This window comes from Pavona decussata, unplaced genomic scaffold (assembly GCF_977016875.1).
Source record: "Pavona decussata unplaced genomic scaffold, jaPavDecu1.1 SCAFFOLD_155, whole genome shotgun sequence".
In the NCBI taxonomy this organism is placed as follows: Eukaryota; Metazoa; Cnidaria; class Anthozoa; order Scleractinia; family Agariciidae; genus Pavona; species Pavona decussata.
Genome location: NW_028145567.1, coordinates 2,484,205 through 2,554,593, shown reverse-complemented (window position 1 = coordinate 2,554,593; position 70,389 = coordinate 2,484,205). Strand labels below are relative to the sequence as shown.

At 39.2% G+C, this 70,389-nt stretch overlaps 6 protein-coding genes across 9 annotated transcripts in view; 2 read left to right on the top strand and 4 right to left on the bottom strand.

The window, feature by feature from the left end:
• The first annotated feature begins 367 nt into the window (after positions 1 to 367).
• LOC146465852 (neurogenin-2-like) lies at positions 368 to 8,376 on the top strand. The gene is made up of 3 exons (XM_085127959.1): positions 368 to 524; positions 5,629 to 6,191; positions 7,198 to 8,376. The coding sequence occupies exons 2-3, from the start codon at positions 5,631 to 5,633 to the stop codon at positions 7,231 to 7,233; spliced, it is 597 nt and encodes a 198-aa protein (XP_084984085.1). The 5' UTR covers positions 368 to 524; positions 5,629 to 5,630; the 3' UTR covers positions 7,234 to 8,376.
• A 6,614-nt stretch (positions 8,377 to 14,990) lies between these two features.
• LOC146465851 (uncharacterized) lies at positions 14,991 to 17,777 on the bottom strand. Of its 3 annotated transcripts, XM_085128063.1 has the most exons (4): positions 17,641 to 17,777; positions 16,802 to 17,168; positions 15,798 to 16,595; positions 14,991 to 15,691 (listed from the first exon to the last, which is right to left on the bottom strand). In XM_085128063.1, exons 2-4 carry the CDS (start codon positions 16,881 to 16,883, stop codon positions 15,654 to 15,656), a joined length of 918 nt encoding a protein of 305 aa, XP_084984189.1. In that variant the 5' UTR covers positions 16,884 to 17,168; positions 17,641 to 17,777; the 3' UTR covers positions 14,991 to 15,653. The 3 variants fall into 3 exon arrangements, with proteins under 3 accessions (XP_084984189.1, XP_084984187.1, XP_084984188.1); XM_085128061.1 differs by having other exon boundaries at positions 14,991 to 16,595; positions 17,641 to 17,775; XM_085128062.1 differs by lacking the exon at positions 17,641 to 17,777 and adding an exon at positions 17,273 to 17,410 and having other exon boundaries at positions 14,991 to 16,595.
• Positions 17,778 to 21,354: 3,577 nt separating this feature from the next.
• On the bottom strand, positions 21,355 to 26,878 carry LOC146465850 (uncharacterized). The gene is made up of 3 exons (XM_085128014.1): positions 24,529 to 26,878; positions 23,882 to 23,983; positions 21,355 to 23,023 (listed from the first exon to the last, which is right to left on the bottom strand). Exons 1-3 carry the CDS (start codon positions 26,818 to 26,820, stop codon positions 22,565 to 22,567), a joined length of 2,853 nt encoding a protein of 950 aa, XP_084984140.1. The 5' UTR covers positions 26,821 to 26,878; the 3' UTR covers positions 21,355 to 22,564.
• Positions 26,879 to 28,260: 1,382 nt separating this feature from the next.
• On the top strand, positions 28,261 to 56,378 carry LOC146465849 (erythroid differentiation-related factor 1-like). The gene is made up of 27 exons (XM_085127928.1): positions 28,261 to 28,449; positions 30,008 to 30,091; positions 30,198 to 30,292; positions 31,025 to 31,088; positions 31,780 to 31,811; positions 32,691 to 32,787; positions 33,147 to 33,215; positions 34,238 to 34,323; positions 34,926 to 35,148; positions 35,831 to 35,955; positions 36,882 to 36,993; positions 38,034 to 38,096; positions 38,959 to 39,043; positions 39,260 to 39,312; positions 42,711 to 42,769; positions 42,912 to 42,953; positions 43,209 to 43,278; positions 45,387 to 45,593; positions 46,372 to 46,428; positions 46,941 to 47,006; positions 47,769 to 48,174; positions 48,624 to 48,843; positions 49,355 to 49,594; positions 50,295 to 50,430; positions 51,039 to 51,197; positions 52,241 to 52,411; positions 53,576 to 56,378. Exons 1-27 carry the CDS (start codon positions 28,366 to 28,368, stop codon positions 54,170 to 54,172), a joined length of 3,702 nt encoding a protein of 1,233 aa, XP_084984054.1. The 5' UTR covers positions 28,261 to 28,365; the 3' UTR covers positions 54,173 to 56,378.
• A 3,285-nt stretch (positions 56,379 to 59,663) lies between these two features.
• On the bottom strand, positions 59,664 to 65,247 carry LOC146465848 (ubiquitin domain-containing protein 2-like). Of its 2 annotated transcripts, none has more exons than XM_085128011.1 (3): positions 65,026 to 65,247; positions 64,671 to 64,898; positions 59,664 to 62,156 (listed from the first exon to the last, which is right to left on the bottom strand). In XM_085128011.1, the coding sequence occupies exons 1-3, from the start codon at positions 65,087 to 65,089 to the stop codon at positions 61,759 to 61,761; spliced, it is 690 nt and encodes a 229-aa protein (XP_084984137.1). In that variant the 5' UTR covers positions 65,090 to 65,247; the 3' UTR covers positions 59,664 to 61,758. The 2 variants fall into 2 exon arrangements, with proteins under 2 accessions (XP_084984137.1, XP_084984136.1); XM_085128010.1 differs by having other exon boundaries at positions 65,011 to 65,243.
• Positions 65,248 to 66,978: 1,731 nt separating this feature from the next.
• LOC146465847 (proline-rich protein 5-like) overlaps positions 66,979 to 70,389 on the bottom strand; it is a 4,429-nt gene continuing 1,018 nt past the window's right edge. Inside the window, exons 1-2 of the mRNA XM_085128151.1 lie at positions 70,369 to 70,389; positions 66,979 to 68,651 (exon numbers count right to left, since the gene is read on the bottom strand). The exon at positions 70,369 to 70,389 is cut by the window's right edge and continues 1,018 nt beyond it. Coding sequence (XP_084984277.1) covers positions 68,256 to 68,651; positions 70,369 to 70,389 — 417 coding nt within the window. The 3' untranslated portion in view covers positions 66,979 to 68,255. The remainder of the gene's footprint in view (positions 68,652 to 70,368) is intronic.

Genomic DNA, 70,389 nt, shown 5'->3' with positions numbered 1-70,389 from the left:
ATTAATTAGGATATATTAGAAGAATATGTTGAATATCAAACGAGTTACTCTGTCATGGATAGAAAGACTGTGCAAAGTTAGAGTATTGTGTCAATCTTGGAAGAAGACGGTTGAGAACTTACTTCAAATGATTCAAAAGTTGTTAGGGGTTAAGAGTTGCATCACAGCACACCAAACATCTGTGGATCTGACAACTTTTAAAGCAAGTTCTCAAACGCCTTTTTCCAAGATTGACACATACATCAACTTTGCACAATATCTCTGTTCTTACCAGGTGCAAGATGTAAGCAATGACGTCATCAAAGATTGCCCTGTATTTGGAGGAAGGAGCGAGCGGGGAACTGGGTTCGAGTTAATCTGACTTGTTGAGGGAGAAAATTTCGAAAGAATGGTAACTTGATAACGAACGTTTAGAAGCGAGGCTTAGAGCAATTTGTGGTCGTGGACGCCGTCTGTAGAACCTTCACCGATACGCTCGATCAATTTCCTCGCTGTTTATCCTCAAGAAGGAGACTACATTTGAGGTAAGTTCTCGTTACACGGATTGCAGTAGACAGCTGCAATTGATTAACTTAATTGACTTCTTAATGGCTGGAAAAGCCGATACAAGCTCTTATAGCTAGGAAAATTTAAAGAAGATTAGATTATCTCCTGGCCGAGTAGTTTTACATAGCATCACAGGAAAGCTCCTTGGTTTGTCTCTTGTTTTTCGGAATGCATGTGTCCAGAAAAGAAAGCCTTATATACATCTCTATCTTGAACAGCAAACGATAACGCTCTTAGTGTATTGGACCTTCGGGGAAACTATTCTCAAGAACTTTGATTCACAGCTTCGCCTAGAAACTTCATTTGAGACGTATATAAGATATGTTTACGCGATGCAACCCGGCAGGATAAGTGCAAAAAATGGGTCCTTGGTCATTCGAAGGGCTGTATGCTACTGTTTGCCCGACGACTCCCTGTTCCCATTCATGTCTGGCATAAGAGTAGGGACGTTTCAAAGCAAAATGTGCAAGCAGGATCTGCCAAAACCTGAAAACGTGCAACTCTCTGGGAGACATTTTTGAACCCGCGCCAGTAAAACAAAACTTCCTCTTCAAAGATAGGAAGCACCGCGCACAGCTGAATTAATGGTGTTTATGCTCTACTTCGTAAATTAATAGACTTTCTTGGATTTTTACTGGTTAAAACTTATCTCCTTACTTAAACGCTTTGACAGGTTTTAAAGAAAATAATCATCGGCTTGCAAATGCTTTGACTCTCTCCAGAAATAGCTGCAGCAACGCAACCAAAAATTGTGACCCCACCCATATCTCCCCACACCCCCAGGGGCAACGATACTTCTACGCTCTATTAGAAACAACAAAAAAACACTATCATTCAACAAAAAAGACTTATAGCTTTCATTTTTAAGCTAAAGGAGTCCGGAAAAAGATTAAAGATTTTTAACTAACGAAGAAAATCAGGAAGAGACAATGGCAATTTTTCCTGCCTTGTTGATACTTTCCGCCGCCATTTTCTGAACAAGCTATTGCATTGTCACTTCAAACATACTTTACTGATGCTTGCCACTTTATCCTTTCAAAAGAGTTAGTCATTTGAGCGCTTGAGCGTCTCAAAATCGATTATGCAAATTTGAATAATTGTAGGAGAGATGAATGGGAAAATTCTAGGCAAAACGACGGTTTTCGAACTAGAGGGTAGAAGAGTTTCAACGAAATTGAGTTAAGCTTGTGACTTTATCGACTGTCGTGGGGCAGCGCTGTTGGCAATTGTAAATTTCTAGTTCAGTGCAGAAGTACATTCAGAAGGAATAGTTCATTTTCGTTTGGTGCAATCGTAGAGGAAAGTTTGAGTATGCTTGGATTCATAATGTAATGCAAACAATTGTTTCGCTTTGTTTTGCTTTATTTTTTGCATTAGTGGGTGGTCGCATAAGCTATGCTCGAAATATTTTCTAGCAAATTAATGACATTTCTTTTAAAGCAGTATTTTCAATTTTTTTATCAAACCCTTTAGTTCACAAACAGTACTAAAACGTTTTGGTGATGAGTTGGTGTCTTGCAAAAGAACTATCTCACACATATATTCGCTGACCTATCGGCGAGGTCAATAAGTTCGTTTCTTATTGTTTTTAATAAAATACATTAGCTCGATTATTTTTACGACCCCTGCGCAACTTAACGTCCATCGCAAATAACACTTTGGTTTTAAATTTAAAATACATAACTACTCCAGAAGTTTTGTAATGTGGTTGTAAGTTACCCTGAATGTTAATTCAATTTTTCTTCAAAACATTCATCTTTTCGCTTGGATAGTTCATAACATGGCTTGTTGTTTACATTCCGGAGAGGCACACTTTTTCCGTTATCAAAACAGAGTGTGTCACGTTGCAAACGATGAAAGAGTAGCTAAAAACCGGGATGCTTACCATTTACATGGAAAACCCGAAAATTCCAGTTGGAAAATCAAATGGTAGGCATCATTCCATTTGGATTACTTCTGAAATTATTGGCTTCTGGTCGAAGTGATGCATTTTTATCACTCCTTTTGGGATTTACAGCTGATGTTCATACATTTTGCATGTTATCCATCTTCTGTTAAGACAAGCTAAATCATTTCGTATTTATGCCGAAAATTTCCATCCGGATGTTCTGCGTAAATGGTAAGCACCCCTATACTCTATTTAACTTATTAAGCTCAGACGAACTTATAAGGACGTTGCCTACTATTGTTACTGCACAAACGTTCTGCGCATCGCGAGATACTCGGGTTTCCTATGGGTGGTGCCCACTAATAAAGGAATATTTTTACGCGGTTTAAAACTATACGGAGAAGGCAGAACTTAGCAAACGTCGTTGGTATCGCAAAAAAAAATTGGGGGTAACCATGCATTTTTCAAAGAAAATTAAGCTTCAATTTATGAAAAAAATCCCATACATTGTTTTATATTTTGGCACGTTTTAGAGATATTGTTGCTTAATTATCTCTGAAAAATGCGTGGTTACCCCCAATTTTCTTTTTGGATTCCAATAGGCCTTGCTAAGATCTGCTTTTCCTGCATAGTCATAAACCGCACAAAAATACTTCGGTATTGGTAGGCTTGCAAGAACAACAAGAAGACAATTTAATGGTCGCTGTTTCTCGGGCTTGGTATAATCGCTCATATACCATGGCCGCTAAGCCAATCAAATCCGTGGAATTGCATTATACAATGATCCAGTTTTTATTAAACTTTATTAATTCTGCAAACGCGCGTATGAAATGGAACTGGTTTCATGCCATCGCTTTATTATAAGATTTTTAAAGCCTGGTTTTCACTAGCGACACAAGCACAAGCATAAGAGCTTTATGTTAAAGGAAAACGAAATCGACGCAAGCACTGACAAGAAAAGGAAAATTATGAAATTTGTCCTTTTGATAGTGCATGTAATTGTGCTTGTATCGAGGCTATTTTCACGGCAAAATAAGCTCTCTTTTGCTTGTGCTAATGCTAGGCTTTAGCAGCGCGGACTTCCAATCCACGAATACTACATTACGTTACTTATCACAACATCTCATACTGCACATAAGCACTTGAACCATGCACTTATTATGTGATTTATTTCGCTCGATCAACCATTTAAGGTACTACATTGGTCGTTTTATACTGGAGTTTTTGTCTGGTTCATATATAGTCTTTTCTCCTCTGGTTATTGATGTCGCAGTTCCTCAGTATAACGACAGATCTTAAATGTTTTCGTAAGCGGTTCTTGTGACGCCACCGGGAGTCAAGGAGGATTCGAAAAGCTTTGAAAACATACTGAGCAAGTTGACGCAGAGTATTTCCACAGCTGTTTTGCCGAGCTCTTTCAAACCTTTACGATCGTTACTTTAACAAACGGAAATTACCCAGGGCTTTTTTTACAGAGGCACCCAAAGGGAACATAAGAGAAAATCACTTAAAATGTTACCCTCTATTTTCCGAGATCTCACGGTGGCTTTTTAATTAAGGGATATTTATGTAAGTTAATGCAGTGTGATCTGATTGGATGCTTTAGCTGTTTTAGGCAACGGATACTCATTTCCCGAATTAACGAGCTGTTGTTGGTTTTATGAAAATGTTAGTGGGCCTTACTTCGCAATTTTCATCGAGACATTTGCCCTTCAGAAAACGAGAGGAATTAGTTTTCCAGTGTATCGAAATTTCGAGCTGACATTTCGCCGGAGAAATCTTCAGATTTCCTTTAAGCTCGGAGATCCTTGAAGTTTGAAGTTCTACAAGAACAGTTTCAGGCAACAATAAAAAAAAACCATTAAAGTGACCGCAACCGAAAGAGCAGAAGTTTCGTTCCACTTGGCACTCAACGCCAAAAACAAAAACTATAAACACAAAAAAATATAAATAATTATTGAAAAAATCCCTTGTCATTTCTTAGTCTAAACAGTTACTTGATCCTCTGGTGTGAACGATATTAAAGCTATCAAAATAAATTATATAATGTTTACAACTGATTAGGAAATCCTTATCAGAAGGCTGTCTACGGCACTGAAAAACGTCTTTTCTCGACAAAACAAGGCAAGTACTCTTTTAACTGTTTGTAATAAAACTCTTTTGGCAGTAACATCAAGGGCATCCCATGGTTCCTTTCGTGGGATATCTGTTCGGAAGCGACATAACCGTCTCAGAAATTTCGATGAAATTGTGAGGAAAAACTGGCGTTTACTTTAGCGAAAGGTCACCCGAAACTTTCGCAACGCAGAAAAGCTAATCCCTTTTATTCTCCGAGAGACAAATACTTCGTTAAAAGTGCCAAAAAATGCCAAGTAGCATTATCGAAAAGCCAATAACGGCTCGTAAATTGGGGGAATAAGTTTCCGTTTCCAAAAACTCTTTGCAATTTAACTTTTCAGCTAAAGAATCCGAACAGATTCATCAAACTGAATTTGCCTTGACTCAATTTAACTTTTCAGCTAAAGAATCCGAACAGATTGATCAAACTGAATTTGCCTTGACTCATAAAATGAAAAAACAAATTTGATCTCATATCAGATATGTGATACATCCGACATATTTGATAGCGGAATTTTCAGCGGAATTTATGGCAAGCAAAAGTGTTTAGAAAGTTAAGACAGCTATTGCTGCCATTATTATTTTCCTCCGCAGCTGCTCTGTTATTTTGTTTGATTTTGAAGTTTTATAAGCTTTTGTTCGTGTTTATTTTGTGGTACCATGTTTAGCGGTTAAGACGTGCCAGTTTGCACTGTTGCTTCAGGAAATAACCAACTTATCTCACGCCTTAATTTGTCTTGTAAAAAATATTTTTGTATAAATATCTAATGAGCATGCAAAAATAACTAAATGAGAAAAACCGTACATTTTTCAGAACATATTTCAGAGATTAATTCCAAATAAACTCGCCTGATAGGCCATTTTCGAGTTTCTTTGAACCTCATTATGAAAGCGAAGCTAAGTGTAAAGTTTTCATTGTGAAAATTTGTTTTCATTTATATGCAAACAAAACTAATTTTCAAATGAAAAGCTTTACACTTAGCCTCGCTTTCATAATGAGGTTCACAGCTACTCGGAAATGGTCTATTGGCTTTTGAATTTTAAATTCTCGGCTCAATCTTTAATTCCCTTTTCAGCCATGGAATGTTTTACGGTAGACCGAATGAAGAAACCAAGAAAAAGGCAGATGTCGCGAGCCAAGCGAATATTGGCCAATCGACGTGAGAGAGAACGGGTCCGCAAGATGAACGACGCCTTTGAAGAGCTACGAAACACGATTCCAAACTACGAAGAAACCCGAGTGAAAACGAAACTGGAATTGCTGCGGATTGCTACGAATTACATCCAAAGTCTCAAAGATTCCATCCAGAATAGCACAAGCATTCACGATGGCTATAATTCTCCAATGAATGCGCTAATGTACCAATCGGCGTTTGAGATGGAGACTAACGGATCATCTAAATCGGGTTCCCGGATCTCAGATTACCCGTATCCGCCTCAGTTCCCAGCTCCCCCACCGCCGGCGTTCACTGAGCTAACTAGTTTCCAGTTCACTTCCCACCAGGCCGTTTCCCATGGGTCGCAGTTACCCTCGTTACTGTCCAGCAGCGCTGAGAGTTCCCCGCAAGATTTTTGCGGTCTTTTGTCTACCAGCCTTGTTGATTCTCACTCCGGTGAGAGTCTGTTATACAATCTGCAGGTAAATAAAATGGTGTGATGCTTTGCCAACTTATAATTCAATTTCGAGTTTGCGTGAACAGTTGTCAAAATCAGTGGGGGTAAATCTCTCCTAATTGAACACTGCAACACAGTCCTGCATCTAACCGTGTTTACTTTTTCGATATTTCTTTTCTGTACCGGAAAAAAACTTCATGAAATCCAGTGTTCCTGTTGTGAGCCTTGCCGATCCAGTAAACCTGTACCTGCATCCTTCAAAAGCTCTATTTTCACTAGACCCTGTCAACCTGGGGCTGCATTGTTTTTGTTTGTTTATTTAGGGTTAGGAGCATTGTTCTGTCGTTCGTTCTTTTGTCCTCTCCACCATCCACATAAGATGTTCCAAATGGTACAGGTCGCCCCTACCGATCTTCAGGGGGGGGGGGGGGGGTGCATGTCCAAGAGGAGTGTTGAGAGGGTTGCAGCCCCTACTATAAGGGATTAAAAAGACACTTCTTTTTTTTTTCAAAACTTTTAAAATGAAAATATACTAGCTATTCCAAACCCCCGCACTGATTATCTAACGAGACGTTTTTCATTCAGTGGAGCTCAGTTGTGGAACAGAATTACGACGAGCGACTTCCTTGAACGATTTTAAGCCTAAATTGAGGCGCCAGAGTCTTAAATAAATTATAAGTAAGATTTTAAACGCGGCCTCCAAGAAAAGCAGCCTTTATTGTTTGAAATCTATTTATTTTGCAATAGTGGTTTGGTAGATAGATTGTTAGTTGATAATAATTAATAAGCTGATGGAAATACCGTGTTTAAAAAAATTTATCCTATCCTATCCTATTAAAACTTCCTGGTATAGCGAGACCCCTTGACCACCTCCTCTCCCTCCCCATCCCCCCTCCTACCACCCCATACACACACATAACAGCTCACACCGACTGACCCAACCCCCTCTTCTGGCAAAAAAAGAAACCCCGGATTCGCTCTTGCTCTTTAGATGTACAATTAATGTTGGCGTATCTATTTTTTCTAAACAGAATGCAGGCAGCAGCTTCTACATCGAGGGCCACTAAAGAAGACAATAAGCCATAGTCCCACGCTTCGAATGAATATCATGCAGACGCTATTTCTTTAGACCGAAATGTTTTCATTACGGAAACCGGTGAATTTTTAGCAGGCGTCTTTTATGCTACATAAGCACGATTACATGTCGTAAGCCTACTTTAAAACTTGCCTTAACATATCTTAACGATAGTCGTAGTTACATGAGGCCAATTTTACCCAGGGAAATGGCACATTTATCTGGGAAATGCTCTTTTGTACGTGTGACCAATTTTACCCAGGAAAATTTACCTAGATAAACAAACCATGGTTACGTCAAAGAGAACAATTTATTAATTGAGGGCAGATTATTAATGTTGAATCCTACTTTACCTGGGAAAAAGCCGGCTTAGTGTGACCACGGCTGATTTTGCGACATCTTAAATTTGCTGTTTTGTAAGAGCCATCCTGATACCTTTATAGATTGCTAGGATCCACCTTTCTAAATAGTTGTGCGACTGAATTATCGTGCGGATAGTTGAAAGGAAAACCGAATTAGAGCGAACGAGCCGAGAGAAAGCTGGGGGGACCTCTTATCCCTCTCTTCTCTCTTTCTTTTCTGTTTTTCTTCTTTTTCGCTCGTTTACGTCTCGTCAAGCTTACTGGCTCTTTTGCTATCCCCACTTGACTGTCCATAAATAGGTCTGCCAGCAGTTTGAAAGCTTTATTTCGTGTTGATTTTATTGTAGTTATTTTTGTGATTAGGTTTGCAAAAAATAAATTTAGTGAACTATTTGCTTTGTACATTTCCCAGCTTTTTGTATGCAGCAAATCGAACAAATTAACCTGGCAACTTTTTGCACGTTTTCTTTTTAATAAATAAAAAACTATCACAGTTGTGTACGCAACTTATGCTCCGCGATACCGGTGCGGTACTAACTGAGCTATCATCCATTCTAATTGGCTTGCCGTGATGGCTCAATTGGTAAAGCACCGCTGCACGGGTGGGTTCGAATTCCTTGCAGTCCACGACTAATTTTTTCAGGCTTTCTTTTCGCAACCACACACTCAATTTTTCATCCGCAGTTCACATTTGTGATGATATTGATACACTGTCTCAAACTATTAGCTTGCGATGGATGATCAAGGTGAAAATGAAGTGTAACTTGGAAATGTTGGCTCACTTTCTCAACTTCTGCTATTGTGTCTTGAAAAAAAATATTTCATGAATTTTCTATTTAGCAAGAACTCCATGATTGAACCCGTCGCAATTCTTTGAAGACAAGATTTTCGGTTAAACTAAAGATCTTGTGCCACGTTCGTGACCCACAAGAAAGACATAACAGGAGCTAGGGACGACTGAAACCCTCCCAAGCACCCAAGGGAACTTAAGCAACGCCGACGGCGACGACAGCAACAACGCCGCATAACAACAGGTTTAATGAGGAAAAACAATCGCTCTGCACGTGCGTTTTAAATTTTGATACATTTCTGTGCCGCCCTCTGCAAAACAACAACGTGAAATGACCAAATTCAAGGTTCTGTGCAGAACGTGAACGCACGGCAGTGAATTTTTCATTCACTTTCTTAACTCGAATTTGGTTCGTGGATAGTCCGCCGTTTATGTACACGATGGATGAGTTGAAATAATCGCGAAGTAGCACAAATAAAATGAAGTAATATTTTCAAGTGACGTTTTCGTTGCCGTTGCCTTTGCTTAAGTTCCCTTTGCCAGCTGTATAGCCTTCTTTGAACCAGGCCTTGCGAAGTGCTTGAGAATGGCAATTAAGTGTGCTTTGAAAGGGACCCCCAATGCTTTTAGTTTTTGCTGGATTAAAATGCACGACTGAAAAGCGTGCAAAATAATAGATTCTGACAAGACCGGACTACAATTTAGTGCATGCCACTTTCAGAGGTACAGTAACCGTTCTTCTGCTCCACCCAAACATGGGTGGAGAAGGAAAACTGAGAGAAACTTTTCTGTTTCTCGATAAAATGCTCAGGTATGATCACTCAAATGAAAACTCGACAGCCTTTAGGCCGATTTAGACGGTACAACTTTTGCTTACGACTGTCGCATGCGATTTCAAGAGCGCGCGCTGCTCGCGTCATGCAAAAAATTGCACGCAACTCTCGTCATTCAACTTTGCCTATACCTACGATTGTCGTGGGATTTTAAAACATCTACGACATTTGTTTTGCGTACACGACAGTCGCAAGTGATTTGTAGGTTTGATTTACACGGAACAATTCGGGTCGTAGGCTTGTCGTAAGCTTGTCGCATGCGACAAAGTCGTAGGGTGTAAATCGCCCTTTACACTGCACTGTCGTATGGCACTTTGTCTATCTCAGAATAGACACTCTTGGCAATGACGAGACAAAAGGTTTTTTTTTTTTGTTTCAAACGAAATTCTTTCCGCAGTATCGCTCCAAGTTAATTTTTGACAGCAAACGGCCCGTATATTTTTCTGCTAAACAAGGAAATGAAGAGATTGGCGTGCCAAGCTCACATGCGAGAAACCACGCTTTTGGCTCCTCGCGCCTAGCGAGTTCACGTGTGCGGCTATTTGCGTCGCCTAAATGGCGATTATTTTGCAGTCGAGTTGATGATTTCCTTAGTGTTTGGAGTTGTGTTTAACAGACGCTTTTCCTTCCCAGCTGGGAAGGGCAGCATAAACACCTAATATAAACTATTACAGTTATGAAAAGAACTGTAATGTTTTGTCTTCAGCTTGCTACACTAAATGCTTTTCATACTTTGATGCTAATCTTAGCAGTATACCCCTTTAGTTTTTCAGACGAGACTCGGCAAAGCTGTTGCAAACGACTTGAAATAAATGAGTTTTTACAATTTAAATCAAAATGACCTCTGACACTTTTTTTATCCTCAATCGATTGTTAAAAATTAATAACCATTTCATGTGAGGCCTGGCTCATAAGAGCCTTAAATTCGCCATATCAAGGGACCTACAGTTTGCGGAAATGTTAGCCCCATTCGCCAAAAATTCCGGAAATTTTCAGGTGAGAAATTGAATGGAATGGAATTTTTTCCAGAAAAAAATTTGGAAACTTAACACGCAGAGCTAAGTACCCATTCGTTCAGAAAAAGCGAATCAGCCGGTGGATTGCGTTCCATTCTTCCCCTTCCACGCTGGGGCAGTTTTTTCGATGTAGTTCGGATCGGGAAGAAAGCTCGTAAATGGAACTCGTTTGTTCTTATGTCGATCAACCGGAAAAAGCTGTTCCTATCAGCACCTATATTTCTGGAAACTTCACGCAGGAAAGTTTGGTTGAATGAAAAGTGCACAAACGTTTCCTTATCTGCGCGCACATTCAATTGTTTTTTCACTATTACAACTGTCTCGGCACTAAACAGCTGTAATGCGAACCTTATTCGGATGCAGCGCGCCAGAAATCGCCACCACCTCAACAAAGTTAACGAAGATATACAGCTGTTTCGACAAAGGTTGTCCAAAAAAAGCGTAAAAGCGTACGCGACAATGCCGAAAGGTAGTCTGGGAAATGCCCAGTAAATTTCGATAAAAGCTCAGAATCCATAATGTTTCGAGCGTACAGCGAGGACTTGAGATGGCGGGCAATGGATTGTGACCTTTTATTGAAATTTATTGTGTATTTCTCACAGCTCTTCGGCTTGTTGTTGTCCATAGTTAGACTACCTTTCGGCATTGTAGCAAACGCTTTTACGCTTTTTTTCGACAACCTTTGTCGAAAGAGCTGTATATGTATACGAACGCCGTCGAACGCAAAGAATCCAAACTAGAATGTAAGTATTATTTAGATCCTACCAGTAGGTGCTTAAACCTTTAAGGTGACTCCATACAGTTATTTGGTGCGCGGCGACTGGGTCATAAGATGGCGCGAGCGCGCGCAATTTTCTAACTGATACGTGAATTTTCATTATGCTGTCGCGCGAAAAAAGGCCAGTCTTAGCCTGAAAAGTAAGGCTATTTTAACGAGTTTTCCACGGTGAATTTTTCTAAAAATTGGCTCAATGTTAGGATTTTGCTGGTATTTGTACTCAAAAAAATCTCAGGAGAATTATACATAAACAACTGCAATAAATGGCAAAAAAGAAAATTGCAGAAATTGACCAAACGTATGTACAGAATTTGTTTTGACTTAACGAGGAGATGCTTTGGAGTTTCTCTCTTCTTTACACAAAAATAGTGAAATTTTACCGCGCGAAATTCGGACAAACTGGGAGTAAAGGAATCAACAGATGTATCATGCGCTGGTTTCCATGGAAACGGGGCTTACCAGTTGTAACGTTGTTTTTAGCAAAGTATAAGGACTGAGCTACTCAAAACTATGTTTGAACCCAGATATTTTCTCCGAGTTGAAAGAATCAGAACATCAAGAAAAAAATATATATCACTACCAAGCCACAATACCTTAAGCCACAATAATGACGAACACCCAATGTTCCTTCCTTGGGACTCGTATGTCCCCTAAAAACGACTGCGTGGGAGGCTACATCAAACATACAGCCCGTGCGAATAGATAAAATGAATAGATAAAATGTCAATTTTTTTACACTCTTAATTAAATAGTACAAAAATAAATATATGGCGAAAAGGGAGAGAATTTGCATTTTGATATCGGGTTTATATGCGTTAAGGTGGCAGGCATAGATTTCCATTACTTTCCAGCACTTATTATTTGGCGGGTCAATACTATCACTCTTTATCAGTTGATACAAACAATAGCGATACCACGCAAGTACGTTAATACTGGTGAACAAGTAATGGTCGTTTTTTCAACATAATAGGTTACCATAGCAACAGTATAACCTGTTAAAACACCTCTAATTTGGTTATAACTCAAAAACGAGCTCAGTGATCCCCATTCATTATTACGGAACTGTAATCAACATCTTAAGGTACAATTTTTGGCAAAGCTAAAAAACGTTCTTTCAGAGGGGTTCAGGACCACCTAAATTTTCGAAAATTCAAGGTGGCTTTGAAACCCTCTGAGCTGACAGAGCTCGTTTTTTAGTTGTAACCACTTTGAGGTAAAATTAGAGGTTTTTTTAACAGGTTAAACTGTTGCTATGGTAACCTATTATATCGAGAAAATGACCATAACTTGCTCACAAATGTTTTGATACCATTACTGTTGTAAGCTTACAGCTTATACAGGGTAGTACACCCCCCCCCCCCCCCTTCTTCGATTTCACGCCACTATGGACACAGATCCAATCCACTTTTCTCTCTATTGGCTCAATACAATAAGCTAACAACTTCTAACCATTTCTACTTCAATAGCCAAATATTAGTGCATTTAACGCTTGTATTCTCTCTCACATAAACCTATTAACGTGGAAGTTATTGAGCAGTGTATTCCTGTAGTGCTGTTTATTTTGTCTCACAGGGTTATTCCCAATTTTGAGTTTGCGGAAGAAATCTTGAGGGTCTGGAGAGTGTTTTCTGTGACGAAGGTTTAGTATTTTGCTCTACATGGCAAGATGCTGCCATCTTTTAAGCTGTGAGAGGAAATCCTAAAGAGTGACCATTCAAATGGGAGCTGTTGATCAGTAGTTAATGGTGTTGTATTACGTTGCGCAAAGTTATCTTCAGTTTATGTTTGACATAAAAAGTGAGGCCTTTCAAATTATTAAAAACCTGATTTGGCAGTCCCAATTCTGTCCTGCGGAAATGTTAAACTTTCGATATATTTTTTAAAAATGCAAGTTACTAATTTTTCCAATTTCGAATAACGTTCCTAGAAATTAAAAGCAAAGCCTCACCTGGCAACTTCAAGGTGAAAAGCTATTGTTATTCAGCACGTGCGCGTGCTAGCGGGACACTTTGCCTTTCCCATAATTGACTTAGCAGCGGGAGTCAATGAACAGTCAGAATGCGCACAATTATCACAAGAACAACTCATAAATTAACAAAAACAAAAAGCGTATGTACCACATACTCGCTTGTTGTTCTTTTATAATCAAAATATTGGCCTTATTTCATTTCCTATTCAATTGGTCATCTTGTTACCGAAAACCACCAACTGCTTTTTACGTGTTTTAGTTGATAGCTTTTTTAAAAAAATAAATGAAGGATTTCCTCGACTTACGCAGAATTACTAAGAGAAAAAGGTAAACTTTTAACTCCTTGCTTCTTTCCAAAGTATGAAATAAATCGTTAGCAGTCTTTATGGTCTCAAAATGCGACTGGTTTGGAATAATAGGAGGGTTCATAACATCGATACTAGAGTAACATATTTGCCATGTTTGTTAATTTTTCTGTATTCAATTCTACCACCTTTCGACTCAGTTCTGTCACCTTTCAAATTGTTTTAAAAAATTTCTTAAGAACTACAACGCTCATGTTTTCTAGGCGACTTTTTCTTGTAAGTCGCCTAGGATTCTTTCTGTTTACACTTTTATGCATTTGTTCTTAAAATTTTAATGAGTTGAAAGAAAATTAAAGAGTCAGTTGGGCGCCCATTTTTTCGTGTGATTGCTCAATCTTAAATTCGTGGGCAGGTCAATTCCTCGCTTTTTCTAGCACATATTAGCAAAGTTAATAAAACTTCGCCAATGATTTTCTCGAAAAATGAATTCTGTATCATAAAAGGTTATTGGCTCCTGACGTTCTCAGTTGTAATTAGAGAGGAATCGTGTAAATGCATTTCATCGCATACAATGAAGTCGAGTTCTGATGCTTACAGAAAAGCTTTGTTAGCAAGAAAAGACAACTTATAATTAGCTTAGTTCTTGAACTTTGTTAATATGATAAATCTTTTGTACAATTGGTGATATTTTTTACAGTTTTTTAAATTAATTTTCTCGGGGAATGGACCATTTGTACTTACTTTAATTTTGTTGTAAAGTGATAAGGGGATTAAAAATCGAAAAATTTGCATTGAACATTCTTGTAAATAAGACATAGTAAAATCACTCAATTTTTCTAACAAAACCTCAAATTTGAAATCCATATTTTCTCTACTTTTTTCTTAAATATAATTGGTTCAAATCAATTAATTGTACAGTAGAGTTCACAGCGCCAAACATCGGATAGTGTTTCTTCCATCGTCACGGTTGCATGTTCAACGATCAAGCCCTAAAGCGTTTATCCTCAATACCAAATGTACATTGGCGGTTTCTTTGCTTTCGATGACATTGCTAACTGGTATATTGCTCTGACCCTTTCGCGTCGAACAAAAATAAGAAACAAAAGTCAGCGTGAATTTAAAAGCTCCCCCGTAGCGAATTTAATTGCCTTGACGCGCGCGTAATCCAACCTGCCCCTCCCATAATAAGCTTAAGGGAAGTCCCAATTAATTTAATGTATTCTAATTCATCTCAAGTGAATCAGGGAGTCCAAACAATCAAATGAGCCAACGGGTGGTCTTTTGGCAGTAATTGGTAAGCTTATTACGCAATGCACGCACAAGTTTCGTTATTACTTCATCCACCCCTTGCAGCGAGTTATTTATCTGAGCGCGCAAGCTCTAATAAACTCTGAACAGTTAATCTTCTTTGGCGCACTTAAACAATTGAAAAAGACAGTGTGTTTTCAAAGCAAGTTTCCGGTCTTTCTCTAGCTTCATTGCTAGGTGACAAAAAATTCACCTGTTTTAGTTTATTCAACGGAATCGAACAAAGGAGAAACTCAAGCGATGTGTATCACTTCATAAGGAGTCAAATAAGTTTAACAGTGGAAGTCAATTAATGAAGAAACATGCAGCTTGTGCTGAGAATTCAAGTTATGAAAGCTAACGTGAGAATGAGCTGTGTGATTAAAAAACTTCAGACGACAGACAGCCATAACTTTGACATCTTTTTATTTAATATTCGACTTTAGTGCTAGGCACACGTCATTTCAGATTTGCGTGCTTATTTAATGAAAGTGTTAATAAAAGGAGATGTGAAACTTATCATATAGAAATCAGTTTGAATTAAGTTAAAACTGGTTACACGAAAATTGTCTTTCAGGTTGCTGCGAAATGTTCGCTATTGTCAGCAATGAAATAACAAAAGTTAAATGGATTTAAAAAGGACAATCCTTATTTTCCTTAACTATACAACCAGGTTATGCAAGTTAGGCATATCTTAATTTTAATAAGCCTAAATATTACAATTCAGAAAACTCAATTTTCGTCTGTCGATCTCATAGCTCTGTGATAATTTCTAGATATAGTTTTAAAATAAAGTGCAAATATTGAAATTTTCGAGGAAGAGTATGTTTGAAAGTGTTTAGCGCATTCCTCTGCGTGCGAATGAGTGACTTGTAAAAACGGATACAGGAATTAGTTAAATTAAAGGACTTCAGTTAATTTTGCTCGATATTCGCTTCCAAGGAAAGTCAGCCAGTTTTAAAACAAAGTCAAAGCTGGTTAAACCAGACGAAATTTTTCCATTTCTGCCTTAACTAGTCCAACAACTTACACAGTTCAATCTCTATTTAATGCGCTTCTTCAACGTGGTCTTTCAAGTCGCCCTTTTTCGAGAAACGTTTCCGGCAGGTCCTACAGTGATAAGGCAAATTATCCGAGTGAGTATGCATATGAAATTTTAGATTCGACATCTTGTTAAATGCACGATTGCACTGGTTACATCTGAACGGCTTCTCACCGGTGTGAATCATTATATGGTTTCGTAGGTTGCCCTTCTGGTGAAAACCCTTCCCGCAGATGTCGCAAATGAAGGCCTTCTTGTCGCTATGCGTTCGAAGGTGCGTCTTGAGCGTGGAGGAGCGATTGAAACTCTTGCCGCACTCGTCACACTTGTGCGGTTTTTTCTCGGTGTGAATGATCTTGTGGCGGCAGAGGGTGCTGGACAGACGAAACCCCTTTCCGCAGACGTTGCAGACAAACGGTCGACTCTGAGTGTGGTCGGGCATTTTCAAGTGAATCGACAGCGTGTATTTGGTTTTGAACACCTTCCCACACTGGTTGCATCGGTGCACAGTCTTCTCTGAGCGAGTTTTGGCGCCTGTAACACTTAGCTCATTTACTTTATTCAGCTGAGGGCATTTCCTATTCGCTGAAGGTGCCAACCGTTTCAATTCAGACGAGGAAAAGTCGGCGTTTTTGCCCGATGCGTTTCCAACTTTTCCTGGACTTTGCAACGCGTTGTTTCCTTGAAGAATTCCTTGTTCGGCAGCAAAGGAAAATTCACGAAGACTGGTTTTTTGAGCATTTTGGCCCGACATTTTCTTTTCATTATTAATGAAATCATCTGCAAACCTCAAAATCTTTCCGATATCATTTACGCGCCCGTCAATTCGGACGTCAGCCGGGTAAGATAATTTCTTTTTCTTTTGAAACGCAATGAAAAACTCGTCTTCGGCTTCTTCTTTCTTCGCTTTTGCTGGCCTCTTGCTTCGTCTGACGTCTGGCAAATCCTCGCCCGTCGCCGACTTGTCTTCATCTGCAAATTAAAAACACAACGTGATTCTGAATGATACTTCTACTAAAATTCGATAAAATGTTAAAATGAACACACGGCTCTAAGTCGAAAGTGGCCTCTGACATGTTTACATAGAGACGCTCTTTATTTTGAGACAATTCGAATTAACGCGCTCTAGCAAATACTTAAAAGGATTTCGATTCTGAAAGACGAAAAGAAATACTAACCTTGCTGGAAGAAAGGAAGCTTTCCGTCACTGAAATAATTGCCATCATCAAAGTCCCTTTTTAGTAGAAAAGCCCTCGGCATCGCTTCAAATTTGCGGTGTGTAAAAAGATGTGTCAAAGTTACAACGATACCCAAGTGTGGTTTCTTAAGCGAGGAAATTTACCGCAACTTGAGAGCAGATCTTCAGGCAAGCTGCAGTGTATAAGACTGAGCGGTGTTCTTCTGTATTGTTTCATCTTATAGCAACGCAGTGAGCGCGTAATCTTTTAACAACTTTATGTCATGGAGACTACAGATAGATCTCGCATTGTGTTGAGTTCGGATGATGCTGTCCGCAGCCAATCAAACTTCCTCAACTCTGGAAACCTGCAAACATATTGAATAATTTATAAACTGCACATATGAAAATAACTCCGAAACACCTGCTATCACGAGCTTTAATTTTCAGGCTTATCGGAAAATCTACTAACAAATCCTCCTTGAGTATAATCGAAAATGAATTCGTTCGCCAAAACAATCCGTTTCTCGTCGGATTTTTGCAAAGGCCTGCGGTTTTTTGGTCCTTACAAGTTTCGGAAAAAATTCGTTCACTGCACCCGTTGCGCTGCAATAAAAATGCAAATACTGAAGCATTTGCTCTTGAAAATATTTATTTCCCCCCTCGCTAGGGTGTAATAAGTGCTGTTTAAAGCAATGAGCCCGCCTATTGGATACAGGCTCATAATAACTAAACCTAACTTTATTACAGACCGCTGTTAGAAGGCTTTGTATTGAAATCTTTTCTTGTCAATTCAATGGTATTCATAAGGCCGCCTTCATGTCCGTAAATAAGTCCCACCTTTAACCAGTCTAGAGTTTAATCCTTTCTCCTTCGAATGTCACTGCGACTGTAGCGTCGGTTTTCTCGTAAGCCTTCAGCGTTAAATATCTCTTCGATATTTAACGGCCGTGCCACGCGATTTCATCCATCTAATAGGTACTGTCTGTCACTGCACACTATCGCTCTAACGTTTGTTTATTTAATTCATAATGGTCGGTCGCCAGTTCGTCTCGAAACACTCAATAACCCTTCCATCATTGTTTACGTTTCTGCATGTTTTCTCAACAAAGGGATTTTATGTGGTGGGAGTTTGTCTTTGTTAACGCTTAAAAATCACCCACTGTGTTTTTATCCCATCTAACTAACTCGAAACAGCGTATAGCCGTTATGCTACTCAAAATAACATGTATTCAAGTTCGTAGAATCATGTTTTCTCGTTTTGCTGACAAAATTTACCATGTTATTAAATTTTAAGGCCTCAAACGACCGTATTCTTGCCAGTATTACGTAGCTTAGAAACGTATCTTTAGACAATACTGAATCACGAATCACAACAGCACTGTTTATCAAGAAATGAAGACTGCGTTGTGATTATTTGAATACAAATTTAAGTAGTGCCGATGCTGTTGAAGGATCTTTAAAAATTTTACTGCCACGTTCTAGTAGAATTTGCTTATCATTCGTTGCAGTTCAACCAAACACAAAATTTGAAAATTTCTCAGTATTTCAAACAAATGTATCTTCATTGTGTACTTGCTGGAATAAATTGTTCTGACAAGAATATGCAGTTTTTTCAACACAAAAGAAAAATATTTTAGACCTTTCTTCGTTAAGAAATGCCCTTAAAAAGCGAATAAAAACCACAAATTGCATTTTGTATTTGTCCGTGTAAAAACTGAGTTATATACGTGTTACGTTTCCGCGATGGAAGACTAACGCCTTTCTGAATACAAACGCTTTTATAAGGATTAATTAAATTTTTTCGTTTGCATATATTGAACTTTCAGCCCTAGTGGTAATATTTTCGAGCGATGGAAACGACGAATTACATTAAATATCCCTAACACGCCATTTAAATGCAAAAAATAGCCTTCGAAATGTTGGAGACAGAATAGTTCGTGGGCGTGTTTCGCAAAGTTGGGTTAATTTACACAATTTTCTGTGTTCCGTTTAGTCTTCCGTTATGGACGACACCGATGTCTCCCCCGGCAATAAAAAATATTTTGCGAATGGCGCTGTAATTGGCGAAGACACTTGCAATCATAATTAAAGTTATAAGTGAACGAACTTTTGATCGATTTTCGCGCTGGAATATGAATAGTCTATGGTGTAAAATATTTGAATAAAAAATCATTTGAAAGGCTCGTTAATCAGGACGTGTAAACTGTGCAGACATATGTCACCATACATCTTTTATCCTAATATCGGTTGATATTTACAGTTATCGACTGGGAGTCTTATATTGGCTGCATGGTGCACGCTCGCCGGAATGAACTAAAACTTGAGTAATATATATATATTTTTTAGCGTTTTGTTTATAAAATTTATTTTGGCAAAGTCTTACAGCTGTCAAGTTTGGAATTTAAACTGAAAGATATCGTTTCCCACGAGTCAATATCAGTCAATATCGTAATTTACACGAACAGGTGCGCGCGATAATCATATGTAAGCATATATTATCACTGACACACAGCAAAAATGAACAAATTTTAAAGTGCGTTAATGGAACTTTCAATCACCCGATTTGCCTCTTTTGAGAGGATTTTTTTTCTCTATGATATTCAAATTGCATCGTGGACAATTAGGAAAATTAATCTACTGTAGTTTTCCTTATACGCTCGCTTAACGTCGAGTCCCTTCAATAATCGCGACTTTGTGCTGTTGGCGACCGACTGATTGCGAAACTTTAATGGTTCATTTCGATGAAGTTTAAGTTTACTAGAAGAAATATATGTAAAAATATCAGAGGCTTGACGGATTGTTTTTTCTTGTGAACAAAATGTGTTGAGCGCAAGATGGCCTTTGGAAGTCAGATCACAAAGTAATTACGTTTTTTTCCCAGAGGAAAGCACTAGCTGAATGCTAGATTTCCACAGGGATAATGTTTTAATCGACCAACCTCAGTGCGTTCATAATTATCGTTAAGCGCTCGATAAAGCGTGAAGTGTGTGCTACGTGGGATTCGCTTCGTGAAATCGAACTCACGTGCGTAGTATCAATTTGTCTTGTAATCAGTGGGAAGAATTAAATCGTGGGATAACTTGCAAGGGATATACTACATTAAATATGCGGTTTGTGTCCACCCTATCAAAGCAGAATTCTGCTAAGCTTAATCTAGCGTCACTTAAGTTTTAAACCACGCAGAATACAATAGCACTCTGCTAGCCACGGCAGGGACGCTGAAAATTAACCTTGGTCATGCGAAATTTTCCATCTCTGCAAACGGGTTGATTGTTTTGTAACATCATTCCCACATGAGCTAGGGATAAATTTTTAAAACTTCGATCCAATCTGACGAAAGCACGGTTCACTAGCTTTCAATTGAATGATCACTGACAAATTATAATGTTACCACAGATTCAAGGGTTAGGCCGGAAACACCTTCTAGAGGAGAATAAACAGTATATGACACAAAAAAATTACTCAATAGTTTTCATTTACGATGTTCATGCGGTAGGATTTTCTCTGTAGTTCTCTGTAGAACCACATTAATTGATGATTTAAAAATAACGTTTGCGGATAGAAACTACCACCACGCTCCGATTAAAATCTGAACTACTACGATAATTTTTGTGTGTAAATAATACGAACCCTAGTTTTACCATCTGTTACAGAAACTATATGAAACACGCGCAAAGTCACATCTGTCTTGGGAGAAGAAGGTGTCTCCTCGGGGACCCGTATGACGTATCACAGGGAAAGCCGAAAGGAAGCCGTGATGTCGACCCCCCTACTTACTCCCAAGGCAACCACACTGTTCGGCACATGGAACGTCAGGACCATGTACGAAGCAGGCAAGTGTAACAGCTGGAGGAGAGCGGTAGACGTTATTTATTGATTGACATATTTGTTTATTTATTTGTTTGTTTATTTATTTATTTATTGTATTTTTTTACTGTTCTATGGGCGAGGGTGAGCGACGACGCCGCGACAGCGAAGCGCAAGGATCTCCAAAGTGGGACAGATCTGAAAACGTTCAAAAAATGGTTCCATATCGTTCTTTATTTCTTCTTTCTTTTCCAAGTGTGCATTTGGCTCTGCTTGGGTATTGGGCTACAGGGACTGAATAAACAGCCTTTTTTTCACAAAGATCAGTGCTACTTAATCAACTTTGTTAAACAATGTTGACACCTAACAGTCTGTTACGACTAACAAACCTGTCGCCCTCAGGTTCCAGATCGAATTGGAATTTGAAAATGTTGGTTTTTGGACGAGAAGGGAAGACCGGAGTACCCGGAGAAAAAACCTCTCGGAGCAAGGACGAGAACCAACAACAAACTCAACCCACATATGACGCCGAGTTCGGGAATCAAATCCGGGCCACAATGGTGGGAGGCGAGTGCTCTCACCACTGAGCCATCCGTTCTACATTTATTGTATTATCCTGGCTGCTCCAGGAAGTGTCTTGCATAAACATCTGCACATTTGAGAAGCAAATTCTCGGCGAGCCTGGGACATTTAGTCGTGCCGGGACAAAACAAAAATCGGGGGAAAATTGGCGCGACCGTTTTTGAACTCGGCTCTGGCGTGCGTTTCTCAAAACTCCCGAAAACTGGTGTAAAATTAGAGTAATAGATATTCCAATTTATTTCAAACCAAACTACACCATGTTCCGCGCCAGCTTTTTAGCCCAGGCCTTTAAAATTTATACCAGTTTTCAGACCTGAAGTTTGCCGTGTTTGCGTCAGTCTAAAAAGCTGGTAAAACGAACTTTATGATAAAGAATGATATAGTTTGATTTTCTTTTTCCCTTTCTTTATTGAAACGTTCATTTTTTTTCTTTAGCAAACACATCTTTTATTAAGTTAAAGCGCAAAAAATGTACGTCTGACGACTACACATCAACCTGAAACTAAGACCCTACTCGTATCTCTTCCAAAAGCAAACAAAATCATACATTCCAACACGACCACCTCTCGAGCAATGTCAAAGACAATACCTGTATATCTGAATTATTGAATAGAGGGTGGTAAAAGATGTGTTAGTACTCTATGGTGTAGAGCGCAGACAAATCATTTACCTCCCTCTACCCAGCGTTCTTCATGCTTTCTTGCCAGGTAGAAAGCAGTTTTTGCGAAAGGAAACCCTCGTTTGCGATAGTTAAAGGTGTAAAACCCTCTTTCATGAGATCTCATTGGCGTGTTCTTTAGGTTCTTGGAGAGCTACTTTAGAATTTCAATCAGTCAACTCTTGTTATCCTTTCTTGAGCCCTTTAAAAAGACGGGCTTAAAGTAGTAATATAGCCCAACATTGGTCCCGTGTAAGTCTAAAGAGAACCCTGGCTAGCCCGGCGCGTTTGTTGCATTCGATGTTTAAAATTGCTTACGACGATGTAAGCACAATAGGAACTTAAACTCATCTTCTCTTGGCACAGACGGTAGTGAGTAGTTGACAGCGGAAGTTGAATGTCTCCCTTTTGGTTGGTGCATTCTGCCGGACGCTATAACGTTTCTACTGGTAAGCAACCAGACACCAAAAAAGGAGTTTTATTCCTGTTCTGGGCGAGGAGCAAAATTAACCGAACAAACAGAACATTTAACTTCCGGTTACCGTACGTGGCTCACCGATATCCATGCTTACAATTTCCCGAACACCAGAGTAATAATGCCACTGAGCCGTCAACTTAAGTTGCAATGTTCTAGTTGCCCTTGAAAAGTCCTCGTGAAGACAATGGTGTATGCGCAAGGAGGACGTAAATCCTGTGAAGTTAAATTTAGTTGAATCAGACATCGTGTTGCCAATTATTGTTGCCTTTTGCAGGCGGCCGCATCAGACGCCGCGCGCGCAATCGGACTCGCTCCAGTTCCCTTTGTCGGTTTTCCTGGGCGCGGAGCAGTTTCGCGTTAAAGACATCAGCAGTCAGCGGCGGGGGTTCATCCAGCTGGCGAAGACAAAAAGGCAGCCTGGCAGAAGGGACAACAGTTTCCTTTCGCTTAGTTGCATCTAGAACTTCAAAAGCGATGCTACTTTTGGTCTTTCCCAAAATAATGGAACGTACTGCGTTTTGGGGGGATAAGCCTCTCCGAAACGCGGCCATCTTTTCTCTGAAATTTTTGGTGAAGTCTTCTCTGGCCGTTGCGAGAGCTTCCTCCTGATTCTTAGAGCGCGTTGATTTTTGTTTTGCATGGTCAAACTTTCGTTTCCTTGAGCTAACATCTGTTCCGCCATGGGCGACAGTCATCTATAATGCAATAATCTTTATTTTAACACAGTGATGCTATGTAATGAAAGCTTTTTACACTGTCTTTATAATTTATAGTGGGTACAAAATTACCGGCCTTTTCGTGATCTTTAAACATCTGTTGTTTTCATTTCACTCAAATTTGAAGGTTGTTTTTTTTACAGCTTCGATTTTATCTTTTAAACATTATTTTTTTTTTCATTTTTCTATTGTGAGCTTTCAGTTGTCCGAAAATGCGCTCAGGTAACAGTTTCTTTCTCTTGTGAGAAAAGCATATCTTTAACCAAGTGGATCTCTAAACGATCAGAGGTCAACCTATGGAACGACAAGACTGGAGTAGTTTTAATTAAAAATTTCCCGCCGAATTCAAATCTGAGTGACTGGGAACCCCCACCTCAATTTTTTAAGATATTATTGTAGAAACTCGTTGTCGATCGATAACCTGCTTCCTGAGACCTCCGTCTTAGCAGGTTCGAGCACGGTCTGATGCCACAATTTTCGAATACCAGCAAACGATCGAAATCCGTTTGAATCTATATGGTAATTTTATTGTTTCCGGTGTATGAGGAATCCAAGGGCCAAGGAATTTACGAACTGTTTAAGCATCGCTACAACGGACATCACGACGGACATTCAGCGGCTGAAACACAACCATCGCTAGCTGAGGAAGTATAAATTTTCCGAAATGACCCTTGTTTTGTTAAAGATACTGAAACCCAATCTGATGAAAGGGCTCAACGGGTTACACGCCTTCTTCAAAGCAAAATTTTACAATGCGGATTCTTGGTGGTGGCTTTTGACGTAAAACAGAACATGATCCAAAGTTAAAAGAATGCAGAATATAAAGACAAAACTTACTTGTAAAATCTTCTTTTCCAGTTCCTTCCTGGCCAATGCTAACAACAATTCTCGGTTGGCAGCAAAAACCTCATGATTAGCGACATTCGGATTTGCGGAAATCTAAGAAGCAACATATACAAACAGTTTTAATTGTAGAATAAAAATGCATGGTGTGGCATACTTACTTACTTGATTAATTACATACCTACCTACTTATTTTTTATTATAAGGCGCGTAATCTTAGCATAAACTATTGACATGTATATGAAAAAAAAATTGTTTAGAACAGCAATTGTCTTTGCTCATTGCTACGAAACTTTAAATTACTGAACAAGAGAACATGAAAACAGTAAACCCCTGTCTCCCTTCCAAAGTGAGGCCAAGTGAAACAATTTCAGATCAAAATACTGTTACAGACCATTTCCGAGTTGCTGTGAACCTCATCATGAAAGCGAGGCTAAGTGCAAAGCTTCTCATATGAAAATTAGATTGTATGTATATGAATGAAAACTAATGTGCATAATAAAAGCTTTCCACCTAGCCTCGCCTTCACAATGAGGTTCAAAGCAACTCGGTAACGGCTCATTTTATTTTCATGTAAATATGAAAGGTACGACCTTAGTCTCCACTTGAAAAAGAGGCTTAATGACAACTGCAGTCCTTACATTCATAATCTTTTCCTCCAGTTCCTTGCTTGCCAAGGCCAACAACATCTCTTGATTCCCAGATACAACCATTGGATGATCAACAGAGCATTGTGATGTTGAGCGAGAAAGTGGGACCTCTGGATCTGTTGTCGTCTTGACTTGATGTTCCGTTTTGGTCTTGACCAACAATGTTTGCCGACTGGCTGTAGAGATCCAATCCGGGCTACCCTGATCGGCACTTATCTTCTTTTCATATTCCTCAGTATTTATTGATGTCTGTTGACTCATGGTTTGAAGCTTACTTTCTGTAAGTTGCTGTACAAAGAAACCACAGCAAGTCCCACTTTGAACTTCGACCACGGCCGCTTGATTTGCGGTTGGAATCTTATAAGTTTCGACAGGTCTTTTTGCTGCGTGAACACAACCACCACTAATTCCGCTGCTAGAATGCGTGTCGTCTTGAGCCGTGGACACCGTTTCCTCGCGTTTTCCTAATAGGTCCTTCTCTACCCTAACACGTTCATCCGCTGGCGGAAAGTCGAAATTATTGGGCTGTTGCACTGTAATCACTTCAAACGCACTCTCTATAACTTTAACATCAGCCTCAGACTCGCATATAGCTGCAGATCTGAGGAATGGTTTAGTTTTCTCTACGATTTCAGATTCATATTTGGACTCTGATTCAGTTTTTTCCTGCTCGAAGCCAGAAACTGATTCAAATTCAGCTTTCTTCTGTGTGAGTCCAACAGCTGATTGGCACTTAGCTCCACATTTGTAGTCTGGTTCAGTTTTCGTCTCTTCGATGCCTGCGGCTGATTTCCATTGAGCTGCATATTTATTAAGTGATCCAGCCTTTTTCTCTACAAAGCAAGTGGCTGATTTGCTTTCAGCTGTAAGCCCACAATCCACTTCAATTTTCGTTTCTTCAAGGACAGCAGCTGATTCGCATGCAGCAGCTACGGATCTGCAAACTAATTCAGTAGCGCCAGTACATTCGCACACAGTTACAGACTCACAAACAGGTCCAGTTTTCTTCTCTTCGAGGCCACCAGCTAAATGGCATTCAACTGCAGATCTAGAATCTGGTTCAGTTTTCTGCTGTGCGATTCCAGCAGCTGATTGACATTTACGTCCAGATTTGGAGTATGATTTACTATTCGTCTCGTCCAGGCATGCATCTGTTTCGCATTCAGATGCTGGTCTGAAATCTGATGCAGTTTCCTTCCTTTCCAGGCTAATGACTGAATCGCAGTCAATAACAGATGAAGAATCTGGTTCAGTTTTCTTCTCTTCGAAGCCAGCAACTGAAACAGATTCAACTGCAGATCCTAAATCTGATTCACTTTGCTGCGCGTCGAGGCAGGCATTTGATTTGCATTCGGGTACAGATCTGCAATCTGATTCAGCTTTCTTCTTTGTGAGGCCAACAGCAGCATTGCTTTCAATTAAAGATGCACAATCTAGTTCAAGTTTCTTCTCTTCGAGGCCAAATGCTGACACAGATAGAACTGCAGACTCGGAATATGATTCAGTTTTCTTCTCTTTGTTGCCAGCACGTGAATCGCATTCAATTGGGGGGACGGAATCTGGCTCGATTTTCTTCTCTTCGTGGCCAGCCTCTGAAACAGATTTAACTGCAGACGCGGAATCTTCTCCAATTTGTCCCTCTTCGATGTCAGCAGTTAAATTGCATTCGATTGCAGATCTGGAATCCGGTTCAATTTTCTTCTCACCTAGACTTACCGATGAAACAAATTTAACTGCAGTTCCCGAACCTGCTTCCATTTTCTTCTCTACGATGACAGTAGTTGAACCACCTTCATCTTGAGATCCGGAATTTGAGTCAGGTTTCTTTACAGAGCTAACAAGTAATTCACATTCATCTGTAAGTCCACAATCTACGATACCAACAGTTGAATCGCATTCAGCTGTAGATCCGATTTCTGCTTCATTTTTCTTCTGTTCAAGTCCAGCAGCAGATTGACATGCTGTTTGTTTCCCTTGGAAGCCAACAGCTAACAAACACAAGGAAAGTGACCGAGACTGGTTCTCGTCTGCGGTCTCCATTGTCGTTTCACAGGGCTTAACCTCAAAATATCTATCTTCAGAAGAATTGGAAACTCGGACTCTTGTAAATTCTTCACCCGATAGCGTAATCTCTCCTCTGAACATACTTTCTTCCACTGACAAAGTGTGATCCACAAGATTTGTTCTTCGCTTCACTCGTTTAGGGTCCAGAGAGTCTGTGCTTATCACAGGATTCACTTTGTTACTTGTCTTCTTAAACTTGGAAAGTAACGATCCGCACATATTTTTAGTCAGTTAAAATACGCGTTGACTAGGCTAACCAAGTGTACGTGTTTGGAATTCTAATTATCAAAGCGCGTGTTAATTTGGGGCGTTAATTGGGGGGTTAATTACGTGAGTCGACTGTGACGTTTATGTAACGTAAATTAATTGATTTAATCTATTTTTTAATCAGTAGCTATTATAAGCTCGTTACCAGGGTTGAGCAGAGTATTGAACAGTAAATTAGTAGCCTACTACCCAGACGCTCTTTGGCTCGTCACGCATTCCTCGTCACGTTCTGCTCACCACGCTATATACTATCCTCGTGGGAGGAATGCGTGACGTGACAAGCCTAAGAACTACTGCGTAGGAAGCAAAGTACATAGAGACTGCGAAAAACAGTAGATTGTGACTGAAAGATTGGGCATAATTTGCTTTAAAAAGCGGAAGGAATAAACAAAAAAAAAAGGGGAATTATTTTATAGAAACCAAATAAAGGAAGTCTGGTGGAAAAAATTCTGTGACAGGAGGTTTTCTTTTAGTCAATTGTCTACAACTCCCGCCAATCAGTTCAAGCGCGTCGCTAGTCCCAGTCCTTTCGCCTGAGTCAATTCCAATCATTAGAAATTTTTGTTGACACAATGTTATTCAAGTTCTGGCGAGAAGAGAATTTTAAAAATAAGAAAATTGACACTCCTTATAAGGAACTTGAATCGTTTTGTCTAGACTGCGTCCAACCTGACGGAAAGCCTAAGAAACATTCAGGAGTTGAATTTAAAAAAAAAAAAAAAAGTAACTGCGTTTGTAAGGACCACCTAACAAAAAAAAAACAGACAAACAACAACAACAAAAGCCAAAATAAGAGCATCAAAACCTGTTGTGTCTAAGCAATATTAACTGATGAACCAATATGATATAAAAGGAAGGCTATGTTGCACTTTTTGTAATATTCTTTCCTTTTCTGATGTATGATTGTAACATCTGATTTGTAACTTTGCTTGATGTATGAAGACTTATACAATTTTTATTTAATTTCTGCAGGGTATCAGCCTTGCTCTTTTTTTAGATTATTTGCTTTACATTTTTTTTGCTGATTAGATCCTTCACTACAGGATCCGGTACTTTTATTTTGTCGCGGTGGTCCTTGCGAACACAGTTTATCATTGGTTATTACGGTTATACCCTAAAGAAGAAGCAAGGCTGTGCCTGTTGTAACATTGGATTCTATAGTATATTCCCAGCGACCAGTGTAACTAAACACATTACCAGGTTGCGTCACTTGTAAGTCATTCATTCACACATTTTGCAGAGCGATTCATTCAGCTAAACAAACAATTTAAAATTTGTTTTCTATTTTGGGAACAGCCAATGCGCATCCTTGAATTTCCTAACGGACCCAGGCTTCCACGCCGGTGGTTTGCCTTTAGCTCCCAGTTTCTCTCAGCGTAATCAAATCCAATATGGCGGGATATGGCGGGAGATTATGACGAAAATACAACATTTCTGCCACATTTTTCATTTTCCAACCAAGAATAAAACTAGAAAACGTAAGAAGAGGAAGTAAACATGGAGAAGGAAAGTCAAGATTGTGATGGGACTCCTGAAAAAGGTGATTCTACAAAACTTCAAGGATCATCACAAAGCAATTCGGTGAGTTAGAATTGAGGAAGATGGTGCATTTTTCCAATTCAGATTGTTCTCTTTCAGTTTTAAGTTGCGAGCTTTATACTGACATGATTGTCCATTGTAGTAGTGTTGGGTAGCCATTTCATACTTTCTGCAAGTGACAAACCTATTTCGTTGTGTCTATATAATTTCTTCAAAGTAGCTATTGGTCGGTATACAGAATTCAATTGGTCAAGCTTACGCTTAAATATCGTATTGAATAATTGGCTTTCATATTTTTTAGCATTCGAGTTTTATGAAGTTTATATTTGTCGTGTGTTTCACTTTAACTTTTCGTTGGCGTTGTTTATAAAAGGGAACACTCATCTTTTTTCCTTCGGATTTTTATTGGTAAGAAATAAAGCTTAAGCTTTAAATAGCCTTATTAATTACTCATTTAGAGCGAAAAGGCCGAATCTTAAGTTATTATTTTAGAAATTAAAGTTGTTATTGGAACCAGTTTAAAGGTGTTAAGGTTAGTGACGTTATTCTTGTCTTTCAACATACAAGCTTAAATCTAATTTGCAAGTACAGTGGAACCTCTCCTTACAGACACGTCTATAATACGGACACCTCTCTATTACAGACAGTTCACTTGGTCCCTGAGAGACCGAAATCCATATAAAGCCTACCTCTCTAAAACGGACACCTCTATAATACGGACACTTATTTCTGTCCCCTTGGTGTCCATAATAAAGAGGTTTGGCTGTACATACCATGCATGCATGCATGCATACTCTCAAATTAAACTGTTCAGTGGATTCCAAGTAAGATTGTTATTACTTTCATGCACTTATGGTTTGAAAACTTAGTGGTGTTCAAATATTGTTCCCAGCGTTATTGATACTGCAATACTATGTTATGCTTGCAAGCATGTAAGCAGTATCAATTTTATGGATATTGCACAACACTGGTCGGCCAACGTATTTAAGTAAAAAGTTGTGATGTTTTTTTTTTTACACTTTTAAGAGTTAACTCTGATCTCACACTCATGTGTTGTGTTGGTTACTAGTGGGTTCAGTTGATTCAATGCATTTTACAATAATTATTTAACACATACTGTAACATTTTAAGCTCAATGAAGGTTGTGATACACTGAAGTAGCTAATATAATGTGCTCAGCTGAACTCACTCTTAGAACAAGAAATAATCACATGTTGTTCTTATGTTGTCATATGACTGTGCAGGGAATAGGTTTATCACGTCAAACCACCATGACTAACACCTTTCATGACGTTAACTTTGATTGTTCCTGGTTTTATTACTTGAGTGTTGCTTGAGTGTTTAGCCATAGGGTTGTCACTAAGCTCTGGGAAAGCTGATCCATAGCAAGAAAAGTAAAGTAGCTAATGCTTGTTATTCAATGGAAAATCAACGTAGAAGTTTTTCTAGATGGTCATGCAGATAAGCCACACCTCAGAGTTTGAGCAAAATGTTTGTGTAAAAAGGTGTGGCTTATCTGCCAGTTTTTGCAGTATACTTAGGTTTTGACATCTATGAGTCACCTGTTCTGTTCCATTGTGTTTTGTCTTTTTTGTGTTAGAAATCAGAGAAAGCAGAGGTCAGTTCAACTGCAGTTGTTAAGTACTCATTCCAGGAAACTTTGCCGTACTGTAAATTACAACAGGTGATGTCACCGTCAGTTTGTCATACATTGTTTTTTAAAAAGAGAAAATATGCAAGAACTTGGCACTTTATCTATTTAATATAATTTTTTTTCCTTTCATTTATAGGATACTAACTTGAATGTTGCTCCATCTAACTGGCTCAGAGATGGAAGGTTTTCTGAAGTTAACCATCTTAGACGAGATCCAGTTGAATTTTCAAGGTTTGTGAAGATTTCATTTGAAGGGCTTGGTGTTAACTGAATGTGGCATTCAAGTCCTTCAGCAAACAGTCATTGCCCCCAATGTTTTATCCATTGCTTCGCGCTTTTGTGTCTTGTGATAAAAACAGAAATCGTGCCCATAATATTTAATATGGGTTTTTAATTGTAGTATTAATACTAACTGCAGTTTAACTTTAACTAGTCATGAATACCCACTTGTGAACCTAAGTGTAGCTCTGCCCTCTTGCGACACCCTACATTTTCCTATATGAAAATGACAGGGGTGGTAATCATAACTCCTAGGTAAGGATTAAACTATGTGGTTTTGCACTGTTTCGGGCATTTAAATCTAAACATATGATCAATGTTACAGGTGTAGGTGGAAACAAAATTTGGTAGCTAGGATAGATGCACTAGGTAAGAACTTGTTAGAGCTGGTCTCTTATAGTGGTTACCTTCAAAATGTCTGATGATGACATCCCTGTCACTTTTATAAGGGTGACCCTCTAGGTGTCTGGGGGATTCCAGGCTACTAACCTAGATCTACCATTGCCTGGTAAATACCTGTTTAAAAGTGGCCCATGATTCCTTCAGTTTGAAAAAGAGAAACTTGCTAACAGAAACCCTTTCCATGATATAATGGATAAATCATTCTGGATCCACCACTTATAACTGTCTGTTTGATGGATATTTTTCCAATGATTGATACCTTCTTTCTTTTCTTCTTCTCAGTTTTGGCATGGCTCACAGTTTTGTAGATTCAATTGGTGATGTTGATGTGATTTCAGATGCTGAGGTAAATATATTTTGTGTTTTAATTTTTCAATTTTTTGGGGAATAATTTTTAGTTTCCTTTGTGCAGTTTTCATTACCATAATCTGAGGCAAAGGGAATATAAAAATCAAACTGGTTTGAAAATTTTGAACCACAACATAAACTGACATGAACTCATCTCAACTGGTAATTTGCACTTAAGGATGGTGCCTACTTTTGTTACTGTTACTGAGCATACATTCTGTGCATCTCAAGATACTTGGGTTTCCTATGAGTGGTGCCTTCTAAAACAGGGTTATTTTAATTGGTGGTTTAAAACAATGAGGAGAAAGCAGAACTTAGTGCTCTTGGTATCCAAAAAGAAAATTGGGGGTAACCATGCATTTTTCAGAGATAATTTATTAATAAAGCTTCAATTTCGGGGAAAAAAAATGCCATACATTGTTTTGTATTTTACTGCTTTTCTGAATTATTGTTGCTTAATTATCTCTGAAAAATCCATGGTTACCCCCCAATTTTCTTTTTGGATTTCCATAGCCCTTGCTAAAATCTGCTATTCCTGCATACGTAGTCATAAACAGTGCAAAAATACTTCTGTGTTAGTACTTAGGCACCGTCCTTAAATGATTTCTTAGTTAGTAATTTGAAGGAAATTAGACTTGTATGTGTTCTAAAGAATGATGTAATTTTAAATTATTTTATTTTTCTATTAGAACATCAAGAAATTGCTTAAAATACCATACAGGTATGTATCACTCAAAAAAATAAAATTACCGTTAATAAAAATAATAATTATTATGAAGAGTGTGACCAGATTTATGAAGCCTTAATTTGTAAGTTAAGGTGTATTGTTAGTCTAACAATAGGCAATTGTTAAGAGAGAAAACATATGATACATGTTAACGCAGGAAGGCTTCATGAATCTGGCTTTTGGTTGCTACCAAATGAAATAAAATTCTTTATTTCATTATGTTATGGGGGCAGCGGGGGACATGCGCTAGGGGAAGGTAGAGTTTTTGATTGCTTCCATAACCTTCATTCAGTTATTACTTTACTCTGTCCGTGCCATTGATAGTTGGGCTGTACATGTACACCATGGAGACATCTATGACATTTTCTAAACTGCTAAGAACTTCATAATGACCAATGGTTATTGCTAGTTATAGGCGAATCTTTGCTGACATCATTGTTTACAGTTTTCCTCATTAGTATACGACTAACTCATAGAAGCCGTGCCCGTATATATGAACTAAATGCAAAAGTTGAAAGAGCTGATTACGTTGAACAATTTGTGCAATTTTCAGCTCTTTGCAAGGAATATTAAGGAAATATCAGCCATCAAAAAACTGCGCAATTGCTGGGTGGCAAAAAAGTTAATGAGCCATACATTCTCCGTAAAATTTCGAGTTTTTAGAAGAGAATTTCTCCGAAACCATTTGATGTATTGGGCTCAAATTTTCAGAGAAAACTGAAACTGTTATGCCCTTTCAATATTCAGAGTTTTTATTTTATTAGCGTCATTAGATAGTGACAAGCGTATATTAATGAGGCAAAAAGTGTAAACAAAGATTCGTGTATACAATGTTAATCAAGTGGTAATTATATTGAATCATTTGATTGACAGTGCCAAGACAGAGGTGAGCTTAGCTGTCCATAGAGTGGGACAAACATTGTTGTTGGATTATCTTGATGTTCCTGCATTGATATCGTATGCCTCTCAGGTGAGTCAACATTGTTATCAATTTCAGTGCAACCAACAAATAGACTGATAGTGTCAGAATTAATAGGCGCCTGTATATAAGCTGAAGTGAGGTCCTATTTCCCAGGAAAATAATGTAAAATGGACATGTTTGTTGCCTATTTGTACAGACCATCATCATCATCACCATCATCATCATCGCAGTGGCAATAGGTTGGAAACAAAGCTATCTTTTCTTAAACCTCTCTCCCACCCCTCATTCATCCCTCTCTAGAATGTGCCAATGCCAGCTTTTTTGTTAACATTTTCTTGTACATGGGAGTGGGAAATAATTATTTGAGATTTTTTTTTATAATTGCCAATCTTATGCCTATTTTGCAGGAAAAAGATGACAGCACTTATCCCCAGTGGCTTTATGATTTTTACTGTGAACAGACTGGAATTCCAAAGGTACATGTAAGACTGCATTAATCTAGAATTCAAAACAACTTATAATCTGTCCATAACACCCATGTTCTAATAAATATTTTGCAGGACTTGGTTTTACTGTGTTAAGTGAAAGTTTGTCCAGGTTGTACAGTAATTCAGATTTTTCCAGATTAGTTTTAGTTGGACATTCAATTTAACCGGTTATCAAGCCAAAAAAACTAACAAAAACAAAACAAATGTGATAGTTCCATATTTATTATTAATTTTTATTTCTTTAGTTACAATACTAGGAACCTTTATTTATCTTTAATGAACTTTTCATATATATATTTTTTTTATTCAACTGGTTGCTGTTAATATGTGACCTCCTATAAGCCAGTCTGACTACCTCTGCTAGCCAATCACTGCGCATCTTTTCTGGTGTTAATGTTTTGGTGGCCGCTTTCGAGTGGTGTGACCATATGAGAACTCTGTGGGGCTTGATCATCCTAAGGACGGTGCCTACTTTTGTTACAGCACATACTTTCTGCGCATCTAGAGATACGCAGGTTTGACATTTGACATTGACATTTTATTTGCCTTTTTTCCCAATATATTGACAATTAATCCATTGTTTAATGTATGGCGAGGTGACCTCTAGAAGCCACCAGGCTTATAGTTTCTATAGGTGGTGCCTACTAATACAGGCCAGGGATATTTTACTAAGCGTGGCTTAAAACTATACGGAGAAAGCAGAACTTAGCAAGTGCCCTTGGTATCAAAAAAGAAATCTTGGGGTAGCCATGCATTTTCAGAGATAACAAAGCTTCAATTTGGAAGAAAAATGCCATACCTTGCTTTGCATTTTACTGCTTTTTAAAATACATGTAAATGTTGCTTTAGTTATATATCTCTAAAAAAAATGTGTGGTTACCTCCAATTTTCTTTCTTGATTTCAATAGCCCTTGCTAACATCTGCTTTCCCCACATAGTCATAAACCACACAAAATACTTCATTTAGTAGGCACTGTCCTTAAGTGAATATTGAAGTGTCTTTTAAATAGGATGCAAGAGCACTCTTCAGAAAGAAAAAGAAGAAAAAGGATCAGGCAAAATTAAGACATATTTTGTCAAAGTTCCTACATTACAGGTATCTACATAGACTGTTCTTTCAGCCTTGCATGAGTGGATGAACCTTTATTTTGTCTTTCATCCTGGTGTTTTATCCTTTAATCACAACTTCCGCATGACAATCGTATAACAATGTGCCCATCTGCTTTCATCAATGGCCGTAATAATTAAGCTGTTAATTATTGAGTGTGGTTCAAAATTTGTTTTGGTTTAAAAATTTTCAAACCAGTTTGATTTTTGAGAATGATGTATTATTCTAGAAAGTGACACAGGCATACCCAGAAAAAAGAAATCCGAGTGCTCCTATCAGGAGTCAAACCTAAGGCCTTCCGATTACTAGTTCGGATGCTCTACCACTGAGCTATAGGAGACTCGTGGGAGCTAAGGCCATTAAACTAGGTTCATGGGACAAATATCCTGCATACTGCAGGATTGAGTTTGAGTTTGATTTTTATTTCCCTTTGTCTCAGAAATATGGTAATGAAACATTACTGCACAAAGGAAAATAAAAATAAATTAAAACTTCTGTTTTGAAAAATTTTACCCCCCCCCCCCCCCAAAAAAAAATAATAATAATAAATAAATAAAACCATATAATTATTTGCTTTGAACATTAATTAGCATTCAGAACATGAATAAAGAGACTCCAACAGACCCAAGCTTTAAAGGCTACAGTGAAGAAGAGTGCACTCCCCTTGGACACACAACTGATAGCCATGCCTTTGGTGAGGATGCGACTCTCAGTGATCCAATGCCAGGTCCTTCTGGAGTCTCAGCTGAGAATTTGTTTTCACCGGTTATTGATGAAGTTGATTCACAGGAGGAACCTTTTGTTCTACCACAGGTGATGATCTAGTTCAAATGTGTTATTCCAGCAGCCAACTGCATATTTGTGATATGCTTTACTGTTAGTATAAACATGCAAGGAAACAAAATATGCTGCTGGTACTACTCCACATTAAAAATAACCCTGACACCACCACATAGGAAAAGGGATGGACTTCACTTTTTTTAATAAAGTCCTTTTCCATATGGTTTTTATGAAATCATTATTATTAATGATTAATAATGGTAATTGAACTGAGTGGAGTGCAATTTGGTTAGAAATCATATGCGTAATTTCAAAATTGAACGAGCGCAGAGTGCTAGTTTGATTTGAAATCACAAGTATGATTTCAGACCAAAATTGCACGGCACAAAGTTCAATTACCACTTTATTACACCTATTTTGAAATCACAGAGTTTTATTGTCAATTTTAATATTCAATTTTTGTTACTTCATTTCCATTTTGATGGGCTAAAGAAAGGATGCGACTTAGAGCAAAAAAATTGTGCAATTTGGGAATAAATCGCACTGTTGAGAGCCAATCAGATTGCAAGGATCACCAGTGATTTCAAAATGGTTGTAATAAAGATATTAATTATTTTGATATGGCAAATATACCTAAGTTCTGTCATGTGCAGATTGATACCTACAGATTGTTAAAGCTATAAGTAACACTAAAACTGTTAATGTTTTTGTTCAGCTTGAACAGGGATCATCATTCCAGCATAATGTTCTATGGCAGTTTGAAGATATCCAGATGCTTGTTGGATCAAACCTTCCAATCTTTGGTGGTGGCAAATACCCTGCAGTCAGCCTTAGGCTGAGGTGAGTAAGGCCTTCAATAATATAGTACAAGTAATCAGAAGAGTTTGTCTGAGTAGATCGAAGTAAGATTTTTCAAATATACATGTAGTGTGCAAAAAATATTGCTTTGGTTTATTGTGTGTCATAGCACTCTCATTTCTAGAGTTTCTTGTGAGAATGAGACTTGGGTTGGAAAAAGAAAAGCTGAAGCATGTACTTATTCATAGGGCCCTTGCTGATCAATAGAGTTCTGGATAGATAATTTAGAGCTTGCATATACCAAATTTATTTGAAAAAATGTGTACTCTGCTTGTAAGGGTCGTTAAGCAACTGTTTTAAATTTTGAATCATTTTTTTACTGCTCTTTGCAAATCAACAATTAAGTAAATATTTCAATTTTGAAAGTTTTATGGAGAACACGAGCACACAACTTACAGTGACCTTTTTATTCTTAACTTGAACACTTTTCCTACTAAGGCAGTTGTGGTGTTCATCACTGATTGTGGTGTTTTAGGATATGGTTGGATTCAGATTTAACTTTGATTCCTTGTGAAAAAATAGATAAATAAATAAATAAATAAATAAATAAATAAACAGCTTTTATTCCGAGCGCACCATCTTTTCAAAGAATCCCAGGAAGTAACTGAACATGAGGTTATATTAAGCATCATGACGTGTCCCTAAGAATTGGTGCCTTAAACGGGCAGTTGAACACTACCAGGGGTAATCCTTAATAATTTGATCATATCATACAAGTTGAATGAGTTTGTAGGAATAAAATTAATGCGGAGTGCTGCACCCCATGGTTTAGGTGTAGGTCCCTAACCTGAGTACATGTAGTTGTGTGTTTTCTGGTCTAAATGCCCCTAAATGCCCCAACTCTTGGATTAACACACACAAGTCTTGAGCATTATTCATCATATTGTATTTTGTTTGTTTATTCCCAGGGAGTGTGGTAATCCTATCAATGTACTAACAGGCTTGGATTACTGGCTAGACAACCTCATGTGTAATGTGCCAGACGTGGCCATGTGTTATCATTTGGATGGAATTGTGCAGGTATGAGATAAAACTCTAATGGCCACTGAGAAGTGTACGTTGTTTTACATTGAACAAAACTCTGTCATGAATCAAGTGCATGATAATTTGATTCATGCAATCTATTTCTTGCAAATCTTTCATGTGATAAAATATTATCAAAATTTAATATGTAAAGTGAATTCTGTGCCTGTTTATTTATTTATTTGTTTGATTTCAATGGAAAACTGAGAAGACTACTTAATATACGTCTAAATACTCTCAGTAGAAGTGCACAAAAGTTGACAGTGTTTGCAGCAATTTGTGGTAACAATGAGTTGCTGTATGGTGTTGCTTCCTTATACAAGACGTTGTAGTAACTCACGTTATTACCAAGGCTACTTGTATACGCTGCAAATGGCCCCACTGAACTGTTGGTGAGACTGACCAAAAAACTGAGAGTTCTATAAATGATCGCAAATCCTTAGCTATCACACTAGGAACAACGATAATCTCCCTCTACTTTGATGTCGCAATCACCTAGAGGACAAAATTTCTTTTTTGTACTGGGGAACAAGAATATGGAACTCACTGTCTCTCAAAATCCGCTGCTCCAAAAGTATTCCGATATTTAAACCTAATTTAAAGGGTAACCTGCTTGAAGCAGTTGTCTGGACAGTTACTGTTGTCTATTCAATAATAGCATACTTTTGTAGATTCTTTAAGAGAAAGAGAGCCTGTAATCAAGGTCATCGAACGCACTCCCTAATCTTTGATTATTAATTACTAGTTTTAATAGTTATCTTATTTTGTTTCAGTTAATGATTGTAAATTAGGATGAAGATCCCACTTAATAAACCATACTGTATTGTAACTGGGAGTAACTTTGTGATAGAAAGCACAACTTCCATAGTCACTTTAAACTATGGTGGTGCTTTGGGTGAACCATTTGCATCTTTTATAAATCCATGGAATTGGATGCACAACTGACCTTACTTAAGTTGTCAATTTTAACCTGTCTGACATAACTTTTGTGAAAATAAGAATTATAATAATTATGTCACCTTCTTTTTCTTTTGCAGTATTATGACCTTTACAAAACAGAGGAACTACCAAACTTGGCAGGAAGTAGTTTCTCTCCAAAGGTAAAATTTTTTAACGTTTCCAAAGAGAGGAGGGTGGGTGTGGTTTGTGGAGGGAGGGTGTGCAGGACAAGCAGGATTATTGCAATTTGGGTGATACTCTCTAAGAGCAATCTGTGTCCCCTTCTCCCAGTACATTGGAACCTTGATATAATTAACAAAGTCCTTGGTATAACAAACAACATTCTCCAGCCTGGCCTTTAAAGTGTATGGAACAGAACCTTGATATAACAAACCAATTTCCCTAGTCTCTTGGTACTTCATTAAATCAAGGTTCCACTGCATTGGCTTACATCAAGTGTTGACAGCCAGTCATTCTTAATGAGCCTCTTACCCAGAGATATGTCCATTGCCTGCATTTCTGGACATAAGTGCTTACCCAGGGGACTAGGTCCTCAGAGGTCCAATGGGTCACCCCTGTCACAACTGTATGTGGCCCATGTCACTACACTAAGGTTGCATTCAATTGACCGTATTCCAGAATACGAATATTTAGCGGGTAGGTCTGTCACTCAATAAGCAGAATAGTTGTAAAATTTCTATTTTTAGGTAATTTGGAAAGCCATTTCTGCAAACATTCACTGACACATGATAATTAAAGAGCCATTTCATACTCCAGTAACTTCTAAAACCTTTTATGAAGGACTTCTTGTCATTGTTGTATGTATTCCTAATTTCTGGAATGGGGTCAAATGAATGCACCCTAAAGCATTTCACTCTTTCTACCTGTTTACCACCAATTATCTTGTGTAAGACAATTTGCAGTTACTAATAACACAAGTGCGGTGAGCCACTTCTGCTGATAGTTTGCTTCTGTTGCCAAGTCTGCAGACTTGGTTGAGCTGTGGTTTTTTATTTCACCCAGGTCATCAAGGATGTAGCACAAAATATCCTGTCCTTCATGAAGTCTAACTGTACTAAGGAAGGTCACACTTACTGGCTGTTTAAGGGTACGTGCAATGATCTTTTAGTCTTGGAACAGTAATTATAGACTGAAATTACTCTCTAATTTCTCTGCAGAATTAAGGAAACTACAGCTTTAGACATGCAGGACACAAAAATTTAACATACAAGTTGAATATATATTTACAAACCTGTTGTTGCTATTTTTGAATTTGTCTGTTCTGATGTTTATCAGTTATCTCTATTCTGCATTGCATTTGCAGCAACTGGCAGTGATGTGATAAAACTGTATGATCTGACCTCAATTTGCCAGCAGGTATGGCTTTAAGACAGGCTATTACTCCATACTATAATAGCACAATTATGTGATACAATGATCAAGATACATGCCTTTCATAGGAGATCTTTATTCTAAGAAGCAGCATGCAAAGAGAGACCATGGACTACCATGGAAAACCATGGTCTACCATGGAAGACCATGGACTACCATGGAAGACCATGCACTACCATGGGAGACCATGGGAAACCATGGACACCATGAAAGACCATGGACACCATGGACGACCATGGACACCATAGACTACCATGGAAGACTATGCACTACCATGGAAGACCATGGACTACCATGGAAGACCATGGACTACCATGGAAGACCATGGACACCATGGAAGACCATGGACACCATGGAAGACCATGGACTACCATGGAAGACCATGGACACCATGGAAGACCATGGACACCATGGAAGACCATGGACACCATGGAAGACCATGGACACCATGGAAGACCATGGACTACCATGGAAGACCATGGACACCATGGAAGACCATGGACTACCATGGAAGACCATGGACACCATGGAAGACCATGGACACCATGGAAGACCATGGACTACCATGGATGACCATGGACACCATGGACGACCATCGACTACCATGGAAGACCATGGACTACCATGGAAGACCATGGACTACCATGGAAGACCATGGACTATCATGGAAGACCATGGACTACCATGGAAGACCATGGACACCATGGAAGACCATGGACTACCATGGAAGACCATGGACTATCATGGAAGACAATGGACTATCATGGAAGACAATGGACTACCACGGAAGACAATGGACTACCATGGAAGACCATGGACTATCATGGAAGACAATGGACTATCATGGAAGACCATGGACACCATGGAAGACCATGGACTACCATGGATGACCATGGACTACCATGGAAGACCATGGACTATCATGGAAGACCATGGACTACCATGGAAGACCATGGACACCATGGACGACCATGGACTACCATGGAAGACCATGGAGTATCATGGAAGACAATGGACTACCATGGAAGACAATGGACAACCATGGAAGACAATGGACTACCATGGAAGACCATGGACTATCATGGAAGACAATGGACTACCATGGAAGACCATGGACACCACAGATACCATGGACACCATGGAAGACCATGGACTACCATTAAGTAGATATTGCCTGCGTTCAACAAAGTAGATATTGCCTGCGTTCAACGACGTCTTTGACATTAAACTGTCCTGCTTTGAAGTCTTGCAACACTCTCGGAGACCGGTCCTTTTTCGTGGCCGCCCCCAAATTATGGAACAAGCTGCCTACTGAGATCAGGGACCTTAATTCATTGAGCAACTTCAAATCGGCAATCAAGACTTATCTTTTTAGACAAGCCTTTTTATAGCATTTATATATTTAAATTTGAATTTATATTTGTATTTTTATATATATATATATATATTTTTATTTTTGTTTCATGATCATATTGTAATGCGCAATTGAAAATTTATATTGATACTTGCACAATATAAATTAATAAAATTATTATATTATTATTAATTATGGATGACCGGGGACACCATGGACTACCATGGAAGACCATGGACTATCATGGAAGACCATGGACACCACGGATACCATGGATACCATGGATTAGACCATGGACTGCCGTGGAAGACCATGGACACCATTGACTACCATGGAAGACCATGGACACCATGGAAGACCATGGACTACCATGGAAGACCATGGGCACCATGGAAGACCATGTACACCATGGAAGACCATGGACTACCATGGATGACCATGGACACCATGGACGACCATGGACTACCATGGAAGACCATGGACTACCATGGAAGACCATGGACTATCATGGAAGACCATGGACTACCATGCAAGACCATGGACACCATGGAAGACCATGGACTACCATGGAAGACCATGGACTATCATGGAAGACAATGAACTATCATGGAAGACAATGGACTACCATGGAAGACCATGGACACCACGGAAGACAATGGACTACCATGGAAGACCATGGACTATCATGGAAGACAATGGACTATCATGGAAGACCATGGACTACCATGGATGACCATGGACTACCATGGAAGACCATGGACTATCATGGAAGACCATGGACTACCATGGAAGACCATGGACACCATGGACGACCATGGACTACCATGGAAGACCATGGACTATCATGGAAGACAATGGACTACCATGGAAGACCATGCACACCATGGAAGACCATGGACTACCATGGATGACCATGGACTACCATGGAAGACCATGGACTATCATGGAAGACCATGGACTACCATGGAAGACCATGGACACCATGGACGACCATGGACTACCATGGAAGACCATGGACTATCATGGAAGACAATGGACTACCATGGAAGACAATGGACTACCATGGAAGACAATGGACTACCATGGAAGACCATGGACTATCATGGAAGACAATGGACTACCATGGAAGACCATGGACACCACGGATACCATGGACACCATGGAAGACCATGGACTACCATTAAGTAGATATTGCCTGCGTTCAACAAAGTAGATATTGCCTGCGTTCAACGACGTCTTTGACATTAAACTGTCCTGCTTTGAAGTCTTGCAACACTCTCAGAGACCGGTCCTTTTTCGTGGCCGCCCCCAAATTATGGAACAAGCTGCCTACTGAGATCAGGGACCTTAATTCATTGAGCAACTTCAAATCAGCAATCAAGACTTATCTTTTTAGACAAGCCTTTTTATAGCATTTATATATTTAAATTTGAATTTATATTTGTATTTTTATATATATATATATTTTTATTTTTGTTTCATGATCATATTGTAATGCGCAATTGAAAATTTATATTGATACTTGCACAATATAAATTAATAAAATTATTATATTATTATTAATTATGGATGACCGGGGACACCATGGACTACCATGGAAGACCATGGACTATCATGGAAGACCATGGACACCACGGATACCATGGATACCATGGATTAGACCATGGACTGCCGTGGAAGACCATGGACACCATTGACTACCATGGAAGACCATGGATACCACGGACTACCATGGACTACCATCGAAGACCATAGACACCATGGAGGACTATGGAATACCATGGACACCAGGGACTACCACAAATGAAAACCATGGAAACCAAACAACCACACCAAAGTTGACTAGCTAAGGGGAAATCATCCAGATCACTAGCTGAAGATAATTTTGCGTTGTTCTGGTGTTCTGTGGTATTCCAATATTCATGGTATTGGTACAGTTCTTAGCAAGCTGCCTGTAGGTATGGTTTTACAAAACAAAAGCTTACAGGGGTGTTTTCTTTTCTCTTTCACTATATCTTTTCATCCAAAGAGGACAGACGACAAGGCAGAGAATTTATTTACTGTACCAGTGGCTATGCTGTTTTACAGGTTGGTAAATTCCGTTCATCCTCTTTTGAGAGAAACATTTTGCACAGCCCCATTATGGACAGTTTTTGTGGATGGGCCTCTAGAGGTTTTCCTTCTTATTCATTGTAGTTTTATGATTTAAATTTATCGATTTATTCCACAGGGTTGCTCAGAACATGATGAATCAGTCACCACTTAGTTCAGGGTATGTTATTTTTCGAGGTTTCTCTTAACCAACTCAGTTTGAGGTGTTTGGAAATGGGATGAAACAGTCTTTTGAGTGTTTGATATAGCTTCTCGAACCATTAATAATTCTTGGATTAATTCAGAGCAAGCGTTCATCAAATTTCATGATAATTAAGACCACATTTCCGGTAGTGATTTCCTTTGTTTTCATCCGTTCATGAATTATTCTTGAGTTTAAGAATCTCTTTTCTATTTTCCGTTTTGGTTTTTTCAGAGAGCAAGGAACAGTTCGCCAGTTACTCAATAACTGCCTTCTTCTCATTGACAGTCAGAGATTTCCAGAGGTATAGTTCTCATTTTTGCATTAAGAAATAGAAAAACTTTCCTTGCATGTTTTTATGGTTACAACAAGCTGAAGTTTAAAGGAACGAGAATTGTTTTGGAAACTTTTCCACTGTTACCGTGACCCATGGTAAAAGACAGAGAGAAATAAAACTTTCTTACTTTTTTCAGGAGTAATGGTCACATGTTACACCACTTAAAAATGGCCCTTTTAGTGCACGGAAACTATTTATAACAGTCCTTACTCGTTCTATTACAAACCACGTGATATTCTCAGGAGAATTAGCCTTTCGTAGCAAGCGTTTGCATTTTGGGTTTGTGGGTTTTTCTCTTTTTGATCGCGCTCTCGTCCCAGTTTCCGCGCGTTCAAACCGCGAAAAACGCGCAAAATCCAAATGTTGTCTCCTTTGTTCTTAGATCGTTTTCTGTCCTTTTTAAGGCATATTTGTGTAAGTTAATACAGATTGATCTGTTCCGATGCTTAAACTAAAAACTAAAGTCACAGAAAGTTGTAGGAATCGTAATTTTCCCCCGAATTTACTAGCTGTTGTTGGTTTTACGCAGTTTTAACGACATGTTTGCCCCTTCGAAAAGTTATTTTCCAGTGTTTCGAGATTTTCAGCTGAAATTTTGGCGAAGAAAACTGTAGATTTTCTTGACGACCAAATCCGAATTTCTGAGGCGATTAAGGACGGTGCCTACTAATACCGAAGTATTTTTGCGCGGTTTATGACTATGCGGGAAAAGCCGCAGATCTTTGCAAGGGCTATTGAAATCCGAAACGACTATTGGGGGTAACCACGTTTTTTTTAGAGATAATTAAGCCACAATTATTCTAAAAAGCCGTAAAATACAAAGCAATGTATGGCGTTTTTACCAAATTGAAGCTTTATTATCTCTGAAAATTGCACGGTTACCCCCAATTTTCCTTTTGGATATCAAGAGCACTTGCTCAGTTCTGCTTTCTCCGCATAGTTTTAAACCGCGCAAAAATATCCCTGTATTAGTAGCCACCACCCGTTAGAAACCCGAGTATCTCCTGATGCGCAGAACGTATGCGCAGTAACAAAAGTAGGTACCGTCCTTCAGGCCTTCCGAACAAATATCCACCGAAATGAACCGTTTAGTGGTGGCCCTGACGGATGGCCAAGATAAAAATGGAAACCAACTGGAAAAAGTGTGGCGACCTGCACCGTTTGCAACATCTTACATAATTGGTCGCGAGGACAAAAAAACGAACAACAGAACAATGTGTAGCGGTCTCGCTCAAGTTAGAAATGAAAGTCTCGCTCCCGGGTTGTCACACGCGCAGTCGAGAATACCAAGCCAAATTAGGTTGCGATTCTTTCTTTATTGTTCCTTCGTATTCCTATTCTTGTGGCCTCAGGGCACTTATCGAAGCGGTCAACTGAAATGATTACATTAAAAAATTACCTAAATATTCGTTTCTTTTATAGCTAAAAATGATCACAATCCAAGCGCACGTGATATTGAAATGAACTAAATAAAACAGTCAAGATCTGGTGAAACTAATGGAATAGAAACAAACTTACGAACCTACATAACAATGTAATCTTAAACATAAGTAAGTTGTCGCTTACCAACGTTCGCGGGTCTTAAAATCTTCGGAGAATTTCGCTCTAACTTGTCTTCTAGATCTTGATCTCAAGGGGTCTTAGTTTGAACTGAAACGCGAGCTATGGGCTATGCCTATCTATAATGCAGTAATCACGGCGGTAACATAAATCAAACCACAAAATATTTCGCGACGTATTTGATTCCAACGGAAGCGGTTACACAATGTTCCCAGCCCTGAAAAACAATACAGCTGCAGGTTAAGGGTCCAGTGAAAATAGAGCTTTTGGAAGGCGCAGGTCTTTTGGTAAAAGTCGGGTTAATGTTCTTCCTCTTTATCTTTAACGAAATTGGCCACTTGTTCTGGCTCATTCTTTCTGTGAAAATTCACATGATTTTACCTCATTGGTGCGGATCTAGAAATTCATGTATAAGCAAAGTATTTAAGTAATTTTATAAATGTATCAAATTTGTGACAAAAAAAAATGGTATGATATTGATCGCACTGCACCTCATTTCCACCACCTTCTTGTAGATTTTTACATCAGCAAGCTACTTGTTGTCGGAGCTTTACTCGCCAGATGATGTGCATGCTTTGCCTGCCATAAACACAAATGATCCACGGCAGGAAGCTGAAGAAGAGGACAGTTACGATGATGATGAAGATGATGATGAGACAAACTCTACTGATGATCCTTTATCTGCTGGTCATGAAGGAGAAGATACTACAGTGGCTTCAAAGGTACGATTTATGTACGAATACCATGAAGGACAAACGGGTAAAGGGATCGCCTCTTAGTTTGTCGTCTCAGTTGGTAGTCTTCAGTTTGATTATGGTCAGGTAATAGGCCATTTTCGAGTTGCTGTGAACCTCAGTATGAAAGCGAGGCTAAGTGCAGAAGCTTTTTATATGGCCAGCTCAGTTGGTAGAACACTGCACCGGCATCGCAGAGGTCATGGGTTCGAATCTTATTCAAGCCTGAATTTCTTAAGGCTTTCTTTTCACAAAGATTGTTCTTCTATTTAATATGTTGAAGACTAATTTCCATGTTAAAAACTTTGCACGTAGCCTCACTTTCATAATGAGGTTCAAAGCAACTCCGAAATGGGCTATTGGTAAGATGAAATCCTGGCTGTACTGATATAGAGCGTTTTCATTCACGTGACTACCGGCCATATTGGTTTACTGAAACAAAAGAAAGTATTTGCATAAAAATAGAGTTCAATTCCCAGAAGTTAAGTTTGGGACAACATGGCCGCTATTTCTTTGTTTTGGGACACCAACATGGCCGCCATGACGTCACGTGAAAACACCCTATAGATGAAAACCACTAGTTTAGTAGTGTTTAGTGTCTAGTAGTTGTAGTCATGAGTTTAATCCATCAGTTTCTGAATACATAAAAGCGTAAGTTAACACGTGCCGGCACATGTCAGCTCACCCGGGCTATTCGTTATTGAATGAAACAGAAATAAAGCTTCACTCGAAGCGTCTACTAACTTATGGCATGCTTCATTTTCAGTCACTAGACGTTACAAAGTTATCAACCCCTGTCACGCAACAGGATGATTGGATTAAGGTTAACAATTCTTCATAATTTATATATACTATTTGTGTTTTTATGCACAAAAAACGTAAACGTAAGTTAACGTAATTTGTTTACCCTCGGAGCACCAAAGAGCTCTCCACTGAGAAACTCAATTCAAAGGTGTCCGTGCGTTCCAGGTCGATTTAGAATTTGGAAATGTTGGTTTCAGTGGAGGGAGGAAAACCGGAGTACCCGGAGAAAAACCCTCGGAGCAAGGACGGGAACTAACAACAAACTCAACCCACGTATGACGACGAGTCTGGGAATCGAACCTGAGCCACATTGGTGAGAGGCGAGTGCTCTCACCACTTTGCCATCCTTGCCCTCCCCCCTCCCCCATTTTTCACCATCGCATTACGACCAAAACAAGGGCTGGAAACAGGTCATGGACTTGTTTGTGTGTTTTGTTATTTAGTGTTTTACTGAGGAACATCAAACCACATCTCACCTACCATCCATGTGAGTGTCTTAGCTTACTTTATACTTTCCGTTTTTCCGGTCAGGTTTCAAAACCGTTACCAAGGAACGTTGAAGAGCGATGTAGAGTGGCTCTGTCGCACATCGTTAAGGTTAGTTTAATGTTACCTTCACACTGCTCTTCGCCACACCCTTGTCACTTTGAAAAAGTTTTCTATCAATTCTTGGAAAAACGTTGTTTAAAAAAATCCGTTTCAACGCGAGAGCTATAAAGAACACGTGGAGTTGGCAAGTTCCGCGTTCGATTTCCGCGAATTGATGACTCTGCCTGTCACATTCTTGGATTGCAACTGACCGATTAAAATGAAAGTCACGTGTTACAGCGTTCTTGAAAAAAAATGCCCAAAGGTTGTGAAACAAAAGCAAAACTTTTGTCAAGTGGAACCAGTTTTGCCGGCAGCAGTTTCATGTTCAGCAGCAAAGAAATGAAGTCTTCTAAACAAATACCGTAAAATTCCGAAAATAAGCTACCCCCTCCTCCAGCCCACCACAATACAACACCCGCAAACGCCAAAATCCTTCCGATAATAAGCCTCCTACCCCTCCCCTCACCACCACTCCCCCGGGTATCGCTAAAATCCTTCCGATAATAAGCCCCTGCCCCTTCCCCCTTTGCCGAATATAAAAAAACCTATGCACTGTTAGGGCTAGCTGCTTAAGTTGTCAGCTTACTCTTTCAAACTGTCCTTTTTGTCAAAGACGTCAGTCAAACCCAGCCAATTTTAAAATGCGAAGTTCTTTCCAATAAAAAGCTCCCCCGGCCTTAAATAAGTAGCCCCCTAAAAGTGACGAATGAAAGCCAGGCTCTCATACTCAGAATTTTGGTTATGTTTTCTCTTTGTTCTTTTTTGTAGGGCCTTGCTTGTGTGAAGACACATTTAGGATCAGACAGCACTTCACAAGAAGAGGTCCTCAGTAACAGCCCCTTATCTGAATGCTCTTCTTCTCCACCCCAGTTCCCAACTACCAAAGGCGGCGAAACATCTGGTTCCAGTCCACCGGACGCGGTGGTTCCTTCACTTGAAAATCGCCTGCAACCCTACAAGCGAAAGAAGAGTCCGCTAATCCTTAAACGGCAGACTCGTTGGCAAGAAAAGACTGCTGGGTTGCTGTTCCGTAAAGCTGGAAATGTGTACCACTCGTTAGCTTGTTTGTTTAATTCGAATGGCAAGTTTGGTCGCGGCTTGAAGAACTGTAAACTTGCGTTCAAGTGCTTCGAAGCTGCTCGTGTTTTCAGCGAGCAATCCGACATTAAACAGGGTAATGAGATGGTGTTGTTTGGTCTTAAAAATCATCATAATTAGAGATAAACCGAGCCCCATCTCTGAAATAGTTGGTATTCATGCAGACCTTCCATATATAAGTGAAATTGAAAGTTTGGATCGTTAGTTTTTTGTGGACTGCGCATTCCGTAGAACCAAGAGAAAATTCAACGAACCAGGGGAAAAAGCAGCAACAGTGAACCCGCAAATGAAGACAGGGGAAATGCTAGCTGAACTTGTCTTCCATTACTTAACAGTATTGTAAATTTGTCCTGCCGAAGGACCGTTAGTAAACTGATTCAAGATGGCGGGTCTTAGGAAAACAAGTTACATGGCGTCGCCCCTCCTCTGCTCGAAGATTCCTCATCTAATGCTTGGAATCTTGTCGCTTGCGTTCAATTTCCACAAAGGGTGTTTTTTTATTAAGATTTTCCTTATTTTCTTCAGGTGACGAGTCGCTGATCTCAACGATGTTTGTGTGTGCAGACTCTTATCTGATGCTGGCCAAGTGTCAGGAGAATTTAGGTGTTCATCGAGAGGATTACCACTTCAAATCTGAAGAAGACGCGTTCATCTCGGAAGCGGCCGACGATTGCATTTCCAGTGAAGAGGGGCATTCTTCAGGCGTGAACTTTGTTTGTGATTTGGAGCAAAATATGCTAAAGAGGTAGGAATCGTTTGCTATTTTGAATTCTTGAATCCTGTGGTAATCTGTGCGTTTCTCGTGACGCTGAAGGGATGTAAGTGGTATTTGAGATGGCACTTCCAATGTTATGGGAATCTGTTCCATGGCTCAACGGACTGTTGCGAGCTCCAAAAGCAGTACCCTCCAGGAGGGCGTAATGGCATGCTGCCTCAGAAAATGTTTTTCAATACGGAACTTAAACGGCGCATCGTTTTTTGGGGATTTTGACCACAAAACTGTAGGTACTTGTGTTTACTGTTTGCGATTTGTATGATAAAATAATTGACGTTCCTCTCCCTCCCTCCCCCCCCCCCCCCCCAAAAAAAGCGTGACAGTGGTTATTTTAACTGTTTGTGTTCACCGTAAGCGTAATGTTGTATCTTTCAACTTCAAATCCATGACCCAGTTTTATTCTAAAACAGCCCAAAATTCACGCTCTTTCTTGGACATTTTTTTCTTATTTGTTTGTTTTGTTTTTTCGATGACACTCTAGTGTTAGCTTATACGACGCTGCTCTTCAACTGTGCACGGAGGACACCAAAGTAAACCTGGTGGTAGACATCACCAGACGCCTTGGCAATGTCAAGAACGAGTTGGGCGTGCTCTACATGAACAAGGCCGCTGCCTTAATAGATAGCGGCGCAGAACCCTCGTTCGAGGAACGAGAGTTGTGGAAGAAGAGCTTTGCCAATTTTGATCGTGGGATTCGTACTTTTGATATCATAGAAGACAGGTTAGTTGTGGTAATGCAATTTAGATCTGTTTGCAGTCGATTAGCCAAGCGTAATCGGGGAGGGGGGGGGGGGGGGAGCGAGAATAGTGAGAGAAAAAAGGGCTCTATTACGGAGTCGAGTGTCATTAAACCAAACTAATGTTGTCACCCTTACCAATCGCAACAGATGCTCTTGCACTGTAAGTTAATCATAATGTCGCGAGAACAATAGGCATGTTGCGCGATGAGTATGACGATATGCAAGTCTTACAACACAGTCTTACAACACCGCCCGTGTTGAGCAACTGCATCCTATTTCACATTTATTCCACGAGCTCGCGTTGGAAATGAGATGAGAGATCATCCCATATCCAACAAGCGCGAGTGGAATAATCGTTTTATTAAAAGACAGCCAGAACACAATGCCAGATCTTGTTGATTTTGAATCGTAAGACTATTTAATGGGCTCTAGTTCTCGGACATGATATAATGGCTGATATACCATGGCTGCTAAGCCAATCAAAGCCCTGGAATTGCATTATCAGGGACCCACTTTTTAATAATACCCGCTATCTTAGAGACTTGATAAATGGTCTGGCTCAGAACTGAACCCACTAAACTGACTTTGTTATCTGGTAGCCCTTTGAACCCTAACAGACTTCTACGGCCCACGCTTATACAGAATGCCGGCTACGTTTCTCATATTTGTCTCTTTTCTCAGTGCAAACAAGGCGTTACTGCTGTCCAATTTAGGCCGATTGATGCGACTGTGCGCTCAAGCCGTGGGAGGCGTGCAATCCAAGCTGACTGGAAGAAGGGGAGAATTCAGTCAAGAAGAGAGGGGATATTTTAACAAGGTTATTTGATCCTAATTGAAGGGGGTTTTTTTTTCTTCAAAAGGGGTGTGTGTCGCTTTTTTGGCCAAAAGGTGAGAAGACGCTCCAAACTTGCTCAGTTCTATCTTGCACTGCGGATTTTGTACGCTTAATGTGAATATATATTTGATTTTTTAATTTCGAAGGATTTGATCACAAGAAAAAAACAGTGACAAAATTCCTAGTAAATTCGGCTTCGTACAAAAGATTAAAACCTTCTAGGGTTTACCGCACAAAATCCTCGTTGTAGGCTAAATCTGGGCAAATTTTGGAGCGTTTTTCTAACTTTTTGCGAAATACACCCTCTTTACAGTTAAACCTTTGTCTTAGCTGCATAATAAACGAAGGCAATTTCTTAACATTTTTGGCAATGGTTTAATGGAACTCCACCATAACTTTAGTGAAGGCTCCGGTCAAGAATGTCGCAACTCCTAAACGACTTTTCTTCCCGCGCTTGCGGCCGGTTACATTAAGTTTCCACGTTCTATTTCTTCTCAACATGCATATGACGACCTTAACTAATACAGTCTCCTTTTTTTTTAAACACCCGCTGCAACTTTTAAGCTGCAACTGTTTTTCTCTCGTTCCAGGCCTTTGAGTTCTATAACAAAGCTCTGCGGTGCTTGGCCGACAGGAAGAAGAACCCGGACGTCTGGGACACAGTCACGTGGGAGCTGTCTGGCTCGTACTTTACTATGGGCACTCTTCTGCAAGATTATGCTCCTTTGTCTACTTTTGCCCAGGAACAGGTACTTATAGCATTCCTGCTTTGTCAGACTTTGTATTGTCAAGAGAGAATAGCGTATCTCGGTATAATGCTTACGTCAGTTCCAACAGTGTCCATTGCCCCCCCCCCCCCCCCCCCCTTCCCACTCCACGGGCATTAGCCGGGCATTTTTCAACGTTGTCCGTTCCCGATTACCTATCGACAATGTCACCTATTAGTTGTGTTACTTTGAATGTATCGATGGGAGCGTTAAAATAATGGTTTAGTTATGTCAACAATTTTCCTACCTGTGCACAGAGACTTGTGTAAATTATCTTTGTTTGTGGATGGCTAGGATTGAAATGGATTGCAACTTGAAAAAATAAGCCAATTTTCCAAGTTCGTCCTGTGTACTTTGGAGAAATCGCTTTAATAGCGATTACAGTTTCTTCTTCCCAGGAGAAATAACGTAATATTTCCTTCTCGGTGCTCAAAGAGCAATGTGATCTTAGAGAAAAGGTACCTTATTAAATATTTGAGCAGTTTCTACCAAAATTGGAAATACAGGGAAATCTCCTTGACACTGCCCCTTTAAGATGCTTCTTGCCTCTCTCAACCCATGTGTATGAATTGGCACCAGTAAACCTAACGAAATGTTGGTCGAGGGGAGGTTGGGTTAAGTCGTGCCCGGGCTTAACCCAACCCAACCCAACCTCCCCCCTCCAGGGACGACTTAACATCTAGACTGCGAGCAGTCTGTCTTTTGCTCTAAAATCCGTGGGGAAAAACAAGCACAAAATTCGAGGGGCGAGTCTCTTTTCGCTCGCCTTCCGGCGCACGCGCTACTCGCGTCTCTTCTGTTCGCCCGCGACGCGCGCTTCGAATTTTGTACTTGCTCAGTTTTTTGCGTTCTTCCCGCGGATTTTTGAGCAAAAGAGCGACTGCTCGCATTCTACCTAACATCTCATCCAGGAAATAATAATTATAGTTATCCCAGTTGCTTCACGCTACAAAACGGAACTGGACCAAGTTCCGTTCGGGTGATTCTATATACCTTATATTAGCATATTGGGGTTTTTTTTTCAGGTTGAACAAGAAGTCACCGAGCTGATGATGAAAGCGCTTCGTTTATGTGAGACCACCAGCTCAGCGACAATATGGTGTCTTAACCCAGAGTCCTCGCGAAAACTGGAGTATCGAATGTTCTCAATACACCATCGTCTGGCGTCTCTTTACCACAACTCGTACAGAAATCAGGTTAGACATTTTACCTTCTCACACTCACTGCTATGTCATGACCCGTGTCACATAACACAGTATTGGCTCTCTAAAGCAAGTTGTCGCCGTAAAAAAGATGTAGAAGCCGCACAACCAGTCCATGAAATGCTTGGTTTGATTATTTCTTTGGAAGGCATTAAAAAAAACCCTTAAATTAAACTTTGCTGCATTCATATACCAGCATCAAACACTATTGTTTCATAAAATGTAACTAGTCGAATCGAATGTTCATTTTTCTCACAGAGGCAACAAACTAACAAAGGGTTGCTGGGGGCATTTTTGCACATAATTTCTAGCATAATAATATGTACACAAGATTATATCTAAAACGTTCATGCTAACCCTTAAGTTTAGGAATGAAATCTTATAGTGTGGCCTTTGATCATGACCAGCGCTTTTTTGTAGTGACTTTTCGTTCCTCCATACTTTTCAATTAAAAATTTTGGATTGAGCAGATTTCCAGTGAATATCTTACAACCAAAACTAGAGTACACACTCCAGCCAATCACAACAGACGTAAACAACACGATTAACCAATCAGAACTCAAAGTGCGTAGATAATGTCACAGGTTTCAAGCGCTGGAAAACGCGTGGAACGAAGGCACATTTGGTTTTGTTTTTACTTTTGATTGGCTGAGAAAGTGGGGCGATATTTTTCAACCAACCGCGGAGCGCAGTTAGACAAAACCAAAGCAAACCTTAATTACTTTTGTCACCCAATTGAAAACCGCTCTATAGTGTAGAAGCTTGTAGACAAGGAGTTGATATTTATACCGGCATAATACTGATATTTTGCGGCATGATACTTTTACTGCATGGAATTACAATCGCCGTAAGTTTCGACAGAAGGCAATCATGCAATGAATGAAACCAGTCAACGAAATGCTAGGCGTTAAGCGTTATTTTGTTATTTTAAAACGAGTCGAATCTGATATTCGTTTTTCTTGCAGAAGCAAACTAACCAAGTGTTGCAGCAAATGTTGGACTTTTTAGAAGGGGGAAGGGGTGGGGCATTTTTGAAGCACAATGCTCTGTTTTGCGAGGGTTAAGCCGCAAAATGTATCAACTTCAGTAAAAGGTAAACTTTGCCTTTTGGGAATGTTAGAGTAGAGTAGATAACAAGGCAGTGTTTCTTTGTTTTAGGCCGTTGATCAATCAAAGAAGAAAGCGAAAATGCTCGCTGAGCGGCATTACAGCAAGGCTTCAGTGTGTATAAGACCCGAACACTACCCCTGTGAGTACATTCGGATTTACCTGGAGCAAGTGGCCATGTGTGAATATCACGTGACAACTTACGGTGGCTCCGCGGCGGCGATTCGGAGTTTACAATCTGCTCTTGAGTATCTGTTTGCAACCAACCGAGCTTTGGAATATTTAGGAACGTTAAAAGACGTTAAAGGGAGTGAAGGCCAGAGTAAGAAAGACTTAAAGGAAGAAGGAAACTCTGAGGCCAATGAGAAACATCGCTCGGAAATAAATTTCGATGAGTTGAGAAGCTTAGTTCCGATGTTGGAATCCCGACTTATGAACGTCCTAAAAGAACTGGTTAAGACTCATACCGCGCTTAAGAACAAAGGCAAGCCGAGTAAGGACTGGGGAGGACTGGAAGCAGCTAAACGAATGTACTCGGCTGCTTTGAGAAGGAGCGCTGCTAGTGCAAACGAAGAGATTGTTGAAAAATGTCGCAGAATAGCAGAAACGATTGAGAGCTTGCAAGGGATAAAGAAAGATACGAGTTGATATGAACAGCTAAGCGGATAGACGTTGTTTCAGTGTGAAGACACGCTTCTAGCTGTAGGCATCATTGAAAACCGTAGGAGAATACCAGATATGGTCCAGAAACTAGGAAATTAAGAAAGAAACGAGTTGATTTTAACATAAGTGGTGAGAGCTAAGGGGGAAGAAGAGTCGCCTCCAGTGAAGGTGAAGGTTGTTGTAAATTGTTAGAGAAAGAAGAAACAAGGTGATACGAACAGAGTTAGATCAACAGCTAAAGCAGTGTACTCTTATGCTTCCAGTGGAGGTGGAAAGATCGTTGAAAGTTTCAGAATGTTACAGCGGTGACGCTTTACAACGTGCAGCAAGTTAAGAAAGAAACGAGTTGATAAAAGAGGCCGGCTGTAAAACGAAGTACCTCCGGTTTAGATAGCGAGGGTATTAGGGCAAATGTCGGAGACTGGAAGGTATCACTTTGAACTTAGAAGAAATTAAGAAAGAAACACGTTGATAGTTGAAACACGCTGATAGTTGATCAGGTGAAAAAACCGCTAAGCAAAGACGCTGTTGCTTTCAAGAAGAAGAACCTCTATTACAGCCTTGAAGACAAATTGTCGAGAAGAACAGAGGCAATTCAGAACTTGCAGAAAATTACGGAACAAACCCGCAGAGGAATAAATTGAGCTGTAATCAGCTACATTTTTGTACTCTGTTGCTAAATGAATTAAGATAGTCTTGCAGAGATTGCTGAAAAAGGTCGGGGAGACAATCAAGAACTTGCAGGAAGGCCTTAGTTCGAACTTTGAAGATGTTAACAGAGTTGGAGACAATTAAGCTAGCTGTGTATTCGGCTTTGCTGTCTTACTAGAAGAAGCGCTTCTAGTGCAGATAACAGGCCGTGCCGTGTTGTTGCAAATGTTGGAGGATAGCAGAGTCGATCCGGAACTTGCTGGAAATGACAAAAGGAGAAAGGTGTTGTTGAGAAGAAAAGAAGCGCTTCCTTGAGGATGAACAAGGTGCTGAAAAACGTCGGAGAAAAGCAGCGAAGGGGTTATACCGTATTAACTAATCTATTGCTGTAATCGATTGCTATTCAATGGATAAAATATACTCCAACTAATACATTCTATTCACTGGATAGCGACGTATCCGCTGGATTAAGAGTCGGATAAAAGCAGAGACGAGTCAACACTTGCAAGAAATTAACCGCGGAAAGAAACAGTTACGTTTGTATTACTGAATAGGGCTGAAAACGGCTGAGCGGCGGTTATCTGTTGTTTTACAGAGAACTGTATTTTGCATGAAGGTTTTCATTTTGTAAAAAGTCAATTTGTAAGACGTTGATATGACTGTGTCATATTTTGCTGAAATGAATGGTCACGTATGGCGGCATGCACGGTAGCTTGGTACAGAACGCGATTCTGTGCTGATCGTCCTAATTTCCCGGCCTCATTAATTCGTGGTGTATCCAAACCTCTCGCTGATGCAATCTTCCCATCTCCTTCTCTGTCTGTCTCGAGATCTTTTGCCATGTACTTGTCCTTTCAACACGGCCTTTTCCAAAGAATCATGCCTTTTCATGTGCGCAAAGAAATTTAATTTCCGCCTATATACGGAGTTGAACAACCATCCTTCTGGAACGTATTTTGCTACACAGGTTAAAAAACTTTCAGCCCTACGAAATGTGGCACTACTACTAATTTGTTGTTGTTGTTTTACACAAGAGAACATGAGCACTAAAGATCCTGCCAAAAGTAGCGAATTTTTGTTTTTCAAGAGTTTTTCCTTAGCACTAAATGAGACGAGCACGAGATGAGTGTAAACAAGCGAAGATTGATTTGTATTTAACATCACAAAAGAGCATGGTGTGCATTTCAAACGGTCCACATTCAGCTCCTCATTTTTGTAAACCGGGTCCAGTCTGAGTACTTAAAGCACAATAACGTGGTTTTCTGATAGGTCCTCAATCAAGACCTAGACTAAAAGTACTGAAAGTGCTTATCTCGTACCCAGATCTTCTCTCAAAGTACTTAGAAAGTACTTTGTGCTGTAGCAAAACTATCCTTATCTAAAAATAGATTTTCAAAATTTCACGTATGTAACGAGGATGGTCTCCCTTAGTTAAACTCTCCTGGAGTGATTATGTGATACAGTTAATGACTAATAATATGAATAGAATGATGTATCAATACAATTATTGTTGATTAAAATCTGAATATTTTAAAAAAAATTGATGCTTCAGTTGAACCTCGCCTAACGGGCACCTCCTGTAGGCGGACACCTTTCATAAGCGGACACTTGGTCATGTTCTCAGCTACAAACAAACACCACATTTTTAACCTCCTATAAGCGGACCCCTCTCTTAAGCAGATGCTTTTTCCAATCCCAAGGGTGTCCGCTTACGGGAAGTTAGATTGTAAAGGCCCATTAAAGATGTTGATCAAGTTCTACATCTGGACTAAACAAGCTTGCATAGCTGTTCAATAACATTTTAATGGTGACATACAAAAGAAACCAATTGAAATGATAAACATGCTCGTATTTGCATTACACATGTCAATTTGTGCATAATAAGTAATAGATTATTAATTATTATGGAAGTGGTCAAAACTACTATACTCGAACAGGATCCAACAAACCACAAAATAGATGGTGGTCTCTGCCTAGCCCCTCTTCCTCAACCTCAAAAGATGGTGTCTTTGTTGCATAGCCATCCTTCTATTCAGCAGTAAAAATGACAATGAGATTCAAACCTAACTTTTATTGTTCATCTATACTAGCTGAACATTTCTGTGTCAACTCAAATTTTAAAGCCGGTAAAATTTTGTTGGAAATGTTCATGAGCATGATTGAGATAGGTGGTGTATAAGGTCGGTCCTCTTTGAACAAACTTTTTATGCTTGTCATGACCAGTTACTTAACTGCATGAGTAATCTGACTGTCAAGTAATGGTCCAGATGGAAAACTCAGAGATGCTAATGTAGCATCTGCCATCATGCATAAAGCAGAAAAATAAATGCTAACAATTAACATGCAACCTGCATTGACAGTGTAGGGACTGACTCGTCCCCAGTCATCTCTCAGTCTACAAGAGAAGCACGGCCGTGGGGTTTTCCTCGTTCTTATCACCCTTCGTGCTCCCTTCGGTCTCACTTCTCGCATTCTTTCCCCAGCCTGCAATTCCCGCATCCAATAGAGATGACTAGGGACAAGTCAGGTGTAGGGAGGCTTGAGTATTTTGCCAACCTGTAGCCATACCCGCCCATCAAAATTAATTTTGTGGCTATAGCTTGGAGAGCTTCTCTGGAGACAGCCGACCTCCTAGCGGGATCATGCAACCATACCAAAAGATTCGAAGATCGAAACCAGTCTCCTGGCCCAACTTCTATCAGCAACACAACCCGTATCTTGTACCATTTATCTTGCAGGTGGTCCATGAGGGTGGGGTGGGGGCAGCCCGGGACAGAGGGGTAGGTTTTGGTTTGAGCCCTTGCCCCACTGGAAATTTCAGTTTAGATACTTTCTTGAACTTCACACTGTAGTCTGTGATGTCATGAATAAGTGGCAAAAAATCACTTTGTTTCTAGGGTCCTTTTCTGTTCAGCCCTTGGGGGAGAGAGTAAAAGACACCTTTAGGATAGAAGTGGAAAAATATGATGAGAAAGGGGAGCCCTGCACACATAACAAGCTTCTGGTACCTTTTTAGGGTTCACCTCTCTCCCTTACCTCCCCCTCCCTCAGTGATCGATCATTCTCTTATTAAACAAGAACACAAACGAAGTACAGGATTATAAATATTTATTTCTTTGAGAAAATTAAGCATTGCCAATGAAAATCTTGCATTTGCCTGGTGAAATTTGGATTGGCTCTGTCATTATTGCCATCAATTAAGGATTGAAACACAATAGGCAAGCATTTACAATTATTATTGGGGTCATGAAAAATACTATAAAACAATTTAAGATACAAGTTTGCTCCACAAGGAAAGTGGCTGGTCAAAAATGAAAGTCTCCCACTCATTTGTCGTCATTTAGTAATTTTCAAGTTCTGAGTTACAGGGTTTCTTCACTGTAGTTGTCCACCATTTAATGGCCGAATGCGAGCTACTGACAGCTTGCTCAACAAAGCTCACTACTTCATAGAACTTAATAATTATTATTCATTCCAGTTGGAAAACAAAATCATTATAATTGTAGTTATGTACCCATCACTTGTCTCTGCAAACTTTCAAACATTACTGAAGTTTAAAGCCGCTGGCTAGGATCCTCCTTGTAATTAAAGGGTTTTTAATCTAGTTCGTACCCGACTCAGTTCAACCTTTTCCTTTAAATCTCCTATAAGGTCAAAATTACACCAGTTATGTAGTATTAACTATAATATTGAAGGGGTATGTGGAATATTGTCCCAAGTAACTCGATTTGATGTCAAATTCTCCTTTTGTATCACAAGCAAATCAATACAAGGCAATTTGGAAGGAGAATCTGGTAATTTATCAGAAGTCACTGGGGCTTTTTTCCAGGCATCCCTTCAATTAAAATTTCTATTAAGCTGGTGTAAAGATGCGAATGTTTAACACCCATCATTTTATACTTGATCTCTCTCTCTCTCTCTCTCTCTCTCTCTCTCTCTCTCTCTCTCTCTCTCTCTCTCTCTCTCTCTCTCTCTCTCTCTCTCTCTCTCTCTCTCTCTCTCTCTCTCTCTCTCTCTCTCTCTCTCTCTCTCTCTCTCTCTCTCTCTCTCTCTCTCAAGTATGACATTGCTCCCCAGGGCAAATGTATGGGATCATTAATTTTCCAAACAACAGCTGCTTCTTAAGCCTACCCTAATTTGTTTCTCAGTCCTCTGAAAACTGACTATTCTTATATCAGTCCTACAAACCCAAGCGTGATCATTGCTTAGTTTCTCCTTGGCAATATCTGATACACTGCTGATGAGACAGATGGTGAGAATTTCAGTAATGATGTTGTCTGGATGAACCACCTCATTCTCACTGTTAATTCAAAAGTTAACCTGGGTTTAACATGTGAATTTTAATGCCTGCTTAACACAGGGTTGCCACTTTACAGGATGATAAAAAATTCCCCGACTTCTCAAAGTCCACAAAGCAGTTGTCAAGGACCATAAAAAAAGGCAGTGATACAGCCACAGAAATGATTCCTTATTCCTTTATAAATGCCTTTTGAAACAATATAACCCCTCCCTTTTCCCAACCTGGTGGCTAGCCAAAAATTAAACTCCCTGACTTCTCACTGACTGAGGTAGAATTTAGTATTTCCCCCACTTCATACAGAATTCCCTGATGAGGGAAAAACATTTTTTTCAAGGTCATGGCAACCTAGCCCAGAAATACGTCTGTGTTCGCAGGCTCATGGCGTCCCTGTAACATGTTTAAGTTTCAAGATTTGGTTCTCTAGACCTGTACGGTTTTTACTACAGAAACATGCAGTAATTACTAGATTAGACAGACACACATGTGACCAGTTGTTCAAAGCATGAATGATTAAATTAAAAAGTGTGAATTTGATTCCAGTTTAATTTAATATCAATCAAAAAGATTTCTTCTCTTCAGCTCTGCTTAGACTTTCATTAAGATTTATCTTTCTTTTTCTTAAAAAAAAAAAAAAAAAAAGACTTGTCTTCTTAAACAGCAAGATGAAAACCTCAGTTAGTTTTTAATCATGGATTACCGGTAGTGGTCAACCAGGTCATGAATAATAAAATATTCCGTGTGATTCATCTTGCAGTTGATGAGATATATTGCAACTCTATGACTTACACTAAAATTAATGTTGCCAAGACCAAGTGTAACTTGCCCTGCAATGGACATAATTATTTTACAAATTATGTCACTCTTATTCACTGCTCCAATTATTGTGTAAAGCACAATTTATAATGACTTCTACATTGTCCTTCTTGCAGTGATTGTATTAACAGGGTAAGTTACACTCCAGGTAATTTTTTTAAATTGCAACTTACATCGCTGTTTGGGTGCATAATTATTATTGTACTATGTTGTTCTTTTCATGGTTCACTGTGGCTCCAGGCCCCTGTTGTTCTAAGCCAGTTAAGCTAATCCTAGTTTAACATGGTTTGATTCGAGTTGAATTACTAATCAATAAGCATTTTTTGAAAAGATTTTTGCTCTTCAGTTTCGACTTAGACTTTTCTTTACCTTTAGTTTAAAATCTGGTTTTAAAAACATTTTTGACGAGTGAGATGAAAACCTCAAATTGTTAACTTTTAATCGGGGATTAGTGTTTATCGACTTTCGAGGAACCGGGTCCAGATTAACAATTCCTAAGAGATGTACCTCTGAGCTTTCATACATCAGTTACGCATTTTGCTATGGGCACCCACCCACTTAATGAGGAAACTCTTGAAGTGGTAAAACCAACAAACATTCCAGCTTGACCAAAACAAAGAAAAACGACGGGGCTTAAAATCTCCTGCCATTAATTAAATGTACATAAATTTCTGTATGATTTTGCAATTTTCCATAATTGTCAGAATCTTGATCTATATAAAAAAAATAGTTTGCAAAAATTAGAACCCAAAACTATAGCAAACACATTGTTCACACCTCCATCAATTTGAAACCAAAGAACACCAAGAAAGAACCCACCCATGTTGTTTTGATCAACATAGAGCACTGAGATTCACATTGCGATACACACAACCAAAATCCTGACCTATCATTACCTTGCCGTACCAAGTTTCCCTGGGACTTAGCTATTGCAAAACATCATTGATGTATTGATATCTAAGTGCATACAGTGTACAATTGTTTCATCTACAGGCATATAATAATAATTGTGTTAGGAAAGATGACATCGCTATCATGTTACGAACCCAACAGGAATCAAACCTGTAACCTTAATGCTGCACTATGTACCAGTTAATACCCACTGGGGACCCATATGTTTTCTTTATCCCATGCACGCAACATGATGAGCATGTCATCTATTTCATCTACCAAGCTTAAAACTGGGGGGGGGGGGGGGGATTCCCATATCAAACTGATGGGGGTGGTCGTCAGAATCCTGTTTTGTGGGCGTAATCCAAACAATGAATTATTTTTTACCCCTTTTAAAGAGGTACCAAAATCAGTTGATTGACATTTACTTTCTCTCATATGTTTCGGCTCAATACCCTAAAAGGTACCACCATATTCTCCGATGGAAGTCATTTGAGATTTTAGCTCGCTAAGGGGTACCAAACCACAAATTTTAACCCCTAAAAGGTACGACGATCACCCCCGTCACTTTTATATGGGATTCCCCCCCTCTAGGACTTAAAAGTTACCGTCTTTATTTCTTCATCACTAATTATGCGTTAAATAAGTATTTCAGCTGGAAGAAAGCAACATTAATTTCGGCCACTTGACACCAAAGACATTGTGTGCAGACTAGTTTTGAAACGTGATATCTCCGGTTGCATTGTGTCTGAGCTGCAGGTAATGCAACGTGGTCAAAAGACTGTTTTAAACTCAATTTTTGACTAGGAGAGATAGATGTTGGTGTCGATGATTTTTACAAGGTTACAAAATAATTCTTTTTCACGTAATTAACAAAAAACAGCTTTAGTGATCAGCATTTCCCTGTGTTGGCCTTCTAGTTCTCAACGGGTGTAGGCTGCGGCAAAATAACTTGTACAACATAACCTTTGGGAATTTTTGCTTCTCCTATCGTTGTCTTGTCAGTTAACATTCGGCCAGCATAAAACCACCTTTGTTTTGATGGCTCAATCCCTTCTAGCTTTTGAAGCTTTTTCTTAATTTTGAGTACAGTGTCTGAAGTATATACCGTCATTTTAAGGTCCTTGCCAGAAGACAGCCGAAGTTTAATGTACAGTTCATCCCCTGTGGGAGGGGGTTCATTGTCATCATCTTCCTCTTTGTTTGTCTCGCCACTCACATCCTCATCTCTTATTAGATTTGTTGGCTTGCTTATACAGTAAACTGGGAGTACATATCTGTTGCCGAGTTCATCATAAGCATCTTGTAATGACCCTAGTGATTAAGAATATCAGTAAATCTTTGAAGCCCTAACAGTGATCAGCATCAAATGATGCTCAAATGCTTATTCAACCCCTGAGGTCATGAGAATTAACGATATGATCACCCAAGCTGAATTTTCATGATATTTTAATAACGTCTCCCCAGTGCTTAAAATTATAAGAAAAGTATGGGGACAAGAATTTGTTCTTTGATATTAGGGGTTTAAGGGTTAAGGTGGTGTCACTGGTTTTTAGCAACTTCCACCACTTCAACTTCGATGGATGAATACTAACTACTCTTAATCAGTTGAACATGGCATCAAACAAAAGCCTAATTTACTGGTGAAAAAGATATTAAGTAATGTTGTTTTCTCGACTTTGAACATTACCACAACAACCTGAAACCCTCCCTTAAACTTCTTTTTCTTTGCAAAAGGTTGCATCTTGACATGCTGATTACGATAATCAATAATACAAAATGGGGTCACCGAACTTGTTTTTGAGTATATACTGATGAAGAGTGATAGTTATGATCAATCACAATATAACTGAACCTTAAGGGGGACTAACTGAACTAACATAATGTTGCTATGGAAAGTTCCTAATCATGATATCTTGCAAACCCCAACTTTCACAAAGAGATTGTTTAGACAATCTTTCAAAAAGATTTTCAAGATTTTCGAGTCACAACTATATTTGGCAAGTCATGTGATCAGATCAGAATAGAAGACGCCTAAAACTCAACTCATCTCTGATCTTTAGGGATTTTTCACTGTTCCGCATGGTTGGGGACTGGCACTTTATGTGCATGTTATTGTAAAGATGATTTTTAAAATCCATCTGTTCACGTTCATACATTTCACCAATCAATCACCATAAAACACTGCAAAACAGAGTATCACAAAATATCATCCCTAAAAATCCCCCAGCAATAACTGTTATGTTGTAGTTAAGTTAGTGCCTTGTTAAACTGGGAGTAAACAGCCTCCTGACTCTCTCTCTAGTTCACTGCACGTGGTAATTGTGCCACCTAGAGTTTATTTGCACTGGTAGATTTAGCCACAAAAAAGGCAAATGTCCTGTCGTCATGCATTGTTGCATTTCATCAAAGAGGAGAAACGGGAAAATGGGGAACAATAGCAGGGACACAACTCCACATGCACTGTGTTCGGTGAACGAGCAATCATGCAGGCCAAGGAAGGTGATCTGATGTATTCACACAAGTTGTTTTCAATGCCTTGTCCTGCCCTTCTCAAGACAAGGTCACACTGTCTAGTATTTTCAGATTTTTATGTTGTAACTAAAATGTAACACAATTATCCTAAGGCTGTTACTGGTGACAGTTTGTGTCATCAATGTAATGGCAGCATGCAATGTCATCGCTTCTTGTTTTGGCAGTTAGCACTTATGAATATGGCATAAGCATAAATAATGAAATGGCAACACCAAAAATTACACTTCCCCCAAAAAAGTCAATGTCCCGTTTGTACGGATGCTTGCTTGAAATACTGTTCAGCTGCCTGTCCTCAAAACAATTTTTGTTTCATCACTATGTTTTCCAAGTAAACATGGACATTAGATTGAGAGCAAACAGACAGTAAGTGAGTTTTAGTTTCCAAGTATAAATAATATTTGAAATTCAATTAATTCTTAATTGTAATTAAAATACACTGTAGAATTTAAATAGCAAATAAACAATAACTTACTATTGGAAAAAAAATTCAACTTCCATTCAATCAGAACTTTCAGTTGGAAAACCATATCCACACATATAAGTTATGTAATGTCAATGGGAGTAATAAAAAAAAAACAAGTTTGTAGTGACAGGACACCACGAAGCCGACTATTGAAAACAATAAGCTTGGCACAGGTGTAAGCTTATATCTGCTTTATATATTAATCACACTGCGATGGAAACTTTATAGCAGCTCCAAGTCAGAGCTAGTTTTTTTTACGAGAACGTTCAATTCACCCAAATGCCTGACAACCAAACTTACTGGTAAAAACTATACGACTTTCATAAGATTTCTATCTACTGCTTCAGCTTGAATTTCCCCACCCTGTGAGCAGTGGTTTCTCTAATTTCCCAGAACTGCGTATAAAATGTTATTTATTGCTCAAAGAACGATCTGTCACCGCACCCCAACCATAGTTCGCAATACACAGACAAAAAAACAGATATAAGCTCATGTTGATTGTTCATGCGTGTTTTTTCATTGACATGCCGTTCAGAGCGGACATCATGACACTGATAGTCCAATATTGGTTCCTAACTCGAACCCTTAGGCTAAGGGCTGCCCTTTTAGCTGTAGTATCACAGTCGTATTGAATCCCGATTTCAGAGGTGTCTTCTAGCCACAATAATATTGGAAAACGTTTTAGTTAAGTTAACAGACAGTATGTAGCGAAGCTACAGCGCTGAGAATATTTCTTGCGTGACTCAGATATTTCCTTCACCACGTTTCAGTCACCCTGAAAAGCTCGAATTAGTACGAACCAAGTAGAGCGTTTAAACTTTTAAACTCACCCGTGGGAAGTGTTATGTTCGCTCCATCTACGATGGCTTGAGCCCAGGTATGATCATCTGTTTCAGCTGCCGCTCTCAAGGCATCCCAAATCTCTTTCCGACCTTCGAACGCCGGCGCAGTTTCCCAAAACTCGTCTCTTTTACTTCGCAGTTGGCCCTCAGTAAGCGGCATTTCCGAAGTCCACGGCGGCCGCTCTTTCTTCAGTGGTTGATTTCGACCCACCGTAACTGCGAAAAGACACAACAAGCGTGAATTGAAAGCACCTAGCTTTGCTTCGGCTGGTACCAAACCAGAGGGTTCAGCAAATTACAGCAAGTACAAAACTGTGCATGTAACAACCTCCTGGAGTACTACCAAATTGATCGCTGGAGCTGACTCGAACGCTTGGATCTCGCGTTGTTCCCATACAGCCACCCATTATAATGGCTGGCGAACAGCGTAACTGGGAAAGGAATTAAACTGCACCGCCGAATGGCGGCAACAGAGTACTTTAGCCTCTGATTTTGAAGCAGTTGTTTCCCTGTCCACTCTTGGCTTAGAAAAAATCCCTGCGATTGATATTCGCAGACTTTGACGTCAGAGGTAAACACAAGCGGACATGCGTATTTCCCTTTTGTTTATTTCCTGAGCATCCGTGTCCCATTTTTTCAGATTTGTGGAAATGGCTAATATTAATGCCAACCAACCCAGCTGTTATTGTGGACCAGGGTTTTGTGGATCAAAAACTATAGAAACCACAATATCCTAATTCTTCAATAGCTTATTATGGCCTTAGACTTTCTCAAAGTCGCTCGCTCGCCTCTCTAAGCTCGACTTGTAAGCAAGTCTAATTATGGCCTATTTATATCATTTCTTGTAATGAAATATTATACTCCTTGATACTACTTCCTTCACTGAAAGATAATACATGTAACGTTCTTTAAAAAAAATACATGCCAACCAGTATGAAATCACCTTTTTTTCCTAGCTAGTTGTATGATGAAATAAAAATTTAATTAACAAATAAACAAATAAATTAATTAATTAACAACCTGTTACAAAAGAAATATGAAAAGAAAGAGCCTTTTCTTCTTCCAGAGCATGATACCTCAAAAAATACATGAGATAAATTTGTCGACCCTCAAAGATGAGAAAACAAGCAAAGCTACTTCCAAAGACCATACAAAAAAGGTCCTTATCTATCTCCAAGATATTAATTACACAGTTTTTTTTCCTTTTATGTATTTTGTTATTCTATGTTTCAATAAAGTGGAATTGTACATGGCACTACTACACCAAGAAAAATAAATTTTGTTTCATGTGCATTGTAACAGAAAGTGAGACTGTTATTCTGACAAAACAAGAAGTTATAAGAGAAAAACGGGGAATGCACAACGGAGGAGGGCAGGTGGTTTGTGAGGGATCTTTCCTTGGATTTGTCTTCTCCACAGCCCATGCAGCCCAAGTGTTCACAAACGATATGCAGTTTAAAGAGCACAGAGGCCAGTACTCTTCTGTCACATTTTTGGGCAATAATATCTGGCACAAATTATTCCATAAATTTTGTGACTTACTAACCCTTTCTGTAACACACAAAAATTTAAGTAAAAGACTTAAAGTGTTGCTTTTAACCATAGCCAATTATTGTGGTTATATAATATTATATTAACAACCAGGAGTGTATGACAACAGGAAATGGGCCAAGTCAATGAAACTTCACAGCCAAATTATGTGAACTGAGCTAGAATTTCTGAAATTTTCACTATTGACTGACAGCAGTGAAAAAACATGAACTGTTGGTTGAGCCCACTAAGTGGGGTGTGCCATTATTGTCAAATTCAGTAATAATTCATGAAGGAAAAATGAAGGAAACCACTACCATGAAGGAAGTTTGAAAATGTGATCTTAATTATCATAAAATTTGATGAGCTTTAATGGCTTGTAATTTTTTCCAAGAATTCATAATGGTTTGAGAAGCTACGTCAAACACTCGAAAGAGTGTCTCATCCCGTTTCGAAACACCTCAAAGTTGGTTTAAAAAAAAAAAAACTTGGCTGTGCTTTGTTTTTTCAATGCACTTCTCAGTGTTTACAAATCAGGTGAAACACTCTTGCTCATGTTTGATATATTACTTTTTAAATTGAGAACTTGTTCTTCTCTTGCACCCTGCTTGCAGGCCAGGATGTTCTGGTTAGTTTCCAGAAAATACCGCCAGCTATAGCCTTTCTTACAAGGAACTGTCATTTGATTCCCCCACCCAGATCAGTTAAGGTGTAGAAAACCAACAGCTCATAACTTTACAAGTTGAAGTAGCATACAAAATATTCAAAAAAGGAAGTTTTTAATGAACTTTGCAACAAGATAGATTTATTTAACTGTTGATAATTTCACATGCAAATATATCATTCTCTATCTTAAGTCAGATACTTAAATAATACTTATACAAAATTACTCCTCTTGTGTGTGATGTGTGGTAAGTGTACCATCAAACCAAATTAAATAGCCTAGGTAAAAATCTTTACAGCTGTGTTATTGGCAAAAAATGCTTCCTTTTTGAGCTAATGTACAGTGATGCATTACCATCAAAACAAAACAAACAACAACAACAACAGCAACAACAAACAAAGCATGAATCACCAAACCAATATACATTAGCAGACACACTCAACAATCAGGTAAGTCCCAGGCAAAGATACCTGCGGCACTCAATGCCACAATTTTGCACTATTCCAAACAGAAACTACACCTCCTCCAAGAACTAGCAGTAGATGTTCTTTAATTCAGTGTACATCAATAATGATGTGGAAAAGGCAAAGAGAACAGGCCAGTCAAAGGCTCTGTGGAACTACATTTCAACAGAAACAAAAAAGAAGCTTTTATTCCCACAATAAGAATGTAAACAATTCTCCCCATAACACTAAGGAGAAGCCCTTTGTGTTCCTTTGTGCCCACATCCTTTGTGTACACACCCATCTTTGCAATTCCCAAGAGCACTCTGAAAATGCATATCCAGCTGGTACCTTCAATTTTACTACACTGTACAAGCAGCTTGAAATTTAAAAAAAAATCATAATTCCCACCTAGTTCTGGAAATGAGATTTGTGTCTAACATGAGAAGTTAAGTTAAACAAGTACAATAATTTTAGAATGAAAGTTGTTCTCATACTAAAAGTTGTACTTGCTTTCAAGTCCACAATAACTCATATAGACTGAGGAAACCCAAAACTCATCCAGATGATAAATTGACGATCAAGGAGCTCGCCAATAGGACATTAATTTTTCATTGTGGTGTCATTTGACTGCAAGTACCAGAATCCTTCAGTTTTTCATTTTCTCATACTAACTGGACCTATTGTTTTTTAATCTCCACTGGGATAACAAAATTTGAATGTTTTAAGGGAAAACAAACTGAATGACTTCTGTTAGTTGTACAATCATGTAGTTAAATGACACCATCATGAAAATGGCCTACATTGTATTTGAGTGAACTTGCAAAAATATGGAATGTGCAACATGATCATCAACTGCTCTTTGTAGACATCCCTTTTTTAACTCTGGTAGGGTACTGGAGGCCTCAACACAGGAGAGTTTTCATCCCACAGTCTCTAGGCCACAGTGGATGAGCTTGAGCCAAAAACAGAGCTCCCACTCGACTCAGCTAGACTTTCATTAAAGGTAAAGCGCCGCCTGGTATGTTCTGTCTGAAGAGCAGCTTCATGAAGTCTGTCAGCTGAGTACTTTGATTGAAGTTCCAGGGATCCCACGCTGACAGGGCGTGACATTCGATTGGAATGGGTTACAGTTTCTGTCGTTATACTAGCCGAGGTTGTATTGTCTGATGTACTAGTTGGCTCCTCGCCACTTTCATTTGTTTTTGCTTCCAAGACTGGTTTTGAAGGTTTTGCTCGTAGTCCTGTGGAACTTAAGTAAGGTTGCACAACATAGGAGATTAAATGTTCCAGTTTTCTGTAGTTTCTGCTGTTTTGATCATCATGTACACTCTGTAAAAAAAAAAAAAAAACTTTTTGGTAACTTGGGGAAAGGTGGCATGGATGACTTACATTTGATTTCAGATAACTCTACTGCACAGAGCTGCGAAGTCTATCAGGAAATTGGGTACTAGGTTGTGAACTAGCCAATTATATGTCACAAACTGTCCAAGCAACTTTGAAACCAACTATGCAAGTTTAGTGCAGGCAAACTTCAGAATTTCTGCAACTGTGTGATAGTCTCAAGTCAACAACGTTTGAATCGTTTTCCGCAAATAGTCCCTCAAGTGTATCGTAAAGTAAAATTTTCAAATGAGAGGTTTAGAATTCAAAGAAAAAGTGTACATACAAGACACCAATGCAGTAACCTTTTAAAAACTAAAAAAGGCAATGTATCTGCCCCAATCTTGTACATTTAGGTTTTGTCCAATTTCCCTGATACGCTTCAAAATCTTTTTGAATGTTAATCCACCAGTGTGGATTATAAAAGCAAAGAATAATATTTTACCCACTAGGTTGGTAAGGTGAATTGGCCACCATAAAGAGATTTGAGAGCTGAAATTTTGAGCTCTGGAGAGAATTCGCTCTGACAAAGGGCTTGTGCTCAAAACTTTAGCCTTGGAATCTCTTTTTATATTGTGGCCAATTTACCGGTACCTTATCAACTAAGTTCAATGATCAAACCAAATGAAGAGGTGCCTGGAAAAAGCCCTAAGTGACTTCTCATAAACTGCTAGAATCTCCTTCCAAATTTTCTTGTTTTCGCTTGTGAAATAAAAGGAGAATTTAACCTTACATCAAAAGTCACTTAGGGCCTTATTCCACACACCCCTTCAAATGTACATGTAGAGCAAGGTTTCTCGTAGCCTGTGAACAGGCTCCTAGATGGTGTATATTGCAAAGAGAAAAATTGGCGAAGTCTGAGGGTGAGAAAGAAAGGAAGCCCCCAGTCCACACTCCCCTAGCCCAGCTTGCTGCTTTTTGTCTTCACCCTATATGTACCCCACTTGGGAGCTTGTTCACAGGCAAGTTTTTTCGTCATTACCCTTGAGGCACCCACCCTCCTCCTCTCTTCATTATCTGGGAAGTAAATGCCTATAATAAATTTGCACTGCCAAGTTATATATGTTATTCACTGTGTCTAATGTCTTGTAGTCTGTGAGTAGGCTCGTGAACTGGGCTAACATGTATGAATGGTCCCTGAGCTTGGCTAGGGACAAGAAACTCCATCCTCTTGTTGGCTTTCAAATCACTGCTCAGCCACCAAGATGCTCATTTGAATAATCCATTCAGTACAAGTGAGCCTGTTGATAGGCGGGCTACCTGGACCACCTATCCATGCAAGATATTGACGCTTAACTTCAGAAGCCAGTACTGTTTTAAGTCCAAACCAGTTTCAAATTCAAATTTGATGAAGCGTGAACACCTTGTTCAATTTTAGATACCGTTATGTATGATGTGACTGCGCAAAATTTTGTTATGGATACAAACTCTACTGGTGAAGCACAGATCCTGTGTAACTCTTGAACTTGGACAGTGTGAACACAGCCTTAGGACTAGCTACACCAGTGATGGTGACCCCGGCAACCTGCTTTGTGAGCCTGCCATGCTATCTTAGGCAACCCTCTCTTAATTGGACCGTGATAATATGGATGATGGTGGAGGCAATCAAATTCAAATATTTGCACTAAACTGTGCGTATGTAAAAGAACAACATCGTCGGACTCACCTGTAAAATCAACAACATCTG

What these genes read in the sequence shown, in the direction of transcription:
- LOC146465852 (XM_085127959.1), top strand. Translation starts at nt 5,631, where the DNA reads ATGGAATGTTTTACGGTAGACCGAATGAAGAAACCAAGAAAAAGGCAG. An exon ending in GTCTGTTATACAATCTGCAG is followed by an intron (nt 6,192 to 7,197) that starts GTAAATAAAATG and finishes TTTTCTAAACAG; the next exon opens with AATGCAGGCAGCAGCTTCTA.
- LOC146465850 (XM_085128014.1), bottom strand. Translation starts at nt 26,820, where the DNA reads ATGTGCGGATCGTTACTTTCCAAGTTTAAGAAGACAAGTAACAAAGTG. An exon ending in TGGAGGAAAAGATTATGAAT is followed by an intron (nt 23,984 to 24,528) that starts GTAAGGACTGCA and finishes GTTGCTTCTTAG; the next exon opens with ATTTCCGCAAATCCGAATGT. An exon ending in TGGAAAAGAAGATTTTACAA is followed by an intron (nt 23,024 to 23,881) that starts GTAAGTTTTGTC and finishes ATTGCATTATAG; the next exon opens with ATGACTGTCGCCCATGGCGG.
- LOC146465851 (XM_085128061.1), bottom strand. Translation starts at nt 16,883, where the DNA reads ATGCCGAGGGCTTTTCTACTAAAAAGGGACTTTGATGATGGCAATTAT. An exon ending in GCTTCCTTTCTTCCAGCAAG is followed by an intron (nt 16,596 to 16,801) that starts GTTAGTATTTCT and finishes TTTAATTTGCAG; the next exon opens with ATGAAGACAAGTCGGCGACG.
- LOC146465849 (XM_085127928.1), top strand. Translation starts at nt 28,366, where the DNA reads ATGGAGAAGGAAAGTCAAGATTGTGATGGGACTCCTGAAAAAGGTGAT. An exon ending in TCAAAGTTCCTACATTACAG is followed by an intron (nt 34,324 to 34,925) that starts GTATCTACATAG and finishes AACATTAATTAG; the next exon opens with CATTCAGAACATGAATAAAG. An exon ending in TTTGATATCATAGAAGACAG is followed by an intron (nt 49,595 to 50,294) that starts GTTAGTTGTGGT and finishes CTCTTTTCTCAG; the next exon opens with TGCAAACAAGGCGTTACTGC.
- LOC146465848 (XM_085128010.1), bottom strand. Translation starts at nt 65,089, where the DNA reads ATGGGTGGCTGTATGGGAACAACGCGAGATCCAAGCGTTCGAGTCAGC. An exon ending in ATTTGGTAGTACTCCAGGAG is followed by an intron (nt 64,899 to 65,010) that starts GTTGTTACATGC and finishes GTCTTTTCGCAG; the next exon opens with TTACGGTGGGTCGAAATCAA. An exon ending in GAACATAACACTTCCCACGG is followed by an intron (nt 62,157 to 64,670) that starts GTGAGTTTAAAA and finishes CTTAATCACTAG; the next exon opens with GGTCATTACAAGATGCTTAT.